The sequence below is a fragment of the Aristolochia californica genome, unplaced genomic scaffold (genome assembly GCF_029961685.1).
Source record: "Aristolochia californica isolate CCGP_79_NKW_82.1479 unplaced genomic scaffold, dmAriCali1.0.hap1 SCAF_10, whole genome shotgun sequence".
NCBI lineage: Eukaryota > Viridiplantae > Streptophyta > Magnoliopsida > Piperales > Aristolochiaceae > Aristolochia > Aristolochia californica.
The window spans coordinates 2,971,192-3,041,694 of NW_027181771.1; the positions used below are offsets into that span (position 1 = coordinate 2,971,192).

The following is a 70,503-nucleotide window of genomic DNA, read 5'->3' on the forward strand; positions in this document are numbered from 1 at the left end:
AGGTGAGGGTGGAAGAGATGAAAGGAGAGTGAGACAGCATTTTCCTCGTAAATCCTTGGCTTTCCGATGCATGGTAAAAAGAGGTAACTTTTCAAAAATAGTGGGCAATAAACAGAGAAAAAAATAGAAATGAAAAAGGTTAGGGTTGTGTTCCCGACAAAGGGCCTTGGGATGCCCCAGTGTGCCCTGCAGACTCCAATAACCAATGTGTCTCTTCTTCTCTCTCCTTTCCCAATTATTTGTGCTCGGGTCGGACACCCTTGCCCATTCCCATTTTCTTTATTCTCAGTCCCACTCCACTCTCCGTTCTCTACTCTTTTTTTTTTTTTTTTAATCTTCACCTGATTAGTACAGAAAGAAAACCTAACAAACGCAGTTAAGAACAAACAGAGAGAGAATTTGGCATTCTCCGGCGATTACCTTTTACTTCCCTCGTCTATTTTTATAGTAACTTACCTTTCTCGTCTACATTATTGATTGTTGCAGGTATAGGGCTCGTATAAATCTGAGTAGTTCTTCAGGATCAGTCACAGAGAGAGAGAGAGAGAGAGAGAGAGAAAAGGAGACTCTGATTTTCCATTATCGGAGTTGCACTAAGAAAGAAAAAGCTATCCTAAGAAGGGAGCCCAGAACGAAAAGCAAACAAAGAGTTGAGGAGTCATCTTATACTTCTCACGTCTTTTGAAGCAAAGTCCTTCTCTCTCAAGTGCTTACGCCTTTTCATAGAGAGACATATATGAAGTTGTCTCAGATTAGGATTTTCAACAGGCGTCTGCTTGCCAAAAGTAGCCAGAAAGCCAAACATGGCTGCTCACCTGGATTACCCAAATGCCCCTGCAAACCAGAGTTAGAAAACGATAGATAATGGATGCAAATTGAGGTTCTGCGTTTTGAACCTCATCTGCTTGGGCAACTATTGCTATTTTGCTACTCGATAGGGCAGATTCGTCAAATCAAGTGGTGGAAACAGTCTCCCAGGCAAGCTTAAAAGAAGTAACGCAAATGTTTTAAGAGGGAGAGAATATATTAAAGTTCAGTGCTTTGTCTGCTTCGTATGTTCCTTGCTAAGATCTAAGCTTTTCTTCTGCAGCTCTCAAACAGCTGTTCTCTCTCTTCTTCCCGTTTTTCTTTTCTTTTATCTATACATCTTTCACTCTTTTATCTTTTCGCGTGTGACTGCAGAAAGCTCTGAGAGACGGAGAGAAAGGGTTAACCCAGAAACGAATGGAGAGATTCCCAAAAGTGTGAGTTGGATAGGATGGTTTCTACTGACAGTTGCATGAGAAAGGTCGAAAATCGAGTTGGAGATTGATTTTACTCTCTAGCAAAGTTCACGGGCAACACAGATCAGTGCCAATCAGGTAGAGAACGGAGTAGAGAGAAAAGAAAACGTTTCATACCCTCTGGCTTTTCCATTTTCTCTTCTATTCATGGATTTGAAAGGGTGGAGACCAAGATTCAAGCCGAAACGGCCTTGTTTTTACTGCTTCTCCATCTGTTTATTCTCTCTCTGTGCTCTGGTCAACACCTTCAGCACCAGAAGTTTATGTTTTGGTAAGTCCATTCTTAATGAATCCATAAATGGCTTTGTCGATTTTCATTGGAAATCTGCAATTCGTTTCTGATCCTTGTAACAATTTTACCGTTTTTCTTTTCCTTTGGAGCAGGCATCAGGGGTTCAACAGGTAGATGGAATGATTGTTATACTAAGGTGGGTTTCTGATGTTCAGTCATCTCCGAAATTTGTGAACCCGCGTTTCTTCCTCCTCTTCTTTTATTCTCCTCTTCCCTTCCCTTTCCTCTTCTTCTGGTATATGCCTGTTAGAATACTCCCCAATGGCGGTGCTCACCCCCACCTTTTCAGGCCATCTGCCTCGAGTTAGGAGCATTTGCCTGATGTGGTGACGTATTCACCTGGAGCATTCTAGTTTCCCTTCGTCCCAATTGGTTTGCTTCAACAGAAATGAATCATAGCCAAGCCTTTGGCAGCCAATGTGAACATGGGACAGTACTGTTGAGCGCTAACTATTTGAAGGTGACAAACAGGGAACAGCAGCGGAGGTTACAGAGAAAGTGGCTGTGGGTGGTGAGGCGGAGTCATTTTCAGATCCGATACGGCGATATCTGAGTGGACCGGGATCTTCTCCTCCCCGATGCACATCGAAATGCGGCAAGTGTTCTCCCTGCAAGCCGGTTCACGTCCCCGTGCCGCCAGGAACGCCAGTGACGACGGAGTACTACCCAGAGGCCTGGCGGTGCAAGTGCGGCAATAAACTATACATGCCGTAGACGGCGACTAAATCTCACCGAGTCTGTAATCTTCGCCTGTGCTGCGCAAGAAACTAAGGCTCAGATATCTATTGTACTCTCCGTTTGAGACGATGGCTCTGTGTGGTTGTGATGATCTAACGGAAGTGAAATTTTTTGTGTTGATACATGATAGAGTTCTACACTCACTCTAACATTAATGGAAATGGTTGTAACCCTTCTTCTCTTGTCTTTATTGTCCAAAAAACTGTAGATATTGTGATTGATTCGTGAGAGAGTTAACTGGGATTTTGTTCAACAAGTAATTGAATGTGAATGAACATCGAGATTTTTCTCTCTACTGGTTATTCTCTTTTCGTTTTTTTTTCTTCTTAATTTTTTATGTGAGAGAGCTGCGTCCTAGGAGGCAGCAGGAGTTGCAGGAGACAAGGAGCTTTTCAGCTGGGGAACGAAAGTTACTGAAGAGTACCTCTCTGATGTACATGTCCCTGTCGACGCACTGAGGGCAAAAGCTCCAAAGAGTCTGAAATTTGCACTGTTGCTGAAGATGAGTCCAGCTCTTTCAATTATTGGATGGTTGAAGGGAACGAGTCTCCCCTCCCGTGGTACGATGATGATTACTTCGGCCTCCCGAGCTTTGCTACCGAAGGACTGGACAACTAGTTTAACTAAAGAATCACCAGCAACAGGAATTATATTTGCAGATGATTTCATCCCCCTGTCTACCATTGTAAGCTTTAGGAAGCTAGGATTATCAAGCACGCCTGAGCCAACCCCTCTAAGGCCAGGCCCTTTGGCCGCACTTTCCGAGGTTACAAGGCGAAGGAAGAACTGAGGCAGGAAGAGAGATCAGTTTCCTGCAATAAGAAATATACGAACTTCTAAAAAGAGAGGATTCTTTCTGATCCATTCGCAGGAGCAATAGAGAGCTCTCTGTTGCAAACGCTGTGATAGAACTAGTCACCTTAAAATCTTGACCAGGCCATTCACCTTGTTGGGCATTAATAGAACCAGGCCAAGGATTTCCTAGACCAAGCAGTGGAAGAGATGAGAATTATACCTCACCATTCAAACCGAGTGGACTCGTCAAATTCACCTAGTGATGACCATGTATCTTTCTAGGATACCGTTTAGAAAAGTTGTACATATCTCATCATGTAAGTTTTGATAAAAATAGTTTTCCCTACATGAAAATTATACACTTTTTATACAACCACCCACCTCACTCACTCAAGACATCCATGATCAATTTTTAGACCCTCGCTCATCTCCACCTCCTACCCTTGAACATGTTAATATTCCTTGCCCATTCCCTCTACTACACATTGTACTAACTCTACTTCTTGTATGGCTTCTCCCTCTTACCCCTAATGAACCTTGCCCAGAGGTGACATCATACTGAGCCACTTCGCAAACAATTCGAGTTCGGCTCGGTCCCGGCTCTAACAATCCCGAACTTGAACTGAATTCGAGTTCTGGGTCGTGTTCGTATAGTTACACGAGCCTTAGTTCGGTTCGCGAGATCACGAGCCAACTTGGTAAGTTAAACAATTCAGGCCTTTGGGCACTCATCTTCTTTGGGGAAAATCAGAGATGTAGAGACGGGATAGAAAAATCGCCACTCTCGCCTCTCAATTCCTCTCTCGTCCACTCTTTATAGACTCCAATTATCTCGTCTTCTCTAACAAATGGAGAGAGATAGAAAACTCATAGACTCTGCTTGGAGGGATGCCCTATTTCTTCTGTTTTGTGTTAGTAATTTTCAATTTTTCTTCTTACTTTTTTGTTCAAATAGGTGTCCTGTCGAGATGAGTTGTTGTGTAGAGTTGCTTTGCCGCTTCGGATTACCACTGTAATTGCTTGGACGAATTCACATGTTTCCATTTCTACCCGTTGTTTTGAAGGTATTTTGTGATGGGCTACCAGTGTCTTGCGAGCTGACTTAGTTACGTATTTATACTAGTGCAGCTTTAGCATCTCCATTGAGCAAACTGTTTAAAATTTTCATATCCCTTAATTTCTCTCTTGTATTGAGTTTGCAAATAGTACTTTCTTCAATATATTTTCGTAAAAATCACTTCAGAGCAATGCCTATAGACCCACTACCTAAAAAGTATAGGAGTGTGCCCAACATCCAGCTTGACTCGAGTCTTTTCATTCTTCACCCATGGGTGTTTTTTGTTTGAGTTACCCTCAGAAAGTGAATAATCTCTATGCTGTGTCCTAAGTTGGTTTATTTTTTCACCATTAAAATTGAGCAGAGTATGTTTCAAACTATGACCATTTTGATTAGTGTATGGAGTTTTGTCGTACGACTAGGAATGATTTTTCTTCGTTCACCATTATGATGTGCAAGTTGGATCTCTTGGTAAAAAACAAATAGATCCTCAGCTTGAGGGGAAGAAGTAGAAGAAAAAATACAAGAAAGAGGTAACCAATAATGAAGAATTCTATATGTGATAATCAAGTTTTATGTGACTAGAATATCATAGTAAGAGGGAGACAAGACGAGAACAAGATGAAGACTACAAAAAAGATGTGAACAAGAAGAAAATAAATCAATTCAAAGCAATCAAAATATCCTTTTCAAGCACACAAGTTTCTTGACCAAGATTATTTGCAAGTGAAGTTACAAACACCAGTTTGAGGGGAGTGTTAAAAAACACCCACGTGTGTAGGGGTGGCATGGCTAGTAAATAAGGAAAACTTTCATAGAAATGGTATAGAGTTGTAATTATACAAGTTAATCTATGTCCTCTTATGTTTTTTTTCCTTTTGAAGCATGTAGACCTAAGGGCTTGTAATCATTGTAAACACTTTCTCACTACTATAAAAAAAAAAAAACTCAAGGCATGGGGTAAAGCATTTAAACCTCCCTCTTTTGGTTCAAATTTGTCCATATACCTTTGTCTCATTTCCTCTTCTTTCTTTCCCTTGGTTTCTTCTTCTTCTCTCCCAAGAGTTAGAATTTCTCTCTTCTCTCATTCCCTTAGATCTCTTGTGTTTATGTCTTGTCCCTAGAAATCAACAACAATGCAAGTTCACTAGTCAAGGATTTGAATACTTGAATTCAGATTTTCTAGACCAAGATCACTCTAAGAATTTCAAAGTAAGAGTGGATTTTGAATACAATCCTCCAAACACTCAATATTATCTAAAAGGCCCCTCACATGCCCCAACAAATCATTATGTTAAAATGTGTAATATGATTTCAAATTATGATTGCTAAGACTCTATCATGAAATATGCTAAGTAAATAAAGATTTTAAAATATAAAGCCAAAAATATACAGCTCTTTGATCGTTGGCTCTTCAAAAACTCAAATCCAATCTCTAAATTTGATTTCAAAGCATATGCATTTTTTACTTGGGAGTCGAGATCAAATAACATTTGAGTGAAATCACCTTAAACAAATAAGTTCTTAGTGCTCAGATTTTAGAACGTCGAGCTCACTCAAGGGACCTTTAATCCTTTTCGGAACTCAATGAAATCTCAACTAAATGCATGAAAAAATACTTTTAATTTTTATTATGAGCTGATAATCACATATATCGGTCACTTACAGATTTTGGAAACTTATCATGACCGAATCATATCCAAGAAGCACTATCATAATTGTATCTTCAAGCCAATCATCCACTTGATGTTGGTCCGCTTGGTTGGCCTTTTAAGTTGCTTTTGTTTTCTTCAAGTTGTTCGATTGAGGCATTGAATGAGTTTCAATATACGTTTTTCTAGTTTAAGTTGTTCAACAAGTCATTCGGTTAGAGCACCAAATGAGTTGCAATATAAGCTTTTCTAGATTTAGTCATTCAATTGGGTCATCGAATTAGTTGCAACAAAGAATTTTTTACTCTTTAAGTCATCCCATTGATTTGAGTCATACGGAATACTATCATATTCATGCATTCTTTTTTTTTTCTTTTTTTTCTTTTTCTCCTTTTCATTTTTTATTGGGAAGCATCGAAGTGAGAGAGAAGAAGAGAAAAAGTGGAAAAGAGAGAACCAAGAGAACACGATCCTTAATACCTTGCAATGCTATAGTAGCTCAGTAGGCCCTTGGGTTGATCAGATTTTCAAATAACAATTCAATTTAAGCTGGATTAGCTTTTGAAATGGGGGAAATTTTAAAGCAATTTGGCTTGAATTTAATTTCACAACATAAGCACACTAGTTAGGGATCAGAAGTATTGAACTCAATATTTTTAAACCAAGACCAATCAAAAGGTTTCAAAGTGTAAGTGCACTAATATTTTGGACTTCAACAATTGCCCTTCAATCTGCAATACTATGTAAAATCCCCTTCAAATGCCCCAAATAATTTCAAATTAATCTGAAAGCCACTTCAAATTTTCTTGTTGAAATAAATGATATTAACAAGGTCTAGCAAGAGTTGAACCAAGCAAGAAGGACTTTGAAGTAACAGTGGAAGAAATACTTTCGTATTTATTAGGTGGCTTTCCAAGTTGCAAATCTTGTATCCAAATAACGTTTCAAAGTCTAAGAGCGTTTAGGAATGGTTGTTTTTGCTTTAGGAGTCGAGAGAGACAATGTTTGGGGCAGAATCAACTGAACTAAACAAGTTTTTAATGTTCAAATTTCGAACCGCTTGGAAATGGATATTTTTTGTCCTTCATGGAAGCTTGACAAATCTTGATCAAAATTCATAAAAAAAAAAAATACTTAAATTTTTTTTCCATAATTTTTTTTTCCTAGAGATCCTACTGAAGGCAACTGGCATGCAGATTAATAAACTACACAAAACACCAACTGCAAAGTGAAGCACGATCTATATAAAAAAAAATTAGCTAATCCAGAACGTAATATGACATAGTCAGGATACTGCTCTATCAGGAAGTAACACTAACATTCCACGCATAAGCAATTTCTTCTCTATCAGGCTAAAGAAATTCTTAACAGTATGAGGCAAAAAGTTGAACCAAAAGCTCAGTTTCTTTCTAATACTGGAGTCAAAAACAAAATCTCCCAAGAGAATTTCAAGGAAGACTACCAAGCTCCATTTAAAACTAACAAAGATTACTGACACCGGCCATTTTTATCATCATTGGCGCACCGGATTTGGAGGTCCAGCAGGGCGGGGTCCTTGTCCGGGCTTGGGAGTATCCTCCTGCAGTCAAAACAAATCATGATATTCAATAATTGCAACTGTAATGGCTTAAGAACCAGTCTGGACTTAACATAAAGAAAAAAGAAGATCACAGTTCTTAATGACTAAACAATTCTGGATCATAATGACAACAATTCTGGATCATAATGACAAACACAGAAAGATTGAGGTTCAAAAACTTGACGAACACAAGTTAATTTGATAGGCACAACTCTCAGTTATTATATCACCAAAAGAGATCTACTCTTCAAAACGCTTAAATTTAACTTGCATATATATCAACATGATAAATTCAGTAGACGCATAGCATGGACTTAATGCTGAAAATCATTCAATATAGGATTTTCAGTCAGTTACACTAAAATAAAGAACAGAAATAGCAAATTCACCCCAGATACTAGCTAGCAAGTGCCGCTCATAAAGCAGTCCAGCAAGCCATCCATCTCAATGGATGGCATTGTTTATGCCCAACAAAAGAAAAAAAAAAAAAAAAAAAAAGCAGCCACACCACTTTTTTTATAAAGATTTCAGCAGGTTCAATGTCAGGCAAATCATCTCACCTAAGAGAAATAAGCTCACATACAAAAAGATACAGTAAACAATCTTCAGGTTATTCTCTACATTTTCACCAATTACATAACTGAGGGAAAATGTGCGGTGTGTAAAATTAAACCATATAATTTACATTTTTAATTCCCATTAAACTGGAAGAAGAATCTTTTATAGAGATGAGTCTCTAGACCATTATTATTAGAGATCATCTGGGGCAATTAAAGTTACGGCCTAATTAGTGAAGGTACACTGTCTTTTTAAGACCATAAATTTCTTTGTTATCCCAGAAAGTACATTCAAAAAATTCCGATAGGCTGAAAGTCAGAAAGTAGCATATACACAGTCAATCGACAAGTGCCTATGAACTACACAAATAAAGAACATAAGATGAATCGTATGAAAGTAGCATATCCATAGCATGTGTTGTCATCAGCATCTTCACCAGTACTCAAAACATTGGAGTTAAGTAACAGCACTACATTTGTATGAATGAGGGCTTTACAAAAAAAAAAAATTAAAAACATTAGATGAAATAAAAAATAAAATATTCATGAGACTTAGGTGGCTGATAAAGCTTTTCATAGAAAAAGCACTTATATGGAAGAGACAAAGGCTACTGTCATATTAAAAATTCAGATACCATAAGACTCACTAGATCCATCCACAGCTAACTGAAACAAAATAAGTTCTATGAAATATGGATTTCTTGTCCACTGGAATTCAAAAAACAAATTTTAAGCCACAGTTCTGGTTTTCTGACAGTTTGTTTAAGGTATAGATTAGTAGATGACTAATAAAGCTTTTCATGGACAAGCACTTAAATAAGGGAGACAAAGGCTACCCTCAAATTTTAAATACAGACACCATAAGACTGTCACTAGATGCATCCACATCTAGCTGAAACAAATAAAAAAGCAAAAGACAAAAGAAAAAATTCAATGAAAGGGTTTCTTATGAACTAGAAGACCAAGGAACAGTTCTGGTTTTCAGACATATGGACAGTTTTCTTTAAGGTATAGATATTTTCTGACAGCTATTCCACATAGAGCTCCATTCTCACCCCACCCCAAAGGAATGTTGATATTCCACTTAATTAGTGCGATACATTATAATCAGGACTGCAAAAGGGTTAAGAAAAACAGTCACCAATATATAATAGGGAAAACATGGCCTGAACATTGAATATCCTTATGAAAAAGATTCAACCTTTCACAAAGTCTAGTGAATTTGAACCGGTTTTATCTAGAGACTTCCACATTGATGTACTTATTATCTTCTATTGTTTGTTCTATAACTTCATTATGTTTTAATCACATTCCATAACCTTAACTACAACTTGAAATGACAGCAACAGATACATTATAAATGTGATAGTTCTATTTAAGTGTGAAAAAAAAAATATTTAGAGTCAAAGTAAAACAGTATATCATCAGTTCAGTACTTCCTAACATGCAATATTTCACAAGTCACTGTTTGAGCAACTTTAAAACATAACAAAGAAAGAAAACTTCTAGTTCTTGTAATAGACAGCTATTACAATCAATTAGGATATGCTTACAAATAGTAACTTTGCAAACGTTAAAAACACAGAGCAAACACAGGAAAACATCAAGTGATTCAAGGTTGAGAAAATACCCTGCGTCTGAATCTCTGAGGGGGCTCACGGTTCCTCCTGGCCTCACGAGATCGGACCCTCACCACATGAGAGTGGATGGCACATGAAACGCAGTATTGCATTTTGGCATACAGCTTGGGAAGTGTATAACCTAAGATGTGCAACATGTTAACAGCTTGTTAGCAGATCACTCATGGTATGAAATTATAAAAGGAATGACAAAACAAAAACAATTACCATCATAAACACTGGCTTCCTGCACATCTCTCACTGCAGCTTGTTCAACAATGTTCCTGACAAGGAATCTCTTGATAGCTTTGTCCTATTCAATCAAGAAAACAAATATTGAGAAGGAAAAGTCAGAATAAGAAAAAATAACTCAGAGAAAGAAACTCATATAATACATTTTTATCGTTGAAAAACAAAAAATAAATAAGAAACCTCAAATGGGTTACAATTTTGAAGGTAAGAAACTGAAGCAAGATCGAGGGAGACCGTTGCGACTAGGAGAATACGCAAATATTATCCACTCAAAACCACAACGGAAGTGTGAATCTGATAGATCCAAATCTTGATGAACAGACTACTCATCCCAAATGCGACCCCAATGGTTCTATGTTGCAATAAAAAAAAATTCCAACAAGAAGGAAAAGTGCCGCCGGCTACCACAAGATGAAGCTCTCGTCACGTCACACAATTTCAATATAAAATAGACGGACATAGCAACAAAGCATTCCCAAAAAATAAGGAATTGAAAACTACTGAACCCAAAATTCAGAATCATACCTTCGGGCAGCATTTCCCGCAGTTGGAACAGCGTATGAATTTAACATGGCCACGACCATGCTTGTTGCGACCACCATTCCTGCGCTTGAAAGTCTGCGCAAAAAGCATCCAACAAATCAATCAGTAAGGGAGAAGGAGAAGGCAACAGCCAAAGACACCAGGATTAGCTTTTCGTGAAGTGATCTAACCATTGGAGCTGGCTTCTGAACTCTGTGCTTCGAAACCCTAGCCCTTGTACGAAGGGTTCGTCGTCTCAAGCCTTCAACTTTCTAGGGTTCGCAGGAACGAAATTAAGCGAATGCGATAATTTATACGTAGGGATCAAAGGCCGCCCGACTCATATTAAGTTTAAGTTATTTTCAGAATAATCCTTGGTCTTAATCAAATATAAATTATATCCAACTTTTATGTATGTCTAGGGTGTATTTATTATAATAAAATATAAAATATAAATATCCTGGTATTTTTATGAATTGGGATAGGGAAATTTTTATCCTAATTTTTATTATTTTATTAAAAAATAAAATAAATCAATCATTACTCCAATTGAAAATTTGGGTATAAAATTAAGTAAATTTTTAATAAGAGTTTTTATTCACATTATTTCACCCTTATTTACTTATTAAAATTATATCATCAAGATGTCTCCTCTATGGGTGTCACCTACCCTTCGGGTCTGTTTGGAACCGCACGGAAAAGAAAGTAAAATGATAATTTAACTATTATTATTTTCAAAAATAGTTAATAAAATTTTTTTTGGATAATTTTTACTAACTATTTTTTGGAATAATGGTCAAAATTTTAGAACCGCGTGGACCCCTATGATATGAGTCATGGCTGCTACAAAAGTCTTTCAAGCATGCTACATTGCTAATTTGTTATTCTCTAACCCTTAATAAGCTCTCAAAGGTTGTGCTGGTGTTAATGAAAAACAAAAGTAAAAAAATTGTAAATGAAAATTTGTTATTTGATAAACAATAAAAAAAACTCTGTTAAATTTTAGGAGATAAAAAAAAAACATTTTATTATTTTCTTATTTCTAGTTATTAAATATTTTTAGTAACTCCAAAAAAAATTTATTTCTAGTTATTAAATTTTTACTTAAAAATTATTTATAGTTGATTTTTTTTCAAGAAAAAACTTTAATTACTGAAATTACTTTTGTTAAAAAAAGGTTGAAAAGCAAACTCAAATATTTTTTTCATAAATATATAATTTATAATATGAAAAAAGTATTATGAATGCATAAACTCCAAAATATAATCAAACTAAATAATAATTAAAGAGAAATAAAATAACTAAGACACTTTTGAATTATTATATCCTCTTAGACACAAATATGACCCAAGAGGTTAGAATAAGGTTGACCATCATTCATATTTTGATGATAATAAAATTTAACCATATTTGTGCTAACATTTGAAGTATTTCTAATGCAAAACTCCTTCAAGAGACAAAAGATCAAGGCCTATACAAAATAATCAACAAATTCAAATAAAAGACCTCGAGTTGTACGACCAATCGATAATCGATGTGCGAAGATTGAATATTTGAATACTAGAATCTACGTGTATCTTAGAGATTTCTCAAGAACTTTAAGTGTATGAGGACCAAACTCCAAATCTAAGGTACACAAGAACATTTGTAAGGCATGAATATTTTCCAAAACCATGTTTAAACAATGAATATGATTGTTTTGAACTTGTTAAACCCTTATTCTTGTTTTGTCTCATGCAAAATTATAAAAAATTATACTTTGGCGTAAGGCATGATCGACCACCCTACTTGGATATGATCAATAATGCAGAATGTAGTGTGGCAGAGTTTATAATGCATGATCAATTATCTGCTTTAGTAGGATAAATCACACCAAATGCAACCAATTGAACCTATAAAACATGATTGAACATTGTAGAGTCATTGATCATACAAAACCCTCTATAACCAACACAATAAAGCATAATCTTTAGATTTTATATGCTCTTTTTGAGTATTGTTTATGAGCGAATCTCTTTTTAGACTACACTTTTAGACTATATTTCTCTTATCAAACAAATACACTGGCTGCATTATACTCCTGCATCAAACTAGTTGCAGCAGACTGCGTATATCGTTTCAGGCATCCATAAACTGCATGTAAAAAAGAGTACCAAAGTTGGTTTTTTCGATGTTGTATTTCTCTTGTTTCCTCTTATCCTGTTCTAAAAGTAACAGACCTTAGAAACAAGGAATCACCACAGCTGTTTATGAACACATTTTATTGAGGTCCATTACTGATCTAGAACGAACTCAGACAAGTAAAAAATTTCTCATAATAACAAAAGTTGGGTCTTACCCTGTCATTACTTTTCCATAGTAATTAACTCAAGAAGGTCTGCACAGGATCCTATTTTGGTGACTCGTATACTTCAGTCGCATACTTCCAGTTAATAACTTTCCATATGTTCTTCAAGTAGTCCGGTTTGACATTTTTGTACTGCACCATTAACAAACCATCTTTAGAGTGACATCAAAGGATAGTCCAAGAACACAGCTTCACAAACACTTTGAATGACAATAATGGATGGTACAAGAATACAGCTCCAGAAATTCTTTTAACTTAGATCAGCCAATTCGGCTACTGATTCGTGTGTTAAATTGGGTCCCCCCTGTAATCTCTTGTTGTAAAAGGAGGCCTCCCTTTATGTATTATCTTGCTTTGCTTCGTAATAAAATCATCACCGTTTCAAAAAAAATAAAAAAATACTTTTAACTTACCTGTAGGTAGTATGCATGCTCCCATACATCTACTCCAAGCAAGGGAACTAAAGATGCACTTTTAGTCACTAGTGGGTCCTACAGCCAAACATGCTTTAAGTTTTAGCTTGCCATAACCAAGGCCACATGAAAATAAATCATGAAAAAATTTCCTGGTTTTTTTCTCAAAGAGGATAACAGTCGATTACCTGATTTGCTGTAGTTTCAACAAGAAGATTCTTCTGGATTTTATCAAGGGCTAGCCACTGTCAAAGTTATTAAAAGTGATGAAATGGCGATCAGAGTATTTTTCTATATCCTAGGCATCCAAGCGCATGCAAGCAATGTAATCTCCACAGAAGATAACAACACAACTATAGACATTTTCAAGACTTACCACCCAACCAGAGCCCTGCAAAGCAGCACCTTCAGCATTAATTTTCTGCACAAGGACCTCCAAAGAACCAAACTGTTTGTCAATGGCCACACCAAGATCGCCTTTAGGAGGCTCTCCACCTCCTTCCTGCATAATTATCACAATGGAGCATGTAAATGGTTTTAAGCAGTGGGAGTGGTGCATCGATTAAATAGATCTCATTAAAGCAGAAGAGAACTAAGTACTTACATTAACAGGAATAAGATTCTTCCAGAAAATTGAGTGATTGATATGACCTAAAAGAAGAGTTCACTGATCATCATCATATAACAAAAGCACAAGAATAAGGATATAAATCTTTGGATTCTCTTTCCACAAGTCAGACATACCAGATCATAGAGAGCTCATTAAAATTCAGGCCACTTTCATTACAAAATTTACATTTCTCAAAATGTATACTACCCTAATGACCATTTCACATGGATAAACACTTCATAAGTGCAATATTTTCTACATGGTGGCTTTCACATAGATAACTGGAGACCAAGTTGGTGGTACATAGTGAAACTTTTTGTCATTAAAAAAAAGGCCAAATCCCTTATATCACACCAATCTCGGACTATAGGTATGAGATTTACCAACTTACCCAATAGAAAATGCAAATATATAGATAAGATCCTTAGCCCACACAGACTGGATGGGTTCTAACTTAATAATTTAATGGAGAACCCCTCATTTCACCACTTAAAGACATGGACAAGCCTAAATGCTTTATGTGTCTTTAGGTTCTCTTCATGAATCATTTTGAAAAAACGAAAAAAGGGTTGTCTTCATGAATGACACAAGAACCGAAAACTTCTCTCCCTGAAGTCCCATTGAAATGCTCCTTCTCTTTTCATTTTCTTCCTTTTCCTCAGCCAATTTCGGTTGTGGAATTAGGTTAGCTATTCCTTTTCAATGGTACAGAAACTACATTATCTGGCCTCTTATCCATCCTAAACTAATAAGAAGTTGGTGTAAGAGTTGACAGAAGGTCAGACAAGTGCTCAAACCTTAAAGAGTTCCATCAGATATGTTTTAAGAGACCCCATGAGTCCTTTAATAAGAAGCCGTAAGGGCGTTATAGACATTATGTATATTTATTTTCTCATTGAAAATAAATAAGGAAATGGAGGGATGAGAGAACAATGTACTCTCACCCTAATTCTACCACACATCTCCCTCTTTCTTCTTCTCATCTTCTCTCTTGCTTGAACTCGTTCTTCTCACACTTCCACCTTCCTTCTCTCTTGCTTTCTTCTTCCAATACTTCAAGGATAATGATGTTAAGGCTCTAGAGTTTATCATGGTATTAAAACGGAGCTTCTAGGGCCTGGAAATTTTTCTTTTTCCGCTGAAAAAACATAAAAAAAAATCTTTTTCTTTTTCCTTTTCTGTGACTACGACTTATCTTCACAATTTGTGGATTAAGATGGGTGTTTTTTATGTTTTTTCACCAGCTTGGGAGAGTGTTAAGGTGAACCCCACGAGTCCTTTACTATTTAAGCTGGTTTAAAATTGTTTCCATGAGCTAGATTGTAGCCCTAAGGGCATTATAGACATTATGTATTTTTATTTTCTCACTGAATATAAATAAAAGAATGAAGGAGGGATGAGAGAACAACGTAATCTCACCCTAATTCTCCCACACATCTCGCTCTTTCTTCTCTTCTTCTATCTCTCTTGAAGTTGTTCTTCTCACACTTCGACCTTCCTTCTCTCTTGCCTTCTTCTTCTAACATAATAATGCTAAGGCACTTGAATTTATCAAGATAGAAGAGCATCAACTTCGTACAAGGAAAGAATGGTTTTTACCTTCAGAGTTGTAAAGTCTCTACCTATTGGAATTCTTCCTAAAGCCTCTCTAAGAAGCATTAATTACTCAAATAATCCCAAAATTACTAAATAAAAATCTAATAAACAGCGAGTTCAGTTGAGGACAGAATTTTATTATATGGTTATGCAAGACATACATATTCAAATTCAAATGAATAACACCAAAGAAGATTGATATTGCCAGATTAACTTGAAGAGTTTTACATCGAGGATTAGAACATAGGAGATTCTATAACTAACAGAAACGAAAGACAGATCTCTAGTACAAACTACACTGATAGACACTTACCATGACAGGAAAACAGCCAGTAAAAAACTTGGAAACATGTGAGAACCAGGATGGTTATGTTAAGATTACATTGCCTTAAAAAATAAGTAACTGTTAAATATTTCAACAACTCCAGACACATGAGAACACTTCTCCACATCATTCCTCTTGCTCGGGATCTAGACCTAATTACAGTGCGGTGAAGTGGTCACTTCTCCAACCAACCTTTAGGTGTAGGGCCAAAACTGTACCTTAGATTTACAAATACAGCAGGTGTACAATTATATGTTTTTACTTCTAAATGGTTCTATTTCTTATTGTTCAAGAAAGAGTCCACCGGAGTATGACAAATTCCACCTAAACAAGGACCCATTGTCTCTAATGACAGACTGTCTGTAATCTACCATACAATATGATTTACTTAGTGGAGAGAGAATTCTGTCTAGATAAAGCATTAGTTATAGCTGCACTTATATATGTATACCTGATCTAGATGCTAAAACTAATGGAGAAGTGAAATCCACCCACGTGTCCGGAATTGAAATATTTATGTACCCTATTATTTCAACATGTAGGAAATAACATGGACACCAGCAAACTGTGCATACTCATCGTCCAGGCTTGGACCTTCTTTAAGTGCAGAAATGTCTAAGTGCATCAAAGCACTCAGTGAAATGTAGTTTTCAACAGAAGGATTCCTGCGATTAATCACAACTTTCACAAACATATTTCTTAAGGTGACTCAAGCGTTCCTTAGTGACCCTGCATGTCATAGGCTTTCTACAATATGCACATTCTGATGTGTGTATCGGAGAACAGCCAAATTATAGAAGCGAGTAGCATGTATTCGACACTCACATAAGTGAGCCCTTCACTTACCCTACTTGTAAAGAGCTCAAACTCGTTAAAAGATTAAATTACAACAATTCATACTACTGCTTACAGCCCGGGAAGGGTCTGCAGGTGCTTTATATTCTGTCAATCTGAATGAATAATTCGCCTATCGAACCTTACAAAAAAAAAAAAAAAAAAACGAAAGAAAAACGAAATCAAATTCTGAATTCGTCATAATTTCAGAAAAACATCCAACCACAGCAAAGTTGGCGTCTGTTAACTATTCCAAATACCCAAAAGATTAAGCCAACGGAGAGACGAGATCCCATTTATTCGACAAGTAAAGGAGATCTAAATCATTCCAACAGAAGAGGGGATGCATGAAATGGGAAGACAAACATAAGAATCAATCGCAAAACCAAACCTCCGCCGTTGAATTTGATGGCGCTTTGCAACTTTACAACCGTCGGCGCATCCCCCTTGTTCAACGCCACCTCGAGCTGCTCAAGAGCATTGTTGTAATTAGTAACATAAGTTTGATGGTGCTTCTGGTGATGGAGCCTCATGATCTCGCCGCTAATGGCGGGCTCCAGTGCGCCATAGTCGTAAGGGAGGTCCGGAAGAGAGAAAGTCTGCAGATTCCGAACCCCAAGTCCTAGTTTCGTTACCCCATTTCCTAACCCTAATCGAGTTCCAGTCCGCAAGAGGGTTCGAAAAGCCATGGAAGTAGAGATTTCTGATGGAGAGAAAATGGAAGAATGTTGCAAAGAGAACGGAAAGGCGAGTGGGCTACGGACGATCGAGTAGATGATAAGTACACAGAGGAGAATAGATAGACAAATAATTGCATCTACATTTTAATACATATTACGAAAATGACACTGCTAGAAATCTCTACAGTTTGTCATCTTTACACGTGCATAATCGACGTTACAGGAGTCGACTTCTGCCACTTGTAGGTTATGTAAAAGGATCAAAATCCAAGTCCATTCCAGAATTAGATCACCCTAAGACAAAATCCAAGTTAATAAAAGCTGATACAGTACAGAGGAGGTAAGTTACAGGTCCCAGGGAAGACAAGACAATCATTCCTTTCCAAAATTACAGCAACCCACAAGATGAATTAAATTGAACACACAGAAGAAAAGAATTGAGTCAAGAATATGCAGTAAAAACTAAGATCTATGCAGCCAAGCAAAAGCCCTAAAAGGGAAAAGAAATGATTGCCACAAAAAAAAAAAAAACAAAGAACCAATGGAATAAAAAATCAATCTAACAGTTAAAATGTGCTGCTGCTCTCACTGGCTGAGATTGATGAGCCCTCTGTTTTCACTTGATGTGAACTTCTACTAATATCTAGCCCTTGAAATCGGCCAAGGGAATCTTGCTGGATCATATCTGAGAAAGGGTGAGATTGTGCAAACAATTGGTTGTGGGAGATATTTGGGTGGGTAGGATGATATTGTGGTAATTGCATGCTCACAGGGGGCGATTGCTGCGGTAGAGAAAAGAAAGATGATTGGCTGTATGGAATGTAATGGATGCCTAAGTTGAATGACTCGTTAGGGTTCAGCATTTCCCCAGTTGCAATTTTGAACCTCTCCACCTCTACCTTCAATGCTTCGTTCAGGGCTGCATAAGCAATTACAAGTTAGAATACAGAATATGGAAATTGCAATTAACAAAAAAAAATTATACAGAATATGGAGGTGGAAAATGAACTTTAGATAACTATGCCAAGCATTTGGACTTTAATCCTACCTTCAGTTCGATATCTTGACAAACAAGTTAGTTTCATTTTTATGTAATCAGTCAATTAAAACTTTGTTTTTTTTAAAATGGTGGAAGATTTTATTAAGAAAGCTAAAGCAAGGCTAATACAGCATAGGATGCAACATAAGTTACAAGAAGATGGTCTTCTCTAGAGATCAAGACAGACCCCAGTACAAAGGATAGCTTTTTAAGTGGGTACTTTGACAAAAACCTCAAAAAAAGTATTAAGGATAGTCATATTTCAGGATTCTCACCAACTTATGAAAACAGAAGACTGCGCAGAAAAACTCACCATCACGTAATTGGGCTTGCTGTTCCATAGCTTGTAACCGCAGCTTGAGCTCTGTGTTCTCTGTAGTCAAGCCGGTTGTGTCTCTCTAAAAAGAAACAGAGACAAGAACACTCAAGGTCAGAAAAAGACTTCCTTTGGGCACTTCCAGCGTATGTGAATGCAATGAACTAAATATGAATCCAATGATTCAAAAAGGAATAGAAATTAAGCATTTTCAGACCAACCCATGTCTTTCTCTGCAAGATTTGGACAGCTGAAAAAAGAAAGTTTTTTTTTTCTTTTCCATTGAATGGTGATATAACCCCTCCAACATTGCTTCTTTAACGAGAAATGGGTACAAAGAAGCATGAAAATTTCTCGCTGAAAACTTATCCAGGACTTTAAAATTGAGGGAAAAATCAACAGGTAGATGTTAAAGAGGCAACCATCTAGAAGAGAATGGTCAGATGCTCAGTTGATCATTTATATATTACCACATGTGTAGCCCACATGAATAGAGAGCCAACCAAGAATAAGGCCAAAACTACAATCTAAAGTCCCAGCTATTGATCGAGGACAAATAAAAAGAGATATTGCTAATAATAGAAAGCAAGCTCAGAGAAAAATCACCCAATAAAAAATTGCCACATAACATATAATTTTATTTGCAAAGTATAAATGTTTCCTTTCCAGATAACAATCCAATTAATACTATAGGCCAATAATTTAAAATTCTAAAATTGGTATTCATTTTCACATGTATCATACAAGTCACAACCAGTCTACATCTGGCAACTACCTCTACTCATGTATAATAAATGACCGACAATTGTGCAGAACAAACTATCGAATGAATGTAAACTTTTCTGCACAATGAGAAAAGTTTTTAATTAAGAAGAGCACCAGAAACTCTTGGAGGAGAAGGATGTAAAGAGAAATGGGGAGAGAGAGAGACATATAGAGAGAGTGGAATTAATCTATCGAAAAAAGGTTCCCAACAACAAGTGTCAATGGTCCATTCCTAAGGCAGAATCATCAACGTGGATGACACTTCTGGGAGCTTGCATCCATGAGATGGTCAACCATCAGCATAAATTTTCAGTCTTGTCATAAAACATTATGAATTGCCAAGGAGAGTGATTTCTTCAATAAAACCTAAAGTAGGAACTATCAATCTCCTTCAACCAGAATATAGCAGGGAAAAAAAATTAAGTGCTTATACATACTGAATCTCCTGGAGAAGAACAGAGATTTATGCATCTATGATATCGTAGACACTAAAGAAAGCACAATAAAGAAAACAAACATATGTGGGCCAACACCTAAATTATCCACTTGTAGAGCCACAAAAGAAGGTTAACACCTAAATTATCCACTTGTAGAGCCACAAAAGAGGGCCTACACCTAAAATTATCCACTTGTAGAGCCACAAAAGAGGGCCTACACCTAAAATTATCCACTTGTAGAGCCACAAAAGAGGGCCTACACCTAAAATTATCCACTTGTAAAGCCACAAAAGAGGGCCTACACCTAAAATTATCCACTTGTAAGCCACAAAAGAAGGCTTACACATGAGGGGGAGTGTTAAGGAATAGTCCCACATAGATTAGTGAGTACAAAGATCTTGAGTTTATCAGTTGGGAAAGAGGTTTCCTGAGTTGGCTAGTCATTTTGGGATGGGCCTTAGACTCAACTTCACACTTCATGATGTTTGGGAAAAAACCAAATGAGGAAGTCGCATGTACCATGCTGGACAAGTTACGCATATAGTCAAGATTGTCTGGACAGATCCCCTCCTTCCAAAAATAAAGAAAGAATGGATGTATCCAACCCCAGCTTCTGGGTATGGATCTTTTAGCAGTCGCTTACCCCAGTTGGTCTTCCACATTTTACTGAAGATGTTGGAAGATAGGGCCCAAGCCCACACGACCAAGGAAGGCCCACATATCAAAGTGTATTAGAAGATGGGCCCAAGCCCATAAGACCAAGAAAGACGCATGGATCCAAGAGAAATAGAATACGGGCTCAAGGCCCACAAATCAAGGAGAAGGTCCATAAGCCCACATACAATGATGGCAGGATGGTAAATAAAGGGTCCTCTTATAGAGATGGCATTGATGTAATTAAATTAAATTTCTGGGGTTAAAACCCTAAACCCTAGTTCAGGGGTATTATTGTAATATTATAATTTTATAAATCTATAAATAGAACTTCAGGGGGAGGGTAAGGAATAATCAATTCCATAACCCTTCTTCCTCCAATTTTCTCCCAATGAATTTCTTTCCTTTTTTCTCCATGAGCTAAATTCATGGAGTCCTGAAAATCAACAAAAGAGATTCACCAAAATAGCCATACATCAAACTTTTGAATCCCAATAGTAATTGGCCCAAATTGTTGGCCTTGTATAATCTAACTTTAAGGTTGATTAACATCTACAGGACAAGACCCTTCTGGTGGTCCAAAGATTTGGTGTAAATAGAACACACTTCCACATGAGATGGCTTTTTGGGTCTTGAGGCAGGGATAGGGTTGAGAAAAATGGTTGTTGTAGATTGAAACTTAGATCAGGCAAAATGGAACTGACACCAACTTGCCTGTTTTATGAGGATTTGACCATGGGAATTTAGCCCATAGGACAGGCACACAATTAGGGGAAAAAACCCTCGTAAAAGTATAGTCAGAACAGGGTTTTGCAAAACTTACACCCCATAGAATTAATTCTATACAACTTAAAGAGAAAAATGAGATGCAAAACTATGTATCTGATCCACAAGTTACAATATCGACAAGACTGCAAAGTGACAGTCCCAAATGTGCAAAAAAGCCAAAGTGGACGACTCACAATATAAAAATTCATGAAATCAGAGTCTGGTTCAAGCGAAACAAAGAAACAAATAGTAAAAAATAAAAAACAGATGAATAACGTTATAGTGATAAACTTTGTGATTGAAAAGCATGGTTGCAGACTTTAAATTAATTTGAGTTTTAACTTAATTTAAAAATTGTTAACTAAATTATTGATGTCAAAGTTGCTAAACTTTACAATATTAAATAAGAAAAATTGTTTTCAAATATTCAAATTTGAATGGGCCTAATTTGGTTTTGCAGAGTGGGTTCGTATGAAGTTTCACATAAAGAGTTTCACCCACAAAGGCATTGTCAGATAACAGGATCAGCACAATTTAACACAGATTGGTTGTTTACCACATAAAAGTTTTAGATGCACAGCATACCCATGCAACCATTTTTCACAAAATACCTTTAGACAGGTGCCTTCATACTCGAGGGATAGCAGGAAAGAATGAAATCTCGATAGAATGATGAATGAACAAAAGAAATACTATCTTAAGTATGTACCTGGAATAGTGTTAATTGTGCTGAGAGAGTTGTAGCTTCAGTTTGAAGGGTCTGAACTTTTCTTTCAAGTTCTGATATGTAACGGGCTTTCCTTTCCTTCGAACGTGAGGCAGACTGCCGATTTGCCAGAATCCTGCATATTACTGTAGGCTGTTAACAATTTACTGCAGATCGATTCACTTGAGAAATGCATCTAGCATACCTATTGCTTTTTTTAACATGTTCACATATTGTTGTTTAAAACAATATTTTTAAACAAGCCAAGCACTAACAGACAACGCATGAGATCCAGGACAAAGTGCTCCAGTAGTTGAATCACCTATTGAATACATACAACTTTAACAATATGCAAAAGAAAAACAGAACTTTAAGTTCATGACCAAAATTTTTTATTTTCTATAGTGCAGGCGGAAACTCTTAATTAGTCTGGCCAATTTACCAGGTTGGTGGTTAAAACATTTGTACTGGCTAAATCTTTAAAGTTTTCCTAAACCCTAGGTTTTTAAGCAAATTGGCAGCAAAGGTCCAAAAAGAAGTGGATCAACAGCTCAGCAATAAACGTATAGATCAGCCATATAAGATTTTGAGATCCCATACCCCTCTGATGAGCACATTATATGTCACTGAACAGGCCAGAAACCAGTATAAAGATGGGTCGGCGCATGCTTCAGCATTGACATGTGAATTTTACTAGAGTCCAAGATCTATAGTCCACAAACTGCCTTTTTTCAGTCGGATGCATTATAGAGCTTTGTCTTTGATTTTGATGACGAAATATTATCTTGCCACTTTACAATAGCCCACAGGAAGGGAATAACAAAATGGGCCCAAAAATGACAAGACCTAAGGTGCTGAAATTACTAAATGATTCATAACTGTTGATGGGAATAATCCTAAATGGGTTAATATTAGAAGTCATATATTTGTTAGTTGAAAAAAACCTCCTAACTTCGGCAGTCATTGTGGGATGAACCTGGATTCAATGAGCAGGATACCTGCCTTGTAATGCTCAATTCGTGCTATGTTTAGTTTGTATCCCTTTTGTGTTGTTCACATCTCAGGCTTGTTGTCCATTTGAGTAGGCTTGAATGTGAGGAGCAGCATTAGTGGTGATAATCCATTATAGGTTAACATCAAGAGAAGTCATATGGTTATTAGATGGAGAGGAGAAAAAAAATCCTACTTCCACTAGTCATTTTGGAATGGACTTGAACCCAACATTACGATAGTCAAAACATCATAACAGTCTTGCTTCAAAGACTAGACAGCTACGAGTGTGAGCCTCCCCCTAGTGATTGCATTAAGTTGAACTTTGACAATAATGCTCTGGGATGCCCCAGACCAGCTGGTGTGGGGGGCATATTCAGGAATCATAGAGGAGAGACTGTTCTTTCCTATGTTGGGCCAGTTGGTATCGCGGATTCCAACATTGCGGAGGTGACTGCTCTTCATTTTGGTTTGAAAATTTTCACAAGGGAAGCTGCTGATTGAGGGGGGCTCCAAAGTGGTCATCAGCTGGTGCGCAAGTTCAGCGCCCCCCCCCCCCCCCCCTAGCAGCATTGGCAAATTATTTCATCTATTGCAGATATTGTATCTTCAATTACTTGTACTTGGAATCACATTCCTAGGTCAACCAATTCTTTTGCTGATAGGCTAACTAAATTTGGAACTTCCCAGCAATTTCTCATTGTTTGGGACGGTTCCCCCTCATTGTAATCTTGCTCACTTGAGCCTTTTAATATAACTTAACACTATTTCAAACAAAAAAAAAATATTAAACAGCTACATGACTTCTTAGACTACAAAGGGGTGTAAGCTCTAGTGGATCTCTTTGACATGAGAATTCCTCTAAATTTTGTTCATCAAAAGTTCATGGCTCAAGATATCCAAGGACAACTCCATACAGTAAATTATGTAACACTTGAAAGGAAACCAACATTCAGCTATAGGAGATGCACTGACTTCAAGCACTCTTAACCCACCTCATGCTTTTTTTTTTTAACACATGCACACACACACCCTTAACCCTTGTTGAGACTTAAACCCGATACCTTACACTAGAAATTCTCCCATGTGACCATTAGCCAAAGGCCCTAGTCACTGGCACCTCTTGCTTTTGATACTCATAAAAAATAATGCTACTAGAATGGCCCCTAACAGAAACATGTACAATCATCCTAAATACTTTTTGGACCACTGAAGCAAAACTCAGAGTTTGCACAAAATGACATTATTTCGACAATTTCACAAAAGTATAATATAAGAAGCCTTTCTGCTTCATCACCAGAAGAAGAGAAAGATAGTCCTTTTGTTTTGGTATTCACATCTCCAATTTTCCTAGCTCTAGGTAGCATGAAAACTATATTGATACATAGGATCTACGCAACTTTCTATTGCACAACCCTAAGGCACTATATGTTGTTTCCACAACTATCCTTATCTTGCTGTTCATTGAACAATTTGTCCTCCATCATAGAGCTCACTGACGATTCTGAAGGAAGATAATGAAAAAAAAATTCTTATTAGTTTTTTATTTTTGGAAAAGAATGAAAGGCAATCTTCAGGTTCAATGGGTTGGGAGTCAAGAGTCTTGTCTTAAAAAAGCTGGATTTCTTTGGATTATTCTTAACTAGTCCATGTCATTGGCCTAGTTTGTTTCTTGTCAATCTCTCGACTAACACTAGCCATGGTGTTACATGGTTTCCATCAAACATGCCAGAATCATCTCAAACAGTTAATCCTTTGTTGAATCTTCACTGTGTATAAAAGCAATATGCTTGACTTGATGACTCTTAATTGAACTCTCTACAAGAAAACAGGATTTGTTTATCACAGTTGCTCTAAATCATCTCTTCTATCCAGGATTGATGTACCCCATAGAAGCTCTATAATGGTTGGTAATAGCTTATGGCAAATTATGCAGACTGCTAGTCATATGGAGAGATCAAAAGAAACAGCTATTCCCTGGAGTGCATTAAGCTCCCATGACCATATGCAACAAAAGTTTGGAGTTTTAGAAATCCATAAACCCATCTCCTGCTTGCATGAAAGTAAAGGACATAGTTATTTGTCAATGGTTACAGGGATCAAGAACAACAACCCTTGCTTCCTCAGGATGGGAAAAAAGAAACAACTGTCCATGCATTCCTCCTCCCCTCAGATTGCTCAGATTGAATTTTTATGTTAGTTCTAGAGCCAACCCAGCCCTGGCTGGTTGGAAAGGGGCTTCCAGAAATTCAAAGGGGGTTGTCATCCACACTTATTTCAATTCCCTAGGTATCATTGGTAAGTGGAAACAAGCTCATGGCTCTTCACTTAGCTGAGAGATTTCTTGAAGAATCAAGAATCCAGATCCCTTGAGGTTGAGACAACTCCAATGTCATGGTGGATTGGCACAAGAACAATTTGCATCCTCCACAAGATTTTGGCACATTTTCAAAGAGATTCAAGAAATTGTCAAGGGCTTCTTCACCAATTGATGGTCCTACACAAATTCTGCCATTCTGTCCAGTTGATAGATTAGATAGGGAAGGGTGGATTTCCAACCCCTCAGTGGAGGGTCCTAACACTTCTCATGTCCCCATAACATTCCTCTCTCAGGCCATGGTCTGAGTTTTAGCTCTCTGTACTCTTTCTATTTATTCCACTAACCTCTCTGTCATTTAGATAAAAAAGGGATGATCACTTTTCATGACCATAACAGCAAGTCATATCTGCAAGAATTGCACGAAATGAATCTACTGGAAGTGTTACCTCGTAATACTTCTGTGATATTCTATGGTTTCTGAAGCAAGCTACATTAGTTTCAAGGAAAGCAAAGATTCGCATCCTGATGTACAAGTTCAAAGAGCTACCAAAAAAGAAAAAGACATCAAACGCCATAATGATAAACTATATAGGAACGTTCATCAAATCCTCATTTCAACTTCAATAATTGCATTCAACAAAGTACTCCTAGAAAGAAAAGATCACCAGGCAACTGAGCACACTCTAACAGATAGAGAAGGTGTATGTTAGAGCACAATTCCATTTAGATCACGGCATAGAAGTGCATGAACGGTGAATCATACCAGAACTTCGCATTCATATGCTGCTATACCGGATATTTTCTTAAAGCAAAGAGGATATCTCTTGCACAAAAATAAATAGTAGGCTAGATTCTGAGTGTCTTATAGTTAGTCCCCTTGACATGCCAAAGTGAAGAGAAGCACATTTTTCTTGCAAACAAAATGACAGAAAAAAAAGGATGGAGCTAAAGAGAATTTCAAGCCTTCAGGTTTATTTCTCATCCATTTCACTTACCCAGTAACTCTGCCAGTCATATCGAGGACAGATAACAAAGGAAGGTGATCTCAGGTCAATAGCTATTGGAAAGTGGGAACCCATTGTCAAAACAGTAAAGACTAAAAATACTCGCATCTTATGGCAGCACACTAAGTCGCTGCTGGCTTCACACATGTATCCTTATGGAAAATGTCAAAGAAATTCATTAATAAAATAGATTTGGTGTGAAATAACTAAGAAAAATAAGATACTCATGTAACTACTGGCTACTCCAAAATTATAAAAATAATTTTTTAATTTGATGTCATAAATATAAATTTATATACATTATTAATGTATTAATTAAATAATATACCATATTCTAAAAAATATATAATAATTTCAATTATTTCTAAAGGTATTAGTTTTTTAAATTTTATGACATAAATTTTTATATAATTATGAACTAAATTAGTAGTTATTTTATTTATTCACATAACTAAGCAATAGTAAATAATTAAGAACTTTCTAATTAATTCAATTAAATAATTATAAGATAATATTTTTTATTTTACATAAGAATCATCAACTAATATATAATAAATCTAATTACATAAAAAAATAATGTGTACTCACAAATTAAATAAAAGATTAAAGATTAAAGTTACTAATTTAAAAATATTTATATTATTTAAGTAATTAATAAAAATTATACATAATTAAATTTTATCCATAAATTTTCTTAAATCGATGATAAAAAAATTTATTTATAAACAAAATATATAATTTAAATAATTTTAAAAACCCGACGGAGAAGACATCCCACCGCTGTGGGAGGGCCTCCCCTGCCGCCGTTGGCTTCCCATCGCCAGACAAGTACAGGGACGGCGAGAGGGGGGGCCTTTTCCACCCCATTATCTTGCTCCGGCGTCCACTGCAAGTTGTGGAGGGCGCTTGGGAGGAAAAATGGGCGGGGGATGGCTGCCTCCTCCCTGCGGCGACAGGAAGCCGATGGCGGGAGGAGGATGCCCTCCCTCGCCGTCGTTTGTGATAAAAATACGAAGAGAAGAGGAAGGAGAATGAGAAGGAGAAGGAGAAGGAAGAACGGAACGAAGGCGAAGATGGAATGGGAAGTGAATTCCATTTGTGAAACGTAAAATTTCAGATTCCATCGTTTTGTGAAGAAACGGGTTGATCTACTCTCTCCTGAGTAAAAAGAATTCCACTCCAACTTTTACGCGATTTTGTCATTTAATTGAGTGGAGTTCACATTCCACTCTAACTTTCCAAATGCACTAACAAGGCCTTATGACAAGGTAGTCATGAAATAAAAACCAAATTCTATTCGAGGCCAATCCAACTCGGCGATAAAAGATGAACAGACAAAAGGTTACCCGTTTCAAAGCCACCATAGAATGATATCAGAAACTACAATAAAATAAAATAATAAATAAACACTCACTGACCGCTTTGCGCGCTTTGGATCAATGGCAGCGAGCTCGGCGAGCTTATCGGCAGCCATTGCCTTCTTTGCATCGGCAATTTCGCCGAAAACACTCTCCCCTTTCGTCGTTGTCATGGACCCATCTACGGAGTTACTATGGCGATGCCTAGGCCTAACCGGAGCCGATTTCTCGTCACTCTTGGCCGGCGCCGTTCCCGGGCCCCCATTCTGGCTCCCCTGCCCCATGGAATCCTCCATTCTCGAGCCCAAATTTTCTATTTCCATATAAGTACAAAAAAAGTCGTCCTCGGATCCGATCTCGTCAAGGTTGGAGGAGGAGGACCCGTTGGCCGGCCCAAAAGGGTCGGCGACAAGATCGATGTCGTCGGGGATCCGAAAAGCCACCTCGGACTGAGCCCTCCTGTGATGAGAAGATCGAAAAGGGTGAGGACTCGCGTTAGAGAGGTTAGAGACAGGGGGTTTTGGTGGATTTCGATTGGGGATGTCCGGCATTTGCATTTTTCCCACTCCTTTCTTCCCTGCCTCGTTTTTCCCCTATATTTTCTCTGCCCCTTTCCGTCAATTATCACAGAGAAGATCCCGGGTTAGAGTTTTTTCTTAGCATGGCAGCGCTACAGGAAGTGAGAGAAAAATAGCAAATCCTGTCCCGAGAAAGCGTCTGTGATCCCTTTGGACAGAGAAAAGTCCGGTTCTAAATTATCTAATGCAGCTCCGCCGCGTTTCCGCCACTACCGGAGGGAAAGAAATTTGTGTCTTTGGACACAAGAAAGGAATTTCTTCACTCTTTTTAGTTCTGGATCATGTGCGGGGCCCACTAGTGGTGGCGTTCTGGTAATTTCACTCGCTAGTGGTGCAGATATGCTGACGCGTGTGATGGTGCACGTGTAACTTTTCTGTGTGGGACTATTCTGGCGCTTGGCCACGAGGTACACGTACAAGCAAAATTCCAACAAAGTGGGACCTACAGAAAAAACCGCCACTCGGCAAGAAATGGAGGCAAGCACATGATCGGAGTCGGGACCACGTGGGTTGCCGGATGACCTTGAGTCCAATAATTGTTTAAGATATAATATACGACAAATTGACAAGTGTAGTTAGGCAAAATACTTGACCTAGAATGTTACCCTTTCTCCCTAAAGATTTTTTTTAATATTTTTTAATTTTATTTAATTTTATTTAATTTTATTTAATTTTATTTAATTTTAACTCGTAGGAAGATGTTTACAATGATTACAATACCCTTGGAACAACATCCTACTTGTATGGTCACAAGTCCGTGCCATCTTTATGGGAGTCCCTTTATTTACTTGTTATGTCAACCCTACACATGGGTATCATTCTAACAAAGCCTACCATGAAAAAATGTTTTAGGTGACCGACAACGAAGAATTCTATAAGTTGTCGTTAAAAACATCCATGTAAGGGAGAGAACGGAAGATGGAAAAATTTCAACAAAAGATATTGAAGGTTGAAGACCATAGAAACCACATAGACATGAGTTTTTTCAAGATATATGTTCCAGCTTGAAGGAGAGTGTTTGAAGGTATAATTAAATTTTACTTTATTTTCCAGGAAAACGTTTTTTAATTAGAAACTGAACTCCTAAGATTGTTAGGCCCAAAAAAACACAGTGGTAAGTTTTTTTTGTTTTCCCCTTGTATTGGATGTTTTCCCATGACACCACTATGACTAGTTTTTGAGTTTACTCTCCTTTGAATCAGAAAAGGAATTAAGCACAAAAGAAATGTGAAGCAGATGTTTGCCAATGTTTGTGGCTACTTGCGGGGAAAGAGCCCTTGTGCTGGTGTTGCTGCTCAAGTTATTAATTGTATTGGTATCTTTTATTTCTTTATGGCTGCTCGTGGTTTTATATCTAGTTAAAACCTCCATTGACATGTTTCTTCTGGTTGTTAAGGGTTTATTCATTTGTCTCTTGACTTGGATTGATTATTAGTTGAGTTGGTGCTTAATGCAGCCTATGGTACCATGTCCTTCATCTAAATTACTTATACTTATCCTAATTACATTTTTTTTTTGTTACTTTTCAATGGGAGTTTGCTTGGTAACCTGGGACCTGCTGGCCTTCGCGGTGTCATCCGCTATTTTGAGGGTACTACCTTCCTCATTTATTTTGGGCCTTTTGGAACGTCGGATTCTACTATCGCAGGGTTTATGGCCCTCCTTCAGAGACTCTCTCTTTCATGATCACTTCTTTGGTATTGTTGAAGGCAACTCCAAGGTGGTGATCTCCTGGTGCTCCTCCTTTCCAAACCTCCTTGGCGCTACCAGAATGCCTTCTATGACTTTAAGGATATCTCCTCTTCCCTCTGTTGTATTTGGACTTATGTACCATGTTTGACCAATTCTTTGGGCAACACCCTTTCTAGGAATTGGGCTCCCTTCAAATCTCTTGTTGTTTTGCCATCCCTGATTGCTTGTAATTTGGTCTCTTGTGCTTAATAAAGCTCATCATTTTCAAAAAAAACAAAAAAAAACTTACGCTTATTCTCTATTTTGATTGTTGTAGTTGGTAAATCAATTCATCAAACCAAAGAGAAAACCCAACTAATTTGCAACTCTACTACTTGCCTTTGGTGGGTAAATCTTCTAATCATTAGTAGTTTAAGAGTCTTAAATGAATCCAATGGTGTACCTATTCACATTGTTGGCTTTGATGGGAACAAGTATTAATTATTAATGATGGGCAAACCTCTAACAAATGGAGTTGAACTTGACCCCAAAACTGTATTAGAATCACAAATACAGGTCGCCACTGAACTAGGTTTCCTTATCCCTCAAAGATAGGAAACCTTCTCTTCATTTGCCTCATTTGGTTTGCAATCTATTGATTTTCAGGACTCTATGGATTTAACTCAAGGAGAAAAAAAGAAAGACATCCATTGGGAGAAAAACAAGAGGAAGAAGAGGTTTATGGACTTATCCTAACCCTTCCCCTAAAACTCAATTTATAGATTAATTAAACTATAATATTACAATTATAACCTAGAACTTTAACCTAATTAATGACATATCTATAAGATAACTCTTTATTTACCATCATGTCATCTTTGTATGGGCATGTGGGCCTTCCTTGGTCTTATGGCTTGAACTCATCTTCTAACACACTTGGATGTATGGGCCTTCCTTGGTCTTATAGGCTTGGGCCCATCTTCCAACACACTTGGATATGTGGCGTTCTTTGATCGTGTGGGCTTGAACCCATCTTCCAAAGACAACTTGGATATGTAGGCAAATGAAGAGGGTTTCCTTATCCCTCAAAGATAGGAAACCTTCTCTTCATTTGCCTCATTTGGTTTGTAATCTATAGGGAAGAAAGACTACTTATGGTTCTCAAGACAACTTAAACAAAACCTTATAACAAAAAGCTAGAACAGATGGTAGGAGATGACCTTGGTTAGATGTTAGCTATATTATTGAAAGTCATGACTATCAAATATCAACCAATTCATCCAATTGAGGATTGGGTTTTTACAAATAAATTTTTGATGTTTAAACTGTCCTCGATTTTGTGTGCTCTTTCTCTTTATGAAACAAATATGCCTCTTGGAAACATCATAGATTTAAACACCTTAGAGTAAGCTGCACTCCAACGAAATGAAGATAATATTACTTGAATACGTTCCCAATACCCATTGTTGATTCTAGGGCTCTAATCTGTATTAAACTCTAACTTAGTAGAGAGAGTAGTGGAAAAGAGAAGAGAAGAGAAGGAGAAGAAGAAAAAAGGAGAAGAAGATAAGGTGTTTGAAGAAGTGCTAGAAGAGGAAGAGATGAAGAGAGCAATGAATAAGGAAAAGAGTATCTAAGTTAGAATGAGCTCTTCTACTTTCCTTTATTTATAATAGATAGTAAACATTTCATAAAGTCACATATACCCTTGTCCATATCAGGGTAAGACAAGGACTTGCTTATGTAAGAAATAACAACTAAAAGAGAAATAAAATGAAAAATAAATTAATTATAAGTCTGTTTTTTAACATTGTCCTCAAGGTGGAGGATAAATATCATAAATGCCCAATTTGGCACATGAATGTGATGTGCACCAACTGCAACTACAACTGCTTTGCTGAAGATGTCTGCAAATTGATTCTTAGATGGGATGTAATATATTAATGATGTTTATTTGTAGTATCTTGAGTAAAGTCACAATCAATCTCAATATTTTTGGTCCTCTCATGAGAGACTAGTTTGTATGGTAATATGTATAGCCACTTAATTATCATAATAAAGTTGCATAGGTGCTGTCATAGGAAACCCAAGTTCAATCAATAATGACTTCATCCATACCATCTCAATAATTGTATGATCCACAACTCAATACTCTATCTCTGTACTAGACCTTACCACCACATTTTGTTTTTTGCTTCTCTAAGATACGATTTCCACAAATGTACAATAGCTAAAAATTGATTTTCTGTCATCAAAAGATCTGATCCAATCTACATATGGAAATCCTTCAATACTAACATTTCTATGGAACTCGTACAACAACCATTGTCTTGGATGTCTCTTAAAATACGACAAAATTATTTCTAATGCTTGCCAATGTTAGGCCTGTGGCTGATGCTTAAACTGACTTATAACACTTACAACAAAATATCAGGTCTTATTACTATGAGGTAGATTGTTTACCAACAAAGCTATTGAAACCGTCCCACATTTACCTCTCTACTAGATTCAACAGACAATTTCAAAGTAGGATCTATAGGCGTGTCAAGCGGTTGGTGCCGAAGCATATTGGTTTATTCAAGCAGGTCTAACACATATTTTCTTTGAAACAAGACTATATCATACTGAGATTGTAGGACTTCAGTCCCAAGGTAATATTTGAGTAGACCAAGGTCCTAGGTTTGTAACTTTGTTGCACAAACCTTGCTTTACTTGCTGAATCTTTTTTGTACCACCGTTTGTTAGAATAATATCATCTCACATTAGGATCTATAGGAGTGTCAAGAGGTTGGTGCCGAAGTATATTGGTTTCTTCAAGCAGGTCTAACACATATTTTATTTGAAACAAGACTATATCATACTGAGATTGTAGGACTTTAGTCCCAAGGAAATATGTGAGTAGGCCAAGGTCCTTGGTTTGAAACTTTTTGCACAAACCTTGCTTTACTTGCTGAATCCCCTTTGTATCATTGTTTTTTTTGAATAATATCATCAACATAGATTGCTACGAGGATCCCACCTTGATTAGTATGCTTGACAAAAATTAAATGATCCATTTTGCACCTCTTGAAGCCAAAATCAATAACAACCGTGTTGAATTTTTTCAGTCTATAGATAGATTTCTTAAGTCTATATGCTATATTCCCCTCAACCACAAATCCAGGTGGTTTTGACATATACACTTTCTCATGAAGATCACCTTTAAGGAAAACATTTTTAGCATCGAGTTGAAAGATAGACAGGCTAAAGTTTGCAACAATAAATATAAGAACATGTACCGAGTTAAGCTTTGCCAGTTAATACCATAAGACTGAATGTAAACCTTTTGCAACTAACCGTGCTTTAAGGCCATGAATATTGTCATTAGGATTGTGCTTGATGGTGAAAACCTATCTACATCCCTTTAGTTTCTTTTCCATGTGGCAAGGAAGTTAACTCCCATGTGTTATTGTCATACATGTTACCATTTCTTCTTCCATTTTGCTTTCAACATCCTTTTACTGGTCTTTGGGAAACTTGACGTTTCAATGGTCCTCAATATAGTTTCTCTCATTTGGTTGGATTTCAGTTATAGTTAATGTGTTTGTGCTTTCGGTATGTTTTACTCTTCGAACATTAGTTTTTGCAAAATTCCTACTGTCAAGCTTTTGTTTATGGTAGTTTCGGCCTTGACATGACAAGTTAGGGTTGGGGTTCTTATTTGGTTAGCAGTTGGTTTTTGTTGGCAGCGTGTAAATTTGTTTTCAGAAGATATCTTTATGATCTTTAAAAATGAGTGTAAATAGTTGATAGAGAAAAAAAAATCTTGTAGTGTTCTCTAACCATAAATAGGGTTAGTGCAATACCTCTTGTACGTGATAGGGCCATGAAGGAGAGGATAAAACTTACTAGTGGTATATATAGTATTATCTAAAGGGCATCTGATAATTGTATAGGTCTGAAGCAATAGAAACAATATATATTCTTTCGTTGTTCGGCATAGGTCGTCCAAATTGTTTTCTACATGCCAGGCTTGGAAGGATCTATTTCCTCATTTTTGCTCCCAGGTGGAAATTTTTGTAAAATAAGAAAATAAAAATGTTTGCATTAGCCATCTTAGTCAGCTTGTAGATGTTGCTGCTTTCCCTTTTTTGGTAGTAGGAGTAGGTGGTACTGCCATTGCTGAAAGCTTCACTCCTCCACATTTGCTGGGTCAAGACTTAACAGAGAGGAGTTGTTGACTATTGGTTGTCGTTCGTAGCCGTAAGAGCCATTGCCAAAAATTTCTACCACTTTTCCTCTTTTATAGCTAGGGTTCTCATCGAGTAGAGAGCAGAAGAGAGAATGAGGACGATGGAAAGTAGGGGCATGGTGGTAAGGATTCCATTCCTCCTTGAACCTGTATGTTTTTAGACTTCAACCATCCTTACTCTGCGGAGTCAAATAGCAACCCCGTTCCCACATTTAGTGGGGCATGATGGTAAGGATTCCATATGAAACCCGTCCCGTTGCTATCTTTATTGATTGCTTGAATGTCTTAGGTTTTCACAAGAGCTCCAGTCAAAGTTGTTGATAGGATTCTAGAGGGAGTTAGGATGTTACTTAGGCTTCATAATAATTTCTACAAAAAGAAGAATAAGAGGGATGTCAAGCGTAGTTTTTTTTAGTCAGCTCGTAGATGCTGCTGCTTTCCCTTTTTTGGTAGTAGGAGTAGGTGCTACTGCCATTGTTGAAAGCTTCACTCCTCCACATTTGGTGGGTCAAGAGTTACCAGAGAGGACTTGTTGACTGCCGATTACCGTTCATAGCCGTTAGAGCCATTGCCAAAAATTTTCACCACCTTTCCTTTTTGATAGCTACGGTTTTCATCGAGCTGAGAGCATAAGAGAGAATGAGGACGATGGAAAGTAGGGCATGGTGGTAAGGATTCCGTTCCTCCATGAACCTATATGTTTTTTTACTCCAACCATCCTTACTCTGCGGAGTCAAATAGCAACCCCGTTCCCACATTTAGCGGGGCATGGTGGTAAGGATTCCATATGAAACCCGTCTTGTTGCTATCTTTATTGATTGCTTGAATGTCCTAGGTTTTCACAAGAACTCTTGTCAAAGTTGTTGATAGCATTCTAGCGGGAGTTAGGATGTTACATAGACTTCATAATAATTTATACAAAAAAAAGAATAAGAGGGATGTCAGGCGTAGTTTTATTTTTAGTCAGCTGGTAGATGTCGCTGCTTTCCCTTTTTTGGTAGTAGAAGTAGGTGCTACTGCCATTACTGAAAGTTTCACTCGTCCACATTTGCTGGGTCAAGACTTACCAGAGAAGAGTTGTTGACTGTCAGTTGCCGTTCGTAGGCGTTAGAGCCATTGCCGAAAAATTTCCACCACTTTTCCTTTTTGATAGCTAGGGTTCTCATCGAGCAAAGAGCAAAAAAGAGAATGAGGACAATGGAAAGTAGGGGCATGTTGGTAAGGATTTCATTCCTCCTTGAACTTGTATGTTTTTTTACTCCAACCATCCTTACTCTGCATAGTTAAATAGCAACCTCATTCCCACGTTTAGCGGGGTATGCTGGTAAGGATTCCATATGAAACCCATCCCGTTTCTATCTTTATTGATTGCTTGAATATCCTAGGTTTTCACAAGAGCTCCTGTCAAAGTTATTGATAGGATTCTAGAGGGAGTTAGGATGTTACATAGGCTTCATAATAATTTCTACAAAAAGAAGAATAAGAGGGATGTCAGGCATAGTTTTATTTTTAGTCAGCTTGTAGATGTCGTTGTTTTCCCTTTTTTGGTAGTAGGAGTAGGTGTTACTGCCATTGCTGAAAGCTTCACTCCTCCACATTTGGTGGGTCAAGAGTTACCAGAGAGGACTTGTTGACTACCGGTTCCCGTTCATAGCCATTAGAGCCATTGCCAAAAATTTCCACCATTTTTCCTTTTTGATAACTAGGGTTCTCATCTAGCAGAGACCTGAAGAGAAAATGAGGACGATGAAAGTAGAGGCATGGTGGTAAGAATTTCGTTCCTCTTTGAACCTTTATGTTTTTTTACTCCCTCCATCCTTACTCTGCGGAGTCATATAGCAACCCTGTTCCCACATTTAGCAGGGCATGGTGGTAAGGATTCCATTGAAAAATCCCATTGATATCTTTATTGATTGCTTGAATATCCTAGGTTTTCACAAGAGCTCCTATCAAAGTTGTTGATAGGATTATAGAGGGAGTTAGGATGTTACATAGGCTTCTAGAGAGGACTTGTTGATTGTCGGTTGTTGTTCATAGCCGTTAGAGCCATTGCCAAAAATTTCCACCACTTTTCTTTTTTGATAGCTAGGGTTCTCATTGAGCAAGGAGCAAAAGAAAGAATGAGGACAATAGAAAGTAGGGGCATGGTGGTAAGGATTTTGTTCCTCCTTGAACCTATATGTTTTTTTACTCCAACCATCCTTACTCTGCGGAGTCAAATAGCAACCCCGTTCCCACATTTAGTGGGGCATGGTGGTAAGGATTTCATAAGAAACCCGTCCCATTGCTATCTTTATTGATTGCTTGAATGTCCTAGGTTTTCACAAGAGCTCTTGTCAAAGTTGTGTTGTGGTCCTGGGTTAAGTATTTTTGCCTTCTACTCCTAACATGCTGGTGTTTTGGGTAGTATTGGTTAGGTGTTTAACATTTGGTATCAGAGCTAGTGCTACGTCTCGAGTTCGATTCCCAACGAACGCGGGTGATCACACGAACCCCGGAATGCAGGGTTTCTTGGTTAGGCTAGGTCCCTCGTCGCTATGTGTTAAGCTGTCATGGTTGTCGGCTCTTAAGGATGGGTCTGATGTTATGGTCCTGGGTTAAGTACCTATGTCTTTCGCTCCTAACAGGCCGGCCTTTTGGGTAGTATTGGTTAGGTGTTGAACAAGTTGATGATAAGATTCTAAAGGGAGTTAGGATGTTACATATGCTTCATAATAATTTCTACAAAAAGAAGAATAAGAGGGATATCAGGCGTAGTTTTGTTTTTAGCCAGCTTGTAAATGCCGCTGCTTTCCCTTTTTTGGTAGTAGGAGTAGGTGCTACTGCCATTGCTGAAAGCTTCACTACATTTGTTGATTCAAGACTTACCAAAGACGATTTGTTGAGTGTCGGTTGCCGTTCGTAGCTGTTAGAGCCATTGTCAAAAATTTCCACCACTTTTCCTTTTTGATAGCTAGGGTTTTCATCGAGCAAAGAGTAGAAGAGAGAATGAGGACAATGGAAAGTAGGGGCATGTTGGTACGAATTTCGTTCCTCCTTGAACTTGTATGTTTTTTTACTCCTTTTTTACTCCAACCATCTTTACTCTGTGGAGTTAAATAGCAAACCCGTTCTCACGTTTAGCAGGGCATGGTGGTAAGGATTCCATATGTAACCCGTCCCATTTCTATCTTTATTGATTGCTTGAATGTCCTAGGTTTTCACAAGAGCTCCTGTCAAAGTTGTTGATAGGATTCTAGAGGAGTTAGGATGTTACATAGGCTTCATAATAATTTCTATAAAAAGAAGAATAAGAGGGATGTTAGGCGTAGTTTTGTTTTTAGTCAGCTTTTAGATACCGCTGTTTTCCCTTTTTTGGTAGTAGGAATAGGTGCTACTGCCATTGCTGAAAGTTTTACTCCTCGACATTTGTTGGGTCAAGACTTACCAGAGAGGACTTGTTGACTGCCAGTTCTCGTTCGTAGCTGTTAGAGCCATTACTGAAATTTCCACCATTTTCCCTTTTTGATAGCTAGGGTTCTCATCGAGCAGAGAGCTGAAGAGAGAATGAGGACGATAAAAGTAGATGCATGGTGGTAAGAATTTCGTTCCTCCTTGAACCTTTATGTTTTTTTACTCCCTCCATCCTTACTCTGCGGATCAAATAACAACCCCATTCTCACATTTAGCGGGGCATGGTGGTAAGGATTCCATAGGAAACCCGTTCCGTTGATATCTTTATTGATTGCTTGAATGTCCCTATCAAAGTTGTTGATAGGATTATAGAGGGAGTTAGGATATTACATAGGCTTCCAAAGATGACTTGTTGACTGTCGGTTGCTGTTCGTAGCCGTTAGAGCCATTGCCAAAAATTTCCACCACTTTTCCTTTTTGATAGCTAGGGTTCTCATCGAGCAAGGAGCATAAGAGAGAATGGGGACGATGGAAAGTAGAGGCATGGTGGTAAGGATTCCGTTCCTCCTTGAACCTGTATGTTTTTTTACTCCAACCATCCTTACTCTGCGGAGTCAAATAGCAACCCCGTTCCCACATTTAGCGGGGCATGGTGGTAAGGATTCCATATGAAACCCATCCCGTTGCTATCTTTATTGATTGCTTGAATGTCCTAGGTTTTCACAAGAGCTTTTGTCAAAGTTGTGTTGTGGTCCTGGGTTAAGTACCTATGCCTTCTGCTCCTAACAGGCCGGTCTTTTGGTAGTATTGGCTGGTGCTTAACATTTTGTATCAGAGTTAGCGCTACATCCCGAGTTCGATTCCCAACGAACGCGGTTGATCGCGAACCTCAGAATGCAAGGTTTCTCGATTAGGCTAGGTCCCTCGTCGCTATGGTCGTCGGCTTTTAAGGACGGGTGTGATGTTGTAGTCCTGGGTTAAGTACCTATGCCTTCCGCTCCTAACAGGCCGGTCTTTTGGGTAGTATTAGCTAGGTGTTTAACAAGTTGTTGATATAATTCTAGAGGGAGTTAGGATGTTACATAGGCTTCATAATAATTTATACAAAAAAAAAAAAATAAGAGAGATGTTAGGCGTAGTTTTGTTTTTAAAGATGCCGCTGCTTTCCCTTTTTTGGTAGTAGGAGTAGGTGTTGCTGTCATTGCTGAAAGCTTCACTCCTCCACATTTGCTGGGTCAAGACTTATCAGAGAGACTTGTTGACTTCCGGTTGTTGTTCGTAGCCGTTAGAGCCATTGTCGAAAATTTCCACCACTTTTCCTTTTTGATAGCTAGGGTTCTCATCGAGCAGAGAGCAGAAGAGAGAATGAGGACGATGGAAGTAAGAGCATGGGGGTAAGGATTCCGTTCCTCCTTGAACCTGTATATTTTTTTTAATCCAACCATCCTTAATTTTCGGAGTTAAATAGAAACCCCATTCCCACATTTAGCGGGGCATGGTGGAAAGGATTCCATATGAAACATGTCCCGTTGCTATCATTATTGATTGTTTGAATGTCCTAGGTTTTCACAAGAGCTCCTGTCAAAGTTGTTGATAGGATTCTAGGATGTTACATAGGCTTCATAATAATTTCTACAAAAAGAAGAATAAGAGGGATGTCAGGCGTAGTTTTTTTTAGTCAGCTTGTAGATGCCGTTGTTTTCCCTTTTTTGGTAGTAGGAGTAGGTGCTACTGTCATTACTGAAAGCTTCACTCCACTACATTTGATGGGTCAAAACTTACCAGAGAAGACTTGTTGACTGCTGGTTACTGTTCGTAGCTGTTAGAGCCATTGCCAAAAATTTCCACCACTTTTCCTTTTTGATAGCTAGGGTTCTCATCGAGCAAAGAGCAAAAGAGAGAATGAGGATGATGGAAAGTAGGTGCATGGTGGTGAAGATTCCATTTCTCCTTGAACCTGTATGTTTTTTTTTACTCCAAGCATCCTTACTCTGCAGAGTCAAATAGCAACCTCGTTCCCTCATTTAGCGGGGCATAGTGGTAAGGATTCCATATAAAACCCGTCCCTTTGCTATCTTTATTGATTGTTTGAATGTCCTAGGTTTTCACAAGAGCTCCTATCAAAATTGTTGATAGGATTCTAGAGGGAATTAGGATGTTACATAGGCTTCATAATAATTTCTACAAAAAGAAGAATAAGAGGGATGTCAAGCGTAGTTTTGTTTTTAGTTAGCTTGTAGATGCCGCTGTTTTCCCTTTTTTGGTAATAGGAATAGGTGCAATTGCCATTGCCGAAATCTTCACTCCACATTTGCTGGGTCAAGACTTACCAGAGAGGAGTTGTTGACTGCCGATTGTCGTTCGTAGCCGTTAGAGCCATTGCCAAAAATTTCTACCACTTTTCCTTTTTGATAGCTAGGGTTCTCATCGAACAGAGAACATAAGAGATAATGAGGACGATGGAAAGTAGGGGCATGGTGGTAAGGATTTCGTTCCTCCTTGAACCTGTTTGTTTTTTTATTCCAACCTTCTTTACTCTACGGAGTCAAATAGCAACCTTGTTCCCACATTTAGCAGGGCGTGGTGGTAAGGATTCCATATGAAACCCATCCCATTGATATCTTTATTAATTGCTTGAATGTCCTAGGTTTTCACAAAAGCTCTTGTCAAAGTTGTTGATAGGATTCTAGAGGGAGTTATGATGTTACATAAGCTTCATAATAATTCTAAAAAAAGAAGAATAAGAGGGATGCGAGGCTTAGTTTTGTTTTTAAGAAAATGAGGGATTAGGGTTCAAAGGAGGATGCACGACTCTACCCTAGGTTTAACTACAAACCTAGACTTAGGGTTTAGGGTTCTAGAGAAAATGATCACATTGGTAAGTATTCCAAGTCAAGTAGAAAGTTATCTTTCCTAATCATAGTTGAAGTGTTATGTTAAATTGGGTCGAAGCCCTACCCCAAAATGACTATCTATTTAGGAAACTTTTTTCCTAGTTAATAAATACAAGATATTTTTACTCATTAATATATGTGGGACTTTTTTAACACTCCCCCACTGTGGATAATTTGGGTGGAAACCCTCACATATAGGCACGTGGATAATTTGGGTGGATATCCACATATGAAAACCTTGCTCTGATACTATGTTAAATTTGGTCGAACATTGATGCTTCCGCGTTATTAAAATTATCTTGTAGCCTGGATCCGGTGAAATCGCCAAGCTGAGAGAGGTCTTTAGGTCGGTTCAGCTCTCCCGAACCCGGGTAACCAGTCACCTTCAAACCGGAAACCATTGCCCCTCTTCCGCCACCCCGCTCCGCCAAATCAGACGGCTGTAACAAGCACACTTGCTCATCGCAGCAATCGTATGCAGTTTTGTCCAAGATCACGGCGCATCTCTTCATCTTGGTTGCCCCTGTCGCGTCGTCGGTCTCCGAGGGCACCGCACTGGACGACTCGTCCTCCTCCTCCGCCACGTCCGCCACCTCCGCCACCTCCGAGTCCGTGTCCGACGTCAGCCTCATCCCCTGGTATCTCACCTGCGCAAGGGGTGAAAACCGCTGGCCTCCCCGTCCACGGCCATCCTTGACTGCATCGTCGTCGGCGTCTCGGGGCCGTCTCCGGTGGGACTATCCTTTAACATGTTATGCAAGTTTCTCATGGTGTATCTCTTTATGGTGCCTCTTATTATTGTTATTGTATGAAGGTGCATGGGAAGGGACTTTTGGCCAAACCACTTTTGATATTTCTCTTGTGTGCACGTTCTCTCAACCTTGCTCTGATTGCTTCTCTCTCTTTTTGGAGCTTCTAGTGCTGCACTGATGATGTCTTTCCTCTTTCTCTCTCTTGAATTGAGAGGACTCTATCAGTTGAGCTTCAAGGGACCATCATGGGGAGGCGGCCAAGTCTTCAAGTTCTCAGCACTCTGCTTACTGCAAGACACAATAGATCCCAGTTTAGAAAAATGAGTACACCAGGCATTTCTTCATAATGTTGCTCTAGTTTTGGACTGTTGCAGCATGATATGGATGGTTCTTTCAATTACACCCTCTATTGTGTTTGTTTTTGCAGCAGAAGTGTGTTCATTGCACTCTAGCCAACTACTGTAACACACCCGACAAGAGAATTCCCAATTTAGGAAGCTTTTTGTCAAAGCTGCTTCTTTTTTTTTCTGCTCTTTATTGGTCCAATTTTAGGAAACATGATTCTGGTCAAGGAATCTTTTTTCTTGAAAGCTCAGTTATGTTTTTCAGTAGGTTCAATTAATTATATAAAATTCTGCTCCCATTTGTAGGCAGAATTTTGGTTGTTATCTAGTAATATTTCTTTGTGTTCTAACTGAACTTAGAGCCTCAGTTTACCTTTTCCGTTATGTATCTTCAATTATTTTCTCCTTCTTGTTGTTTTTAGATGTTAAGTACATTAGTTTACTCTGTCCAAATATTTTCACGAGCTTTTATTTTTTGAATGGCATGGACATCTTATTTTTATGAGAAATTTCAAACCCACGTGGTACTATGTTGTTGTTTTTGGAAGTTACGTGCATCAGTTTATTCTTTCAGATATTATTCATGAGATTTTATTTCTGAGTAGCTTGGGCACCTTATTTTTATGTGAAATTTTAAACTCACTTAGTACACTGGCATTTAATTGCTCTATTCTGAAGTTAAGTTTCTCAAAGAGTGGCATTTCTGTGGCACTCGATCGTAGTTATGCAACCTGTCAGTTAAAATAATGTAATCTGTCTGGGTAAACCATAAAGATCGATGCTCATATCTATGCAGAAGTGTTCTTCATATTGTTTACTGAATAAAATAGATCTCAATCTGGGTTCCCGCCATCCTCTTTATTCAAACCTTCTTTGTCAATAATTCCTTCTGCTGGCATGTTGGTCTGCTGTTGGAAACTGGTTCTCTTTGGTAGTTTCTTCTTATGGTAGTTTATTACTTATTCTTTTCATTGCAAAGCCATCATTTTTGAAGGCATTCCTTCTTATGATTGACAAAGCTGTCATTTTATACTCTGTGGAGTATTCAAGTCATCTTGTCATGCCACTGTCTGATTGATTCCCCTGGGTTCTGGAATTTTGTTCTTCATTAGTGCACCATGATTTTTTCATCATGTGAGCCTTCTGATGTTGATTTTGTTTTTATTAACGCCAGTTATCAATTATATGAGGAGCTTTGTTTGAAGTTGCAATTGATAAAATCAAAGACGAGAAAGAGATGGCTGGAAGTGAGTGCGAACCGCTGCTAGATGCTTCAAATAATTTCATTAGGATTGAAGAAAAGGGGGAAGAGTTGGAAACACAGCTTATGTTAGTTTATGTTGCTCAAGGTAATGGTCAGACGAGAATAGAGAAAACGACAGACAAACCTGTGGCGTGTTCAGTTGTTGAAGTTCCATGTAATGTTGAATGGCCCATAGAGAACAAAATAATGGATGAAGCTGGAGTCAGATATGTTTTTGAATCCCAAAATGGTGATGAAAGAGTACCTGACCTGAAAAAATGTGAAGACTACACTAATCCTATGGAGATCAGCACTTCACTAATAGTAACGGAAGATGAGATGAAGCCTATATCTGAAGACGGGTATGCAACTGCAAGCAATGGCTCAAGACTGCATGAGAGATTTAAGAGCATCAGAGATGTCAATGGATCTCATGAACAAGAACTTGAAAGAGCACCGGGGCAGGTGGAGAATGATATAGAAAGGACAACAAGTTTTGATGGAAGTGAAAAGTGTGTGGATTCTTTGATAGAGAACAAAGAGAAAGAGGGAATTATGGACAATAATGTAGAATTTGTCTCTCCTGTAAGCAATGACACCTACTATGGAAGCATGAATGATGGGGGGGTTAAATGTTCAAGGAGAAGAAGAAAGGCGAAGAAAAGTTGTGTGGAGGTTGATGAGAAGAATGATGAATTGATCTTTGTTGACGGAATTCTAGTCGTGTGTGAGAAGAAAGGAGAAGGGTCCAAGAGGAGGTATTCAAGGACTGAAATGGAGGCAATAGGGTTTGGAAATCATGCAGAACAACAGATGAGGTGGAATGAAATTTACCAAGGTTTTCCTCCTGCTGTTGCTCGAGAGCTTGATCAAATCTTTGTCTCCAAGTGTGAGAAGCAATTGCTCAGGAAGGTTGATCAGAAGAAGCAGAAGAAGTATAAGTTGGCCTCTGTTATTTGTAAGTTTATTTTTTCGGCAGGCCATGTTATTTCCTCTAAGAAGTTTGAATACTGTTTCTGTCCTATGACTAATCTCTTTCATGGATTTATACTCTCTTTTTTGATGACTCTTGTCTTCAAAATTATTGTGTGATCAATTTAAAGAAGAATTTTTCTTCTCAGATAAATTAGAAGATGTGATCTCATTCTTTTCTTTTTCTTCTGATCTGAAATAACTTAAGTCAGATGATGTAATCTCATTTTGAAGTGCATTTATATTGCTATTTTGATTTGCTGGTGCATATAATATAGGAGATGTAATCTCATTTTGAAGTGCAATTCTATTGCTGTTTTGATTTTTTGGTGCATATTGTATCTGACAGGAAATCATACAATGTAGCTTTCCTTAATTTACACGCTTATGCTCCTCCCCCTGAACAACAAACTCAAGAGGTTGCGTCATGCATACCTCTTTATGAAGATCTCATGCATCAATCCATAAATAGCTTTCCTCAACTTACAAACCTTATGCTCCTCCCCCTGGACAACAAACCAGGAGGTTGCTCCATGTATACTTTTGAAGATCTCATAGAGAAAAGAATTTTTAATATCCAATTGATGCAAAGGCCAACCTTTTTCAAAAAAGATAGAGAGTAAAACGTGTACAGAGTTCAGTCGAGTAACAAGAAAGAATATGTCGAAATAATCTACTCTAGATGTTTGGGTATAGCCTTTAGCAACAAGGTGGGCTTTATACCTTTCAATAGATATCAATATGGTACTCTATACCATAGACACACCTACAACCAACCTGGAGGACACTCATGCCACAGATCCCAACCTCTTGAACTGTAGGGCATGCATTTCCTCTTGCTTAGCACACACCCGATTTGTATCACAGAGAGCCTGTTGGTACATCTTTGGAATAACGAACAACAGAAGCAGACAACAAGGATAGAAATTTGACATAGGGAGGAGACATAAAATCATGTGATATAATCAGAAATAGGGTGCTGAGTACAAGAGCAGACCCCTTTCCTGGGGGCAATAGGTTGATCTAAGTTTGAAATGGGAACTGGTGGCAGATCCTTAGACGGATCAGACGATGAGGAGAGCTTGCCAGGCAATGAAGAAGTAACGACTTCAATGTGCATAGCAAGAGATGTAGCTTGTTACTGCCCTCTATGCTAGTATACCTGCAATGGCCAGGGAGGTTGTGAGTGCTCATGCAGTGGCATTGAGTTTGACACCATGGGAAGTGGGGACTCTTCTAACAAATCAACCTGACTGCAAAAATATGATTCATGCTAAAAAAAAATGTGACATCAATGGAGACATACATCTATTTGTTGGCCAAATCATAGCACTGTGACCTTTTTGGACCCTAGAATACCCTACAAAGACACATTGTGTAATATGTGTAGAGAGTTTATTTTGAGTTGGTGAAAACAAATGAACAAAACATACACAAAAAAAAAAAAATTGAGGCATAGAGAACAAAGGTTGATCAGGATACAATACTTGAAAACGAATATCACTATTCAACAAATCAGATGGAAGACAGTTAGTCAAATAAGAAGCAAAAAGAATGCTTCTCCCCAATACAAATTGGGAACATTCATCTGAAACAATAAAGTGCCAGCCACATAAAGTAAATGTTTTACCATTTTATTTGTGGAGAGTAAGCACTAGAGTTTGGTGAATAACACCATTCAATGTAAAAATAAATAAATTCAAAGGAAGTTCTTAGATTCTCTTTTGCATTGTCGAAATGTAACACACAAATATGAGAAGAAAACTGAACTTTTATTACCGCATAAAATTGTTTGAATACATCCAGAATTTCAGATCTGTCCTTCAGCATAAACAACTATGTGACTCTGTTAAAATCATCCACAAATGGTGCAAAGTACTGAACAGCAAGTAAACTTTTTTTAACTCTAAAAAGACCCCAAACATCAGAACTAACGAAACCAAAGGTGGAAAAAACTCCTCTTATTGATTCTAGAGGGAAAGACAGTTTTGTAATGCTTCCCCAACTGACGTGTTTCACAATCAAATGTTACTTCAGGTCTAAGGGATGGAAAGAGTTTATTTATTTATTTATTTTTTAAGGAGGGGATTTTATTCCAAAGGAGAACAAAACCTTTACATTGGGGATCCTCTCATAGTGAGGGATTTGAGGGACACCCCTTCTTTAGCGAGAGAGTCTCAATTTGATTTAGCATTTAAAATAATATAGAACAAATAAAAACATTAAATTAGTTGCCTACAACTGATAGAATATTGTTGTCCTCAAAGTACAAATTGCAATAGAGACCATTGACACCTCCAGTTTTTGTAATGAGTATACATATGTTTATATATATATATATACATATATATACATATATATATATATACATATATATACATATATATATATATATACATATATATACATATATATATATATATATATATACATATATATACATATATATATATATATATATATATATATATGTATATATTTGGCATGGTTCCTAATTTCAATAAGACATACTACTTTTGTAGACTATGAGTGAAACTTGAGTTGCAATCTCACATATTTATGCTTTGCGAAGCAACAAAGATATTGCTATTATCTGTCTTCAAGTGGTGATGTTATCTATGATTTAAGGTTCACAAATTACAGGTGAGGCCTCTATTGACAATATGGAGGAGAGCTTAGGAGAGGGCCATACCAATGATCTTGCTGATAATGACTACTTTGATGGTGTTAATGAAGCTGTAACAGTTGTGGAGGAGATTTGTGGGGAAGATGAGGGAAGTGATGATGAAGATGATAAAATTCAGAGACCTGCATTTTATGTTGAAGGAGACCCAGACTTTGAATCTGGACCCCCACAAGATGGGCTTGAGTATCTTAGACGTGTCAGGTAATTACTTTATGTCTCCATGGTCAGTATATCTATGCTCATTTTTTCTGTTGCATTTTGAAATGATCGCTTTTATCCAGTTCTTAGGTCAGTATATCCATGCTCCTTTTCAGTTGCATATTGAAGTGTTCACTGTTATCTGATTCTTCCGGAAGAGATCTGTGACTTGAATAATCAGCAAAAAGGAATTCATGGTGGGTGTGCCGGTTGTGTTGTCATTCTATTATACCTATAGTTTGTCTGTAAATAAAGACAGTTAATGAGCCTTGCGTTGTCATGCTATTATATCTAAAGTGTGTCTGTAAATAAAGACAGTTAATGAGTCTTGCATTGTCATTGCATGATCACAGTCAAGAGATTATGTATAGCATTTTGTGGAGTTAATATATTTTACGCAACTCTTACTTACAAAATGAGCATTCATTGTTTCAGTTGTCCTTGTTTATAATCAGAAACCCGCTTGTTGGGACACTTGTAGAGCTGGCTCCGTCAATAGGGGAATGTTGTTTAGCATTTTTTATGAACTCCATGGCATTTGAGTATGACACAAGAATTGAGGTTTGGTAGCTTCCCCCCCTCCCCCCTCCCCCCTAACGGTCATTGTCCCCACGGCTGGCGACGGGACCACTCCCGACAGTCACCGTCACTCTGGTAGGGCTACCGCAATCACTTCTGACGCTGGCAGAAGATGCAACGATGCAGCGACGTGTAGAACCGAGAGAGGTTTCTCTTCACGGTGAGGAAGAAAATCTCATAGAAGGTCGGAATCACCCAACCATCACTCCGACGAGTCTTCTAAGTCTCCAACGGAAGACCACAACACCTACTGGACGACAGTATCCCGATGGAAGAAACGAAATAACCTTTTCCGCTTCAGTTACGGAAGATGCAGAGTAACCATCGAGAGAGTCATTCGGAAATCTGGTCCGGTGATACGAATCTCTTCAGCTGACGGATCGAAACTCTTCTACATCTGCATCCCAGCAGAAGCGATCTCCAACTTCAGATTACAATTTCAGAGAGTGATCATTGAAACGGAAAGGTCCTACGAACTCTGGTTGCGGGACTCCATTTTCCTTTTCTCGGTGACTACCTTCCTTGGTCGCCGGGAATGTCGGGTCACCCATTGAAGAGGAACTTCTGGTTGGCAAGAATATTCATCCCAGAGGCCACCAACTCGGGTTTTGGCAAGAAGGAACTAGTTGTAGCCCTCCAGTGCTTCTCCCCGATGTTGGTTCCAACAAAGGATCTAATTCTCCCTAGCGATGCCAGAGAAAAATTCCCACCACTCCCCCCAAGTCCCAGCAACGACACACCACCCACCTGACACCCCCTCCCTCTCCCCGCCCCCCCTCCCCACGAAAATTCCTAAATCGCCCCTAAACCTCACTTCAATATCCCCTTCCCACACAGAAACCTCCGAAATCATTCAAATCCCATCAAATATTCTCCAAGACGGGCAAAAATTTTTGCCCCTCTCCATTCTAGTCCAAACATCCCCCGACATCGTCAAATCTAGTATTCTCCATTGGCTGATTGATGTACTCCACCTCCCCTACACCCCTAGAATCTTATACCTCAACACCCAAACTTGGCTTCTTTTTTTTTTTTTTTTTTTTTGATAAAGATGTATTAATAAAACAGAAGAAAATTACAAAGTTTGAGGGAGCATATCCCTTACAACCAGAGATTGTTGGGTAACTCCCTGCCTAGCAAGTACATCTGCCGTTGAATTTGCGGATCTCGGAATGTGGGTCCAACAACAAGAAACAATCGAGGTAATATCTAAAATTTCCTTAAATGTATCCCAATGTCTCCACGGAGGAGAAGACACTCTCTCACACCATCCAATCACCACTTTAGAATCCCCTTCAACTTGGAGGGGCCCACTGCATCTTTCTTTGAAAACACGAAGACCGGAGAGGAGAGCCTGTAACTCTGCATTCGTAGCATCAGAAATACCAAGGGGCCCCCGCATACGTGAAGAGCTGATTACCGGAATGATCTGAAATTACTCCACCATAACCAGAAATACCAGGGTTGCCAAGAGATGAACTATCAAAATTTAGCTTGAGATAACCAGGAGCTGGAGGAGTCCATTCTTACATGACCGGAGGCTTTTTTCCAATGTGTATCAAAGCCAAGTTTCTCCAATTTTCACGAATGGAGGAACCCAAATAGGGAGAAAATGCTTTTTTTGTTAAAAGCCAAGTAGATATGTGACCCACCACTCTGTCCGCAACCCGGTCTTCAGATTCACTTTTAGCATCAAATCGTCTTTTATTCCGCTCATTCCAAAGCCCCCACGGGATGAAACTGGAACAGGCAGAGAGCATCATCTTTCCAAGACGCGGCATAGAGGTACCCACGAGAGAGTTACTAAAAGTGAGGAGGTCCTCCGCCATGCAGAATTGAAACCCAAACTTACCAAGGATGCTTGTCCACACCATCCAAGAGAAACTGCAGTGTAGTAGGATGTGTCTGATAGTTTCGTTCTCAGAGTTACAGAATGGACATAAGGGATCAACAGAGGGGTGGCCTCTTCTTCGCAATACATCAGCTGAGAGGATTTTACTTTGACAAACACTCCACGTGAAGAATTTTACCTTTGGAGGGGCACATAAACGCCATACGAAATTGATCCCATTCTCCCTCCATGCCGAATTACTACCGTTTAAAAATCCGTATGTCGATGAGACCGTGAAAGACCTTTTTTTGTCCGGCCACCAAATGAGCTTGTCAGCCTCCCAAGGACGAATTTTGAACGAAGCGACTAAATCCAACAATCGGCTGGCTTCCAATGCGTCACTATCCGAGAGAACCCTTCTAGGATAGAGGCTCATCCAACACCCAAACTTGGCTTGTTCATTTCGGAACCTAACAGGAGTATTTTGCGGCTCTTGCCCTCACACCCCACACCACCTCTGGCATCACCAAGATCTCGGAGTGGCTCCCCTCGGCATTCTCCAACCAATACAGCCAATAGGTTACAGTTACTGGGCTTCCTACTGAGCTTTGGCAGAACGTGGTATTCTAGAGAGTTATCTCCGAGTTTGGCTCCATCATTGCTTTGGACCCGATCACTGAGCACTGACACTGTCTTGATGAGGCCCAGATTTTCATCAACCCTCTTCGTCCTTGCGAAGAGCAATACTTCAGATTCATTATGGTGGACAAGGCGTAGTTTTGGATCCGCATCAGCATTGTAGCTGTGGATGACTTCAGAAAAGTAGCCTCTGAAACGGCAGTCGCGCCTCGAGAACACACATAACCAGTCAATGCTCTGGGAGTAGCACCTCTGGACTTTGCCGCCCCCCCTCAGCGGATCCCCCCGATGCAGCTTTATAGCTGGCACTGAAACTATTCTCACCGACCCCCCGACTTTCCTTCCCACTTATCCGCCTCACCACTTACCCACCCACTCATCCCAGTCCCCCATAGAAATTATTCCTGGCCCCAATAGAATTTATTCCAGAACTCCAGCTGCCATCCACCCCCCGTCTTAACCACAAAAATAACTACACCCCCACCTTCCCCTCCCATTGAGACCCCACATGCCCTCCTATAAATCACCCCCACAACCCTCAAGCTCCCCCTCGGATTATGGACTCTCCTCCTCCCTCTCCTCCGAGAAATCCCCATCCCAAAAACTACCTCTATGACGCAGAGGAACCAATGAGCATGCTCCCCATGGCCGCACACAAAATCTTTCTCCTCCTCCCCTTGCCACCTACCAGCGCCGAAATAGAGGCCAACCCAGACAACTTCTCCAGGGAGGACCCAATGCTACCACCCGATATTCCCGTAATCCAGAGATAGGTGACTTCATTCTTCCAGAGTCGGGTGAAAGAGCTCAAAAGTTTGTGGCTGCTCTCCAGTTAGAACAACATAAATATGACCTAGAAACTTGGGCCCAGATAGTAGAACTTGCCAAGGTGATGGGCACCGTCTACACGGAGCCTCTCCCGAGAGATAATCACCCATATGAGAAGTCAAAGAGGAAGAAAAATGATCAATGATTATTCTCTCTTGGAATGTCCGTGGAATTGGGTCGTTGTGTCGCCGTGCCTCCATTTGGGACCTCCTTGCCTCTACTAAAGCAACTGTAGTTGTTCTTCAAGAAACCAAGGCATCTTCTATTCCCCTTGGCTATATCCGTGAGTTGTGGCCCCTCAAGGAGCCCGGTTGGGCTTCAGTAGATGCGGTGGGATCGGCTGGTGGCATCCTACTTATGTGGGATACCAGTACCATAGGCATGCTTGATCGTTGTTGTGCCACATACTCCCTTGGAATCAAGCTGAGAGACAAAGGTTCGGGGAACATTTGGTGCCTAGTGGGTGTCTATGGCCCTACTAGACACCATGAGCGCCACCTTTTTTGGGATGACCTCTTGAGGAGCTTGACCGCTTCTTAGCCAACAATGATTGGCTCTAGCTATACAACAATGTCACTGGCAAAGTTCTCAACCAAGTTGTTTTTGGCTCAAAAGTTTGTGGCTGCTCTCCAGTTAGAACAACATAAATATGACCCAGAAACTTGGGGGCCCAGATAGTAGAACTTGCCAAGGTGATGGGCACCGTCTACATGGAGCCTCTCCCGGGAGATAATCACCCATCTGAGAAGTCAAAGAGGAAGAAAAAGGATCAATGATTATTCTCTCTTGGAATGTCCGTGGAATTGGGTCCTTGCGTCACCGTGCCTCCATTTGGGACCTCCTTGCCTCTACTAAAGCAACTGTAGTTGTTCTTCAAGAAACCAAGGCAAATTGTATTCCCCTTATCCGTGAGTTGTGGCCCCTCAAGGAGCCCGGTTGGGCTTTAGTAGATGCGGTGGGATCGGCTGGTGGCATCCTACTTATGTGGGATACTAGTACCATAGACATGCTTGATCGTTTCTGTGCCACATACTCCCTTGGAATCAAGCTGAGAGACAAAGGTTCGGGGAACATTTGGTGCCTAGTGGGTGTCTATGGCCCTACTAGACACCATGAGCGCCACTTTTTTTGGGATGACCTCTTAAGGAGCTTGACCGCTTCTTAGCCAACAATGATTGGCTCTAGCTCTACAACAATGTCACTGGCAAAGTTCTCAACCGAGTCGTTTTTTATCATTGGCTGATTATGGTAGATACCCATTTTGGCAGTAACCTCCCTCCCCCCCCCCCCCCCCCCCCCCCCACCACACACACACACACTTCCTTTCAAATTCAATAATACTTGGATGTTCTGGGAGGAAATGATCATTGTTGGCCCGAGCGAGTGGACCTTCCCAGTCAAGCTGAAGTTGTTGAAGCCGTTGCTACGGTCCTGGGCCTCTGCAAAGAAGGCCTCTTCCTCGGTCTAGAAAGCCACTACCCTTGCTTAGATAGCTGCTCTAGACTCTGAGGAGGAGTCTAGAGGACTCTCTTCTTCGGAAGTCACTCAAAGGTGTGCCCTACAAGGGCAACTGTAGTCTTTCACCCACAACGAGCTCGTGCACTAGAAGCAACGTGCAAGATTTAAGTGGCTCTCCGATGGGGATGTTAATACTAAATTTTTTCACGTAGTCGCCTCTGCACGAAGAAGAGCCAACCGCATCACCATGCTCAACGTCAATGGTGAGACTACCTCGGATCGAACACTTATTTCAGACTCATTGGTGATTTTTTTTGCGAATTTATATTCTGATTGCCAGCTAGTCCGCCTTTTCTTCCAAAGGGTTCACTTCTAGGCTATTCCATCAGCTGCATCTAGTCTCATCGAGCTCCCCTTCTCCAGTCGGGAAATTGAAATTTTAGCCCTTGGTCTTCCTTGGGATCGCGCTCCAGGCCTGGACGGATTCAACGGGAAATTTTATCATTGATGCTGGCCCTTCATCATAGACGATATTGCCTTCATGGCCCGCTCCTTTTATCAGTATGACATCAGATATAAAAGCATCAGAGCGTCGTTTATTGCCCTCATCCCCAAAAAAGATGAGGCAGAGCTCCCATCTGACTTCCGGCCGATCAGTCTCACCACCAGTGCGTACAAGGTGATTGCACACCTCCTTACTAATCGCCTCAGGGCAGTTCTCCCTATTGCCATCCATCATGGCTAGAGTGCTTTTATCAAGGGAAGGAACATACTTGATTTGGCCATGACATGTCACAAGCTCATCCACCACTTCAAGGTTCTTAAGCTCCCCAGATTCATCCTCAAACTTGACTTCGAAAAAGCCTTCGACAAAGTTAATTGGAAGTTTCTGGATACCTATTAAGCACCTAGCCAATACTACCCAAAAGACCAACTTGGTAGGTAGCGGAAAGCCAAACACTTAACCCAGGATCATAACATCACACCCCTTGGAGAAAGAGTTTTCCCTCAAGCTCTTACGAGCCACCACTCAACAAGCTCTTCCGTTACGAGCCGACGTCCACGATGGCCCATTCTAGCGACATCGCTAGGTCGCCCCCTCCAGGATTCGAACTCTCAACGTAAGTAGTGGTCTTGATACCAAATGTTAAGCACCTAGCCAATACTACCCAACAGACCGACCTGGTAGGTGGCGGAAAGCCAAACACTTAACCCAGGATCATAACAATACCCTCCTGGGGAAGATGGGATTCGGGGGAAAATGGCGCTGCTGGGGAAAATGACGCTTCTGGATCCAAAGCTGCATCTCATCTGCAAGCTACTCCGTCCTTCTCAACGGAACGGTTTGTGGGTACTTTCAGGGATCTAGGGGAATCAGACAGGGAGATCCCCTCTCCCCCTTGTTCTTCAATCTGGTGGTAGGATATTGATCATCCTTGATCTATTCGGCCAAGAACATGGATGGCTCCTCCCCACGACGGACTGCATAGCCTTTGATATTCCAATCCTCCAGTTTGCAAATGATACTATTTGTTTCGGGGTTGGTACTATGGATCAGATCAGAAAACTGCGTTGTTGTTTTGGGATTATTTGAATTGGCTTATGGTTAGAACATAAACTGGAAGAAAATCACTATTCTAGGCTACCACATTGATCCAGTTGAGCTTCGGGGTATGGTTGACTATTGGGGATGTTCCTTGGGGAATTTGCCAGTCACAGATCTAGGGCTCCATTTTTCAACTCTCAGCCTTCAGCGTCGCTCTGGTCCCCCCTCATTGAGAAATTTGAGAAGAGACTAGCTACCTGGAGGGGTAAGCTTCTATCTACAGTGGGGTGTCTCACTCTCCTCAAGTCTTGTTTGGCAGGGCTGCCAAATTATCTGTTATCATTCATGCACTGTTTGGCCTCCGTTTGCTCCAAGATTGACGCCATTCGTTGGCGCTTTCTCTGGAGAGGATTAGAAGACATCTTCAGATATCATTTAGTTAGCAGGAAGGATATTTACATGTCCTGCACCGAGGGAGGATTAGGTATCCGGCCTACGAAGGCAATGAACAAAGCTCTTATGCTCAAATGGATTTGGAACTTCAACATCAAGCATAACAGCCTATGGAGAGATATGGTCAGATTCTACTTTCAATTTTCGGGTGCTTGGTGGAGAGAGGATGGCGTCACTCGCCTCCTATCCCCGATATGGGAATCAATTTATAAGCTCCCCCCAGTATTGAGAGAATATTTCCTTTCACACGGGCAATGGAAGGACCCTCTATTTCTGGTCGGATGAATGGTGCGGCCCCCGCCCCCGCCCCCGCCCCCTCTCGGAGGACTTCCCGGGGCTCTCTAGGGTTGCTAGAGACCTCTCTTGCTCAGTGGCTGACTCATGGAGGGATCAGTCGTGGAATCTTCCGTTTCGCCATGGACTAAATGATGAGGAAACTTCGGCTTTTTGCTCTCTCCTATCCAGACTCAACAGTACTATTATCCGGGAGCATGCAGTTGAATAACTGACTTGGAAGCCCAACATTAATGGCCAATTCACTGTTGCTTCTACCTACTCTCATATCAGAAAGCAAGACTATAGTATGCATGAGCACAAGGCAAACTTGGATTGGAAGTTCTTTGCGCCAAGCAAAATCAAGTTCTTTGTGTGGTCGGCCATCAGAGAATAGATTTTCACATTTCACAAATTTCATAGAAGAGGTTCACTGCCTCTGACTGTTCTTGTCCCCTCTGTGGAGTATGCAATGAGACAGTCCAACATGTTCTCTTACATTGTGGATTTTCCTGGCAAGTCTGGATAATTTTTTTTCAGAAGATAGGGCTCCAAATGGGGTTTCATCAGGACCTCTTCGGCACCTATGAGATGGTAAGGCGGATCCGCCTTCCTCGGTTGGGCAAGTTAATTCTTTCGGCATGTCTTGCACATGTCCCTTCATGCTTATGGCTCGAGCGAAATAACCGGAGATTCAACTCCAAAGCTAGCACCTCGGACAATACGGCTTCACATGCTGTGGGCCTTATCTCGAGCTAGTTACATACTGGAAAGGAGTTTGCCGCTCTATCGGGTGTTTCCCTTCAGGAAAATTGGAGGTTGATCTCTCATATGACGGCCCTTGCAGGACTCCGGTTATGGCCAGCTGGGATCTTCCCCCATGTGAATAACATCAAACTCAATTTTGAAGGTAGTGCTATTGGCTGTCCTGGGCCGGCTGGAGCAGGTGGTGTTTTAAGAGGCAACAATGGAGACCCTACTCTTTCTTTTGTTGGGCCGGTGGGAATGGCCAATTCAAATACTGCTGAAGTAAGTGCTCTTCTATTCGGCTTCTGAATCTTCAAGGAACGTCTCCATGGCGAACTAATTATTGATGGAGACTCAAAGATTGTCATCACTTGGTGTTCAAAAGATAGCTCCCCCCTTGGCGTCACTGGCCTATCACCGATTGTATTGCTGATATTGTATATTCTATTTATTGTTATTGGAATCTTATTCCTAGATCAACCAACTCTTTGGCTGATAAATTGGCTAAATTCGGAACTTTCTAGCAATCTCTCATTGTTTGGGAAGACTTCCCCCCCTTTGTAAATTGTTCTCTTGAGCTTTTGTCTTAATAAAATTCAGCATCATATAAAAAAAATATTTAGCTTTTTTTTTTTTTTTTGAAGATGAATTTTAGCATCTTTGAAGAATAGATTGTTCTTATTGCAAGCGGCATTTTGGGATGCTTCATGCAGAATGATTTGCTGTTGAATTAAAATTTACTTTAGAAAAACAAAAGAGCAGAAGAGGAGATCATATATTAAATGATTTTCGAAGGTATTTCACATAGTCTTGTTATCTTGGACTATATTAGCTGGTTGAACTAGATTCAACTTGACTTGGGAGGCCCCGGGTTTTACAACTTCAAATTCAGTTTTTTATTTGAAATAAACCTTAAAATGCAGCCGCTTAAGCACACACAAAATCTGAAAGATGAAATATAAGTTGAAATTTTGTTTACCGATTAAGCTAGGTGTTGGATTAAGTTTGGTTCCATCCCAAAATGATTAGCACTAAGGAGGCCAATTATTCAACCCTATAATATGAAAAGGTATAGAATAAAGAGGATTGAGAGAGGAAGAAGAAGAGAAAGGAGGGAGAGAATTTTCAGAAAAAGTGTTGAAGAACTGGCCTTTGGGGGTCGAGCAATCTCTTTATTAAGTGAATTATGGTCAATTTATAGAAATGTCCCTATGCACTTAACAACACACTTAAAACCTTTATATCTCCCGATATACAAACTCAAATTACATGAAAATAAAACTAGAGACAGATCTAATCGTGTTGAACAAGGCAATATAAACTCTAGACATCACAACTAAATGCAAAATGATGAAACTACCCTTCAGTAGATCCTCAAGCTGGAGCATATATATCCAATAAGGCCAGTTTATTATAGAATATCTCAAACTTGCCTTTGCCCAAAGCTTTAGGAAACACATCTCCAATTTGATCACCGGATCACATATAAGGAGTGACAATCTACCTCAATATGTTTAGTTCCTTCATGGAATACTAGATTCCTAGCAATGAATATGATTGCCTGATTGTCATAGTATATAGTCATAGGCATAACCCTTCGTAGATTCAATTCTCTTACCACAGATCTTTACTCTCATCAATTCACTGACCACATGAGCCATGACTCTATATTCACTAGACTGAGCTAAAACTTTTTGTTTCTTGCTCTTCTAACTTATCAAATTTCCTCATAGAAAAACACAATAACCTGTGGTAGACTTCCTATCAAGCTTAGATCCGGCATATTCCGCATATGAAAACACTTCTATATTCATGTGATCATGGAGCTTAGATAGTAACCCATTTCCAGGTGACTTCTTAAGATCCTCTGTGCAGTCTCCAGATGAATCTTGCGAGGGCAATCAATGAATTGACTAACAACTCTGACAACAAAAAAATATCACAACTAGTAAAAGTAGCATATATGAGTTTGCCAACTAACTGACGATATACACTTTTATCATGGAGTTTGTCACTCTATTCATCATGAAGGTCATGACCAACCTCCATAGGAGTCTCAATTGGCTTAGCACCCAACGACCCATACTCCTGCAACATATTTGTGACATATTTCCTCTATGTCAAAACAAGGCCCGTTTTGCTTCTAGTTACTTCAATGCCCAAAAAATATTTTAATAACTTTAGTCTGAGATTGCCTGCCGCATCACTACCAGATAAGATAATGTCATCTACATATACCAATAATACCACAATAACGGACGATCTCTTCATGACAAAGAGTGAATTATCCAGTGACTTCTGAAAAATCCAATAGACATGACAACTTGACTAAATGTAGCCATGCTTGAGGATTTTGTTTGAGGCCATATATAGCTTTCTTGAGTCTGCAGACTTTGTCAATATCTCCCTTAGCAACATACCCAGGAGGTTGCTCTATACATACCTTTTCATTTACATCACGAAACAAAAAAACATTTTTAATGTCAAATTGACACAATGCCCACCCCTGGTTTACTGCTAAAAATAACAAAATCGGATTGAAGATTGCCGGGCAGCTTGAGAGAAGGTCTTACTGACATCATCTTTTATGTCTATGTGTAGCCCTTGGGGGCCAACCAAGCCTTGTATCTCTCAATAGATCTATTGCCCTTATACTAGACAATATATTACCCATCTACAACCAACAACTATAGTATCGAGGGGTAGGTCACACAAACTAGGTGCCTCTGTCCATTAGTGCTTCCAACTCCACAACTATAGTCTACTTCTATTGAGGAGAAGAAAGAGTTCTGCATTAAAGAAGGAATAGTGCAAGAGGACACTGACAAGGCAAACTGTTTGTACTAGTCAAATATTGAGTTAAAGAAACAACGTTTGAGAGATGATAACGAGTACCTTTTCGAACACCTTTTTGGAAAACAATATGAAGGTGTAGATCACTTTCCTCAGGAATCAACAGACAAAGAGGGTTCATGATCCGTGTTAGAGAGGGATCTGTCTCGTGTGGAGCCACACACCGTCTGTGATATAACTGTAATGGTTTCTTTGTAGTACCATTGGATGACAACAATCTCTGGACCTGTAATAGATGGAGACACATCTATGGAGGATGAATGGAAGAATGGAGTATCCTAAAGAATGTCACATAAGTCAATACAAATGTCTTCTTAGTTGAAGGATAAATATATTTGTGTCTCTTCTATGTACATGAATATCCCAAAAAAACGTATTTCACTACCTGAAGGATAGTTTGTCCCTAGAAGATTCAAAGACATGTGCAAAGCGTATGTAGCCAAAAACTCGAGGAGATAACAAAAATAATGTGACAGACGGCAGTAACACCTATATAGGGATTTCATCACCTAGAATAGAGGAAGACATCCTCTTAATGAGAAAGCAAGTAGTAAAAACTGTAGGATTTAAATATATTCATATGTATGAACATGGTATGACTACTTTCGAGAGATGACGATTTTAACATTCAGTGGTACCATTTTGCTGTGGGGTAAAGACACATGTTGACTCCATGATTCTGACAAAACAGATCTTACTTTTGATTCATGAATTCCAAATCATTATCAACGCGAAGTACATTAATAGAAGTATCAAACTGATTTTTTATTTCATTATAAAAAAGTTGGAACATATCAAATACTTCAGATTTCTCTCATAGTAGATAACACTCAAGTACATCGACTAAAACCAGGTGAGAAGGATAAAAAAGTTACAGAACGATTCATGGATTTGGTAAGTTGACAACAGATTGAGAGAAAATTTAGGGACTAATAGTACACACTCAAGTGACATGCATGAAGATTGAACTAATGTACCCATTCTTCAAATTGATGAGGTGGACCTATCAGCTAAGGTGACATGTGTTTAATAGCAACAAACTCTTTTAAATAAAAAAACAAGAAGGACGTATCTAACATGTGGGTAGTAGTTTCTGAGTCAAGGACCCAGGTAGAGGATGGACACACATGAAAGTAGACGTACCTGAACTAGCTAGAGTGGCGTAGGAGTGGAAGACTGAGCCACAAATGCTAAAGATGAGGCAGCCGTCAAATGTGCCATACGCTGAACTAGTTGTTGCCCTACATACAATATTCTCTATAGGCCCAGTAGATGCTTCTATGCTCTCATGAACAAGAGTATTAGCCCAAGCATGTTTTCCAAAATTTTCCCAACACTTTGGAGCGGCAAATACATTTTCGGTCAGGTCTACAATCATTGTTACCTCTGCCTCTAGTACTCCCACCTCGACCTCTAGATGAATCAGAGTTACCTAGAGTATTGAGCGTAGATACATTAACACTAGTCACATTGCTTCCATGGGATATAATAGCAGATTTTGTGCACAAGACTCTGCTAAAGGCAGTAGATAAAGATTGTACATCCTTTGAGGGTAATAGCTGTGCCCTAACAACATCAAATTGTGGCCCCAAGCCATCCAATTTTTTTGCAATATGCACCTTTCCATGCTTTTTTTTAGTTTCCCTTTCATCAACAGTAAAAGTGTTAAATTGGGTCCAAGGTCTATCCAAAAAGGACTAGCCAACTTAGGAAACCTCTTTCCCAACTAATAAACTCAAGATCTTTGTACTCACTAATCCATGTGGGACTATTCCTTAACACTCCCCCTCACGTGTAGGCCCTTTTTTGTGGCTCTACAAGTGGATAGTTTAGGTGTAGGCCCTCTTTTGTGGCTCTACAAGTGGATAATTTTAGGTGTAGGCCCTCTTTTTTGGCTCTACAAGTGGATAGTTTAGGTGTAGGCCCTCTTTTGTGGCTCTATAAGTCGATAACTTAGGTGTAGGCCCTCTTTTGTGGCTCTACAAGTGGATAGTTTAGGTATAGGTCCTCTTTTGTGGCTCTACAAGTGGATAACTTAGGTGTAGACCCTCTTTTATGGTTCTACAAGTGGATAGTTTAGGTGTAGGCCTACATATGACTACCTGCTGTGATACCATGTTAAGTTGGGTCCAAGGCCCATCCCAAAATGACTAGCCAACTTAGGAAACCTTTTTCCTAACTAATAAACTCAAGATCTTTGTACTCAATAATCCATGTGGGACTATTCCTTAACAAAAGGATGGAAAATGTTTATCTTTTGCAGTATACCCACCAACCAACTCACTGTAGTATTCTGTACCGGATCTCTGACCTTTCTTGAGGCTAAACAATCTAGCTTATAACTCATAAACTCGTGACAAATTACTCTCCTGAGGATAAATAGATTCTAAGGATATCCACATCTCCTTAACAGTGTCACAATTCATAATCTGATTCCTCAGCTTGGAATCAATACTATTAATCAGCCAAGTCATCACTTGACTATCTCAGCTTCCTAGTCATCATAATGAACTTGGACTTCCTCTTAGCCTTCAAATATTATTCGAATGGACTTAGACAAACTGAGATAGTTTTGACTAGTCAACCTCTCAGATATAATCAAAATTGCATCTTTTCCTTTTGATTTCTAAATTCTCTTGATAGGGTGAGAACACTAAAATCAGCCATTGGAGTAAGCTAATACTTAAATTCAACCCTAACTTCACTTCCCACGCACTAGTACGAACCAGCTATGCTGGGTGCCACTTCAAAAATTAGGGTTAGGGCAATTTTTTTTAATGTGTGCCAACCACAAGTATAGAATGGAGAATAAGTCTCACAAGTGGAAGCAACTCAAAGAGAAAAAAACAAAGTTGTCTCCTACATGAAGCACGTGGAATTTCGTATTGTTACATATTATTTTATTTAGCAAGTAATGCTTGGGTGAAATTGAGACCTGGGTAAATTTTACTTTATGATTTATGTATTTGGTTTATGTTGGGTTTCCTTATTTAGTTTTAGGATTACATTGGTTTCCTCTTGTGAGTAAAAGAGGAGTGTAATAATGTAATAAGGTAGGACTCTTTATTAATAAAAGGCCTGACATGTGAGGTCTCTTTCCATGAGACTTTCTCTGGACTTCTTCTACGTCTAAAACCTATCCTTCTTCTCATTCTCTGACTTTTCACATATTATGTTCATGGGATAGCAAACTTTTATGAAGTGTGGGGATATCACTTTCTGTGACTTTCTGCTGGTTTTAACAATTCGGAGGTAAGGTGTTTTTTTTTTGGTTTTTTCCTGCTACATGGACGTCTCTTTTCTGCATTCTTTTATATATGCTTCTTCATACTAGTTAAAGAGTTCTCCTTGTGTTTCAAAAAGTCTTTATCCAAAGTACACAGCCCTCTCTTAAATGGGCAATTATTATAGACATTGGAACTCTATAGAGCCAATAAAGTTCTCTAAGTCCTTGAGAAGAACTTGTGATATTTGTCTATGGGAATAATCATCATAGGTTAATGTCAGGGAAAATCCTGTGATTATTAATTGCAAAAAAACCATCCAAACTTTGGCTATTGATTTTGGAATGCATTTGGATTTTAACAATATTGTTATCATAATACCTAAAGTATTTTCAACCTGTAATAAATATAATATGGCAAAATCACCCAACGATCTTGAAGACAGAGGAAGGAGGTCAAGCAGGTTTCTGATCAATATCTGTCTATAGAACAGGGAAATGGTTATGAAAAGGGTGCTGGTTTGCAAGGCGCTTTGAAACTATTGCGTTTGTTATTTTTTTTTTATTGTTATTTTTTGTCATGTGTTCCTTCAGATTGTTTCAAACAAATTTTATTTTCTTTTCAATATTATATTTATTGTAGTGCAGACTTTACATTTAATGTGCTTACTGACAATAAAGGCAAATCAAATTCCTCTTAGCCAAATAGGATAATTTGGTAAAGGATAAAAATGGATGGAGGAAAGGAATGACCTTGCTGTTTGATTTGTTGCCTGTTTACAGCTGTACCTGTATTTAATATTTTATGGATTTTCTTTCAATGCGTAGGTGGGAAGCTGCACAAATTCCTAAAGTAAAAGTAGCAAAGGTCTGCTCAACTAAGCCTAATAAAGAACAGACCCCTTATATGCCCAGCATTCCCGAAATTGAACCATGCCCACAGCACCTGATGCCATCTGAACAATGGGAGAAGAGCTTCCTTGAGGATTTTTCACTTCTCCGACTGGTAAAATCTGTTGCATCAAATTATTCTTTAATCATCAAAATTCATTTAAAAAAATTTAATGGTCCTTTTAATCCCACTGATAAATGTGTATATTATTGCTTGACTTGTTAGTTCAAAAAGCTATAGAGAAGCTTAATCCTTTTTTTTTCATTTACAAATTTCAGGTTCTATCTGAACTTGAAATTTCCAGAGATAATCATCTCCATTTGGCCCCACCTGTTTCATCTGGTGAGGAAGCCTGCAAAGCAGATATCGATGTTTTGGCAAAATCCAAAAATGTTCCTACTTTGTCCTCAATTCTGAAGATGGATGTCATCTCACGAGCTTCAAAGCTGAGAAATCATATTGGATTATTTGAAACAGCTAACACACTATCGAGGGACAATTGCCTGTGGATATTTTCTCTTTGTGCAGTACTCGATACTCCACTCGATGCAGACATGAGCGCTTCGTTCAGGTTTTTGCTTCGCAAGTGTTCAAGCCTTCGTGCCAAAAGATTGGAATATGATGATGAGGTGGTGATGTTGAACATGTTAGTTACAATTGCTGGAAAGTATTTTGGGCAAGCAGAATGTTAAGAGAATTTCTGCTGAATAATTGTATAGTGTTCCCTGTTTATGCTAAATTATTGTATGGTGTTTCCTGTTTGCAGTTTTCATGCCTTTAAGGTGATTTTGCTTTGTGACACTTTATGGTAATCTGTTGGACTCTTCTAAAGTGTCTAGTTTTGTTGAATTTGCATCAATGATATAAGATGTCTGATTGCATTCATCTTCACCTGTGCTTGAACAATTCGGTTAAATATTTTTGGAACTGGAATTGCATGCCCCTGTTGTTGCTATTTGTTTATGTGAAACCAATAGTTTTTATTTTTCTGTGATTAAAGGCATGAAGAGAGGCTCCACAACTAAATAATCTCCCACTTGGAGACTAATCCATCATCAATATTTCTTCTACAGCGGCAACAACTTCTCAATCCTCAAAGAGAAGTCCAATTGAAGTTGAACACAACTTCAGTTTCTCGATCGTAACAGTCTTTGTCAACATATCAGCTGAATTCTAACTCCCTTGAATCTTCTCGAGTGCTAAGACTTCATCCTCTAGAGTCGATCTGATGAAGTGATAATGCACCTATATGTGCTTTGTTCTAGCATGATAAACATGATTATTTGCTAAATGAATAACACTCTGATTGTCACAATACAACACATTCTTCCCATGTTTGAGACTTAATTTTTCTCATGTTTGAGACTTAATTTTTCCCAGAAAGACTGTAGCCATACCATATCTTTGTTGGCTTCGGTCACGACGTTGTATTCTGCCTCAATGGTGGAAAGAACAACTATTTTTTGCAACTTAGAGACCCAACTAATTGCTGTACTACCCAATGTGTATACAAAATCAGTGATATTCGTCCTGCCATCAATGTCTCCAGCCATATAAGCATCTACATAACCATATAAATCCCAAGTTTGACTTTTTGAAATATAAAGCCGAGTCTGCAGTGCCTTTCAAATACCTGAGAATCCACTTCATTGCTTCCCAATGTTGTTTACCTGGATTACTCATATATCTGTTCACAACTCCCACTACATGAGCTATGTCTGGTCTAGTATACACCATGGCATACTTGAGACTGCCAATAGCAGAAGCATAAGGCACATTGGCTATGATGGCTCACTCCTGCTCTGTAGAAGGTGATTGCGCCTTAAATTGCCTAAAGTGACTAGCCAAAGGAGTACTCACTGGTTTTACAACATTTATGTTGAATCTGTTCAGCTCCTTCTTCACATATTATTCTTGTGACAATTTCAAGACACCAACATCTCTAGTAATCCTCATCCCAAAGATTTGTTTTGTAGCACCCAAATCCTTTATTGCAAATTTCTTCGACAACTCCCTTTTCAAATTATCTATTTCCTATTTACAAGTACCTATTATTAACATGTCATCAACATATAGCAGTAGAATGATATATGAGTCATCAAACTTGTTCACATAACAGCAATGATCCGCATGGCACCTCAAAAAACCATTACTATTCATAAAAGTGTCAAACTTATACCACTGTCTTGGAGCTTGTTTAAGACCATACAAACTCTTTTGAAGTTTGCATACCATTTTATCTTTTTCTTGTGCTTTGAAACTCTATGGCTACATCATGTAAATTTCTTCCTCCAAATCTCCATGAAGAAAGCCTGTCTTTACATTCAACTGCTTTAAGTGCAAGTTTTCATAGTCCAAACACTGTTGTAATAGAAGTCAATTTCACTACTGAAGAGAAAATCTCAGTGTAGTCAATGTCTTTTTTTGTAAAACCTTTTACCACCAATCTTGCCTTGTACCGCTTGCTGCCATCATGTTCATTTTTTATTCGATACACCCATTTATTCTGCAAGGCCTTCTTCCTTTTTGGTAACTCATTCAACGACCATGTTTGATTGGATAACAATGAATCCATCTCGTCCTTCATGGCCAACTCCCATTTGGTTGATTCATCAACTTACATAGCTTCCTCATAACTCTCTGGTTCACCTTTATCAATCAATAAAATATAATTTAGTGCAGGGGAGTACCTATGTGGTGGTCTACTAGTTCTGGCAGATCTTCTGAGCTCAGTCACTGGAATGTTCTGATTTACTTCTGGGGGTATGTTCTCTTGGTCTTCTTGAGCAATATTTTCCTTCTCAATAGTTAGAAGATCTCTCAACTGAATCACTTCAGACTTCTTGTCTTCATCACTTGTGCTCTTAGACTCTGTCCTCAACCTGTCTTTCTACAAGGCACCTTCATTGAAGATCATGTCCTTGCTCTTGATTACTTGACGACTTAAGTCATCCCAAAAGCGATAACCAAACTCGATACCATCATAGCCAATAAAGAAACATATATTAGATTTAACATCAAGTTTATTTTTAGTAGCATGATCAATATGAATATAAGAAACACAACAAAAAACTTTCAAGCAAGAAAGGTTTACCTCCTTGCCGTTCCAGATCTCTTCTGGTATTTTGCAATCCAATGGTGTTGAGGGACCTCTGTTGATCAAATAGGTAGCAATGCTAATAGCCTTAGACCAGAACATCTTTGGCAATCCCTCATGTAATCTCATGCTTCGAGCATGCTCATTTATAGTTTTATTCATCCTCTCAGCCACACCATTCTATTGAGGTTTTCCAGGAATGGTCTTTTTCATCTTGATTCCATTATTAGCACAATACCACTTGAAATCATCATCTATGTATTCTCCCCCATTATCCGACTATAGGCACTTCACCTTCAAATCTATTTCATTCTCAACCATTGTTCTCCATCTTTTGAAGGTATCAAAGAAATCGGATTTCTTTTTTCAAGAAATAAAATTGTACCTTTCTGCTTGCATCATCAATAAATGTCACATTGTAGTTAGAACAATCATGGGAAGTAACAGTTGAAGGCCCCTCAGACATCAGTGTGAACCAACTCCAATTTTGTTGTCTTGTGTTCATTTCTGACTTTAAAAAAGCTAACCCTTTTTTGTTTGCCAAAAATACAGTCTTCTCACAAACTATTGTTTACAGTTTTTAAACTTGGTAGTTTCCCTTTGGATTGAAACACTTTCATTCCCTTCTCACTCAAGTGACCGAGCCTATAATACCACAAGTCAGAATCAATAACAACATTAGCAACAACAACTGTGTCTCTGCAACTGGAAGTGATATAAAGAGTTCCAGTTTTAACTCCTCGTGCAACAACCATGGATCCCTTTGTGACTTTCCAGGTAGCACCATTAAAAGTCACATTATGACCTTCATCATCAAGCTGCCCTATTGAGATCAGATTACGCATCAGCTTTGGTACATGTCTCACTTTGTGCTTTTTTCACACTGACCTATTTGACATCCTCAAACTGACATTACCAATACCGACAATATCCAAAGGTTATCCATCAACAAGATACTCCTTCTCGTGATCTCCAGCAACATAATTCTCTATGATCTCACGATGTGCGATGGTGTGAAAAGAAACTTCTGAATCTAACACCCAAGAGTCAATAGGGTTATCAACTGATAAGAGTAAAGCATTTTGTAACTCTTCAGTCACCACATGTGCATCATCGTTTTTCTTTTCATCCTTCTTCGGTGCTCTACAGTTCTTCTTTATGTGACCAGACTTGCCACAATTCCAGCATTCCACATTCTTTCCGAATTTGGACTTGCTTCTACCATTCCTTGACTTTCCTCTACCATTGTCTTTGTTGGAATTCATCTCAAAGTTCCTGCCCCTAATATCGATACTTCGGGCAAAATTAGATGTTGACTATTCTCCGAAGTCCTTTCTACGAACTTCCTCTGCGAGAATGGTAACCCGAACATCATTAAAGATCAACTTCCCGTTGCCTACAGAGTTGCTAACGGTAACCCTCATAGGCTCCCAACAATTTGGCAGAGACGCCAAAAGAATTAAAACACGAACTTCATCATCAAATTTAATTTGAATGGATATCAATTGATTGAAAATCGTGTTAAACTCATTCTTATGAGATGCAACTGATGTATTTTCTGTCATCTTTAAATTGAAGAATTTTTTCATGAGATGTATTGTATTATTTGCGGAAGGCATCTTATACATATCAGACATAATCTTCATCATCCCCACTGTAGTTTTCTCCAATGCCACGTTGTGAGCAACGTTCGTCGACAGTGTTAACCGGACTACTCCCAACACTTGTCTATTGAGGAGATTTCACTCATCATTTTTCATATCTTCTGGTTTCATATCCAGAAGTGGTGCATGCGGCTTTTTACTATACAGATAATCTTCGATTTGCATCCTCCGGAACACAAAATCCATACCATCAAACTTGTTGATCCTTAGTGCCGATCCTTCTCCGCTAGCCATTGCTCTCAATCACGAACCAAAGGTCTGATACCACTTGTTAGGAATTAGATGCCCTAATTCCAAACTAAAGAAAGTAATAATAATAAACATGGAAGAAGGAAAAAACAAACACGAAAAAAGCACAACAAGATTTATACATGTTCGCCTCAAGGTGACACTACGTCCTGTCTTCCGTCGTTATAGTATGAAGATGAAATACTTTACAAGAGAAAGCGCACACTCACAAGTATTTCTATGTAACCTCTCGGGCTATAACTCGATATGCTCCTTGGATTAAGATGATAAAACCCTAATAGTGATGCCCCTCAATTATAAAGAGAAAATTAGGGCAACCGCAATACAAGAGTAAAATTTCCAAACTGCCCTTAATGAAACAAAAAGTCAATATATCAATCTGCGACCAACTTAGCGTAGGCCGTTAATTAAGCTCCACAACTTAACACTTGGTAGTGGTGAAAGGATTAGAGAGTTTGTTTAGTGACAATTAAGAGGGATTGATCTAGACCCTAATCTCACTAAGGGCCATACATTCTCAATAGTCTAATTACTATTCGTAAGTGTTTTATCCTTTGCTAAAATTGTAAATTGTTTGATGTAACATGACTACCCATTCAATTGTTTGTCACTATATTTCAGTTTTGTGCAATATTTGGGCTTCCTCTCAAAATATTATTTAATATTTTTTGTGTTATGATTCAAGCCAGTTGTCAATGCATTTTGGTGGCATATCCTCTACTTCCTTTTTGTTATGTTACTTCATTGGCCTATTTGCAACTATACTCTAGTGACAAAGTATGGTGCCTTGATGTCAACATACTGTACCAGTATCACATGAGGGTATAAGGGGATGCTATTCAAATTTAGGCGAGTATGTTGAATTGATATCAGGTCTTGAACAATTGAGAAGAATTGTACATAATCTACAGCTGGTCACTAAACTAAAGACTCCTCCATGTCTTCCTTTGCAATGAACTTGTAGGAGCTAGGGGTTCACCCCTCCCTTTCTCACGTCCTTTGATAGTAGAGGAGAAGGTAGGCAGAAGCCCTTCTCCTTCTCTTCTTCTTAGTGAAAAGTAGATCACTTTAGAATCGATTTTCATTTTTTTTTTAATAGAAGATCTATTTTCTAATTTGTCATCGCGTCCTCCACAAGAGATGATCAACGACACAAGTAAAAGATAAGAGGGGAAATGTACGAGATAGCTGATGATTTGCAACCATTCCTCAATCCCAGTACTGTCACTACACAGTGGGAACAAGCTTAGCGAAGAAGAAGGAACACCTTTGCGTTCTCCATCGGCTACCTACACCCACTTCCTTCACCTGCTCGGCGTAGTGTCAAAGAGTGCGGTCTGCCCATCACTCTCGCAATCTTCCCCGGATTTTTTGCGTACCCGCATGTCCCCGCAAGCCATTAATACCAGAGAAGAAATTCTCCAGCGGCGCCTCCGAGTTCTAGATCACTGATATGTGTAGGACCCTTTTTTGTAAAAATTGAAAAGCAAGGGTTATGATCAAGACCCAGCACCGCTACTTCCTCTTCCCCGGCCCACCTGAGGAGTGGGGGATCCCGCCGACATGACGCAACGTAAACTAGACACAATTAAAATCTTAACGCCGCCATGGAAAAGACCCAGAAAAAGCTTTGGAATTGGTTCAGGTTTTAACCACAGATTATACTGGTGTTCGTCTTTACGCCCCACGTGCTGGCACATGTGTGGGCCACACAATGTCGTCCAGATAAATTCTTCTCCAGCTCCAAATTTTCTTAATTAATCTAATTATTGGTTAATCTCAGCCAAATAGGTCCGGAAGGGGTTGATCTCGACCGATGGTGTTTTGATCCACGGTCAGTATTCTCCAAAAGAAGCTAGGGTTTCCTTGTTTATACAGTAATAGTTGGAGGTTAAGGTGGGAGAGGGATTTGGTGCCTGGAATAAGCATTTCTTTTTGGTTTCTTCTATTAGTGTAAAATGATGATTGGGTAGGGATCAGGTAGCGTAATCAAAATTCTTGAGGACTTTATCAAATTTGTTTTTTAATTTTTTTCCAACCAAAAGCCACTGTCATATCATCGTCTCAAACAAGGGAGGGCTCCAATCTCACGTCTGCCCTTCACTTTCCACAGTTGTCATGTGTATCCATCTCAGTCTCTTCAACCACCAAGCTTTAATATTTTCATTCTAGATTGTGGTCAGCAGACTGTAGACCTTCTTCTTCTTTGGCAAGAAAAAAAAAAAAAAAAAATCTTCTCTATCTTTGCAGGTGATCAGAAAAGAACGAGGTGAAATCTTGCATTCTTTTGATCTTTTCTGTCTTTGTTCTTGATTTGATCTTTTTCTGGTTTTGTTCTTGGTGGGGAGGATTCAACATTCAACCCACTTCTTTCTCTTCCTTATCTTCACGAGCTAGCTTGAAGATGCTTCTTTAAGGTCCTTATCTACTCGGAATCCCCAGAACATTAACAGTTCTAAAGACCCTTCTCTGCCTTTACTAAAAAATCTTCAGCAGAAGAGGCGAAAGAAAAACGCAGAAATTCTCCTCTGGGTACCCTTCTTCCAAATCCAGCACTGCAAGCAACAATTCTCTTACAATGAAGTTCAGTCGCCGAAAGAGTTGATTGATCTCCTCAAAGTGGCTGTTCGTCATTCATGGGTGTAATGAAATCTTAGTTACATAATCTAGGTGGGTTCCTTGATTGCTTGGCGAGAGAGTAACAAAAAAGTTGGGTACATAATCAGTCAGAGGCATGAGTATACAGGATCACCATCTTCACCACCACCGGTTACTCCTCGGCATCGAACCGGCACCGATACACACAAACAAGACGCGTGAGGGGTATAGCAACGAGGCGAACTTCGACACAAACATGGTCATCATCTTGGCAGCTCTATTATGTGCACTCATCTGCGTCCTTGGCTTGAACTCTATTGTAAGATGTGCTTTGCGTTGTGGCCGCCGAATGGCTTTCGAGACACCAGACGAGGCCGCGGCCCGCCTCGCAGCCACCGGCCTGAAGAAACGAGCTCTTCGCCAGATTCCGGTGACCGTTTACGGCTCCGGCGTGAGTGCTCCGGGCAGCCCTGCCGACTGCCCCATTTGCCTGGGGGAATTTATGGATGGTGAGAAGGTGCGGGTCCTACCCAAGTGTAAGCACGAGTTCCATGTCAGGTGCATCGACACATGGCTCACGTCGCACTCCTCCTGCCCCACATGCCGCAGCTCCTTGCTGGATAGGCCCGTTGCAGCCGTGACGCTGACAGAACTGGAGGCCGGTAACCGGTCTCCCGGAGTTGGGTCCAGTAGCCGGCAGGAGGTCATAGCAGGGGACGAGGTAAGCTAATATCAGTGTGAACGCCGCCGTGACTTGAGAAGGAATTGGATTACATGGTTTTCCTATCATATTAGAAATCTAATTTATGCGCGCCTCCTCTTATCTTGTACATTCACCAGTTTGTAAGAAGAAGAGAATTCGGATATTGCGAAATTTGATTCACCGTTGCCAGTTCCAATTTATTTTGGTAGCATCGTTTAGATGACACATCTCTGGTTGAAACCAGATGAAAAAGAAGCATCAGTCACTCAGATCAACTCCTTCGCTTCGTTTCACTTTAGTTCTTTACATGTCAGACTTTTCTCTTCCTCCGAGCGCCCGCAAACTGTTTGATGATATGATGAGCATATGGAGCACTAGGAATCTTGCGTTCATGGAGATA

General features: G+C 39.1%; 6 protein-coding genes across 7 annotated transcripts in view; 3 read left to right on the forward strand and 3 right to left on the reverse strand.

The window, feature by feature from the left end:
- Positions 1 to 945: 945 nt before the first annotated feature.
- Positions 946 to 2,549, forward strand: LOC137942726 (EPIDERMAL PATTERNING FACTOR-like protein 4). The gene is made up of 4 exons (XM_068788465.1): positions 946 to 1,052; positions 1,183 to 1,554; positions 1,668 to 1,711; positions 2,047 to 2,549. Exons 2-4 carry the CDS (start codon positions 1,431 to 1,433, stop codon positions 2,287 to 2,289), a joined length of 411 nt encoding a protein of 136 aa, XP_068644566.1. The 5' UTR covers positions 946 to 1,052; positions 1,183 to 1,430; the 3' UTR covers positions 2,290 to 2,549.
- Positions 2,550 to 7,039: 4,490 nt separating this feature from the next.
- On the reverse strand, positions 7,040 to 10,635 carry LOC137940366 (small ribosomal subunit protein eS26y-like). Its single transcript, XM_068785400.1, has 5 exons — positions 10,538 to 10,635; positions 10,350 to 10,442; positions 9,801 to 9,885; positions 9,584 to 9,714; positions 7,040 to 7,396 (listed from the first exon to the last, which is right to left on the reverse strand). Exons 1-5 carry the CDS (start codon positions 10,538 to 10,540, stop codon positions 7,331 to 7,333), a joined length of 378 nt encoding a protein of 125 aa, XP_068641501.1. The 5' UTR covers positions 10,541 to 10,635; the 3' UTR covers positions 7,040 to 7,330.
- Positions 10,636 to 12,488: 1,853 nt separating this feature from the next.
- On the reverse strand, positions 12,489 to 17,246 carry LOC137933986 (superoxide dismutase [Mn], mitochondrial-like). The gene is made up of 6 exons (XM_068778151.1): positions 16,863 to 17,246; positions 13,711 to 13,757; positions 13,483 to 13,608; positions 13,295 to 13,351; positions 13,107 to 13,184; positions 12,489 to 12,825 (listed from the first exon to the last, which is right to left on the reverse strand). Exons 1-6 carry the CDS (start codon positions 17,158 to 17,160, stop codon positions 12,736 to 12,738), a joined length of 696 nt encoding a protein of 231 aa, XP_068634252.1. The 5' UTR covers positions 17,161 to 17,246; the 3' UTR covers positions 12,489 to 12,735.
- Positions 17,247 to 17,446: 200 nt separating this feature from the next.
- Positions 17,447 to 28,308, reverse strand: LOC137933977 (transcription factor RF2b-like). The gene is made up of 4 exons (XM_068778140.1): positions 27,569 to 28,308; positions 21,840 to 21,972; positions 18,504 to 18,588; positions 17,447 to 18,070 (listed from the first exon to the last, which is right to left on the reverse strand). The coding sequence occupies exons 1-4, from the start codon at positions 28,063 to 28,065 to the stop codon at positions 17,718 to 17,720; spliced, it is 1,068 nt and encodes a 355-aa protein (XP_068634241.1). The 5' UTR covers positions 28,066 to 28,308; the 3' UTR covers positions 17,447 to 17,717.
- Positions 28,309 to 40,736: 12,428 nt separating this feature from the next.
- LOC137940376 (uncharacterized) lies at positions 40,737 to 62,735 on the forward strand. Of its 2 annotated transcripts, XM_068785412.1 has the most exons (5): positions 40,737 to 41,006; positions 42,546 to 43,572; positions 46,230 to 46,473; positions 61,729 to 61,906; positions 62,071 to 62,735. In XM_068785412.1, exons 2-5 carry the CDS (start codon positions 42,609 to 42,611, stop codon positions 62,482 to 62,484), a joined length of 1,800 nt encoding a protein of 599 aa, XP_068641513.1. In that variant the 5' UTR covers positions 40,737 to 41,006; positions 42,546 to 42,608; the 3' UTR covers positions 62,485 to 62,735. The 2 variants fall into 2 exon arrangements, with proteins under 2 accessions (XP_068641513.1, XP_068641520.1); XM_068785419.1 differs by lacking the exon at positions 40,737 to 41,006 and having other exon boundaries at positions 42,395 to 43,572.
- A 6,121-nt stretch (positions 62,736 to 68,856) lies between these two features.
- The window catches only part of LOC137933994 (RING-H2 finger protein ATL74-like), a 2,624-nt gene continuing 977 nt past the window's right edge, over positions 68,857 to 70,503 (forward strand). The window contains exon 1 of the mRNA XM_068778165.1: positions 68,857 to 70,503. This exon is cut by the window's right edge and continues 977 nt beyond it. Within this exon, the coding sequence (XP_068634266.1) occupies positions 69,537 to 70,130 (594 nt within the window). The 5' untranslated portion in view covers positions 68,857 to 69,536 and the 3' untranslated portion in view covers positions 70,131 to 70,503.

What these genes read in the sequence shown, in the direction of transcription:
- LOC137933986 (XM_068778151.1), bottom strand. Translation starts at nt 17,160, where the DNA reads ATGGCTTTTCGAACCCTCTTGCGGACTGGAACTCGATTAGGGTTAGGA. An exon ending in TGCAGGGCTCTGGTTGGGTG is followed by an intron (nt 13,352 to 13,482) that starts GTAAGTCTTGAA and finishes TAACTTTGACAG; the next exon opens with TGGCTAGCCCTTGATAAAAT. An exon ending in TTGAAACTACAGCAAATCAG is followed by an intron (nt 13,185 to 13,294) that starts GTAATCGACTGT and finishes GTTTGGCTGTAG; the next exon opens with GACCCACTAGTGACTAAAAG.
- LOC137933977 (XM_068778140.1), bottom strand. Translation starts at nt 28,065, where the DNA reads ATGCAAATGCCGGACATCCCCAATCGAAATCCACCAAAACCCCCTGTC. An exon ending in GATCCAAAGCGCGCAAAGCG is followed by an intron (nt 21,973 to 27,568) that starts GTCAGTGAGTGT and finishes AGTAATATGCAG; the next exon opens with GATTCTGGCAAATCGGCAGT. An exon ending in CACAATTAACACTATTCCAG is followed by an intron (nt 18,589 to 21,839) that starts GTACATACTTAA and finishes GTTTCTTTTTAG; the next exon opens with AGAGACACAACCGGCTTGAC.
- LOC137940376 (XM_068785412.1), top strand. Translation starts at nt 42,609, where the DNA reads ATGGCTGGAAGTGAGTGCGAACCGCTGCTAGATGCTTCAAATAATTTC. An exon ending in GAGTATCTTAGACGTGTCAG is followed by an intron (nt 46,474 to 61,728) that starts GTAATTACTTTA and finishes TTCAATGCGTAG; the next exon opens with GTGGGAAGCTGCACAAATTC. An exon ending in ATTTTTCACTTCTCCGACTG is followed by an intron (nt 61,907 to 62,070) that starts GTAAAATCTGTT and finishes TACAAATTTCAG; the next exon opens with GTTCTATCTGAACTTGAAAT.
- LOC137942726 (XM_068788465.1), top strand. Translation starts at nt 1,431, where the DNA reads ATGGATTTGAAAGGGTGGAGACCAAGATTCAAGCCGAAACGGCCTTGT. An exon ending in CACCAGAAGTTTATGTTTTG is followed by an intron (nt 1,555 to 1,667) that starts GTAAGTCCATTC and finishes CCTTTGGAGCAG; the next exon opens with GCATCAGGGGTTCAACAGGT. An exon ending in GGAATGATTGTTATACTAAG is followed by an intron (nt 1,712 to 2,046) that starts GTGGGTTTCTGA and finishes GGTGACAAACAG; the next exon opens with GGAACAGCAGCGGAGGTTAC.
- LOC137940366 (XM_068785400.1), bottom strand. An exon ending in GGAAGCCAGTGTTTATGATG is followed by an intron (nt 9,715 to 9,800) that starts GTAATTGTTTTT and finishes TGCACATCTTAG; the next exon opens with GTTATACACTTCCCAAGCTG. An exon ending in CTCAGAGATTCAGACGCAGG is followed by an intron (nt 7,397 to 9,583) that starts GTATTTTCTCAA and finishes TTTTGACTGCAG; the next exon opens with GAGGATACTCCCAAGCCCGG.